The sequence below is a fragment of the Ruditapes philippinarum genome, unplaced genomic scaffold (assembly GCF_026571515.1).
Source record: "Ruditapes philippinarum isolate M1 unplaced genomic scaffold, ASM2657151v2 ctg1808_1_1_1_1, whole genome shotgun sequence".
NCBI lineage: Eukaryota > Metazoa > Mollusca > Bivalvia > Venerida > Veneridae > Ruditapes > Ruditapes philippinarum.
Window position 1 is genome coordinate 47,284 of NW_026866615.1, and position 69,442 is coordinate 116,725.

Below are 69,442 nucleotides of genomic sequence, written 5' to 3' on the forward strand. Positions count from 1 at the left end.
TTCAATTACACTCATATGCTGTTTTTGTTGCCTTTCATTATTGTCGATCATTTTTGGCTATATCAAAATCTTCCACAGTTGTCAGGCTTTGATTGTGATTTTATCAACGTTTTTAAATTTTTAAAAGGCGTCAATAAATTGTGTGTTGATTTGCGTCACGCATCTATAAATAGTCAATGTATTACTGCGGGTTGTACAATTGCCGTTGCGTAGCAAGCGAGGGCTTCGTAATCATTTCTTGATTATATAGGTTACTTTTTCATTTTCTTGAAATATGGATTATATTTTCACTAAACATGCTAAAATATCACATACTTTCACTTGCCGTTCCAACTCGTAAAAATATGTGGAATTGATTCATGTTTCGAGAATATATATTCAATATTTCACTCAAACGAAAAAAAAAATTCTCTTATTATTATAACCCTATAAATGAAATTTTGAGAAAAATTGAGATAATCTGATAGTTAACTGAGTTTATCTGATAGGTACTTGATTTCATCTTTTAGTTAACTGAGCTAATTTGACAGTAACTTGAACTTATCTGAATTAATATGATGGAAACTTGAGTTTATTCGATGGTTACTTGAGTTAATCTGATAGTTATTTGAGCTAATGTGATAGTTACTTAGGATAATCTGATAGGAACATGGGTTATTTGAAAGTTACTTGAGGCCATCTGATAGCTACTGTAAAATCTTATTATTCGTGGGGCACGAATTTTCGTGGTTTTCATGAGTCGGTCAATCCACGAATTAAAGATCCGACGAAATTGTATCCCAACAACCATGTTTCTATTCTATACATGCGTCGCTGCTTTTCAGGTCTATTAGTGTGTTATGATGGTATACAGATAATCAGGTAAGTGACAGATTAAATCTATAAATAGTTTAGGTTTGCAATATGTAAGAAACTTGAAAGCAAAGTCGATTATATGTCCTGAATTTCGGTCAAATATACAAATCACTGAGACTGCTTAATTGTTATAGGCTACTTGATTGTGTTTTCCAGAACACTTGACATAATCGAGTAAAAATCGAAAACCAGTGCAATAATGAGCGCTAATATAAATTGTCAGTTTGCTCTTATTAATTGTTAATAGAATTAAAGAAATCGTTGATATTAATCTCGTAAGTTAAGTACACAAAAAATAATAAACAATCACTAAAACGGATGAATTGTACATCCTTTTGTCGTCTTTAAATGATCCAGTTTAAATGAATTTTAATCTGTGTTTGTGCAACTGCTATTCCGTAATCATTTAAGACGCTACCGACTTCTAATATATCCGGACAATCTTGTATTATTTACTCATATTAATTTATATGCATGTAAATTTACACAGTCGATGTGATGTTGCGTGCAGTTACTGTCAAAAAAGTAACACCGAATAAGTGTGTTAACTTTTTAAACTCGCTGGTTAAAACGTGTCAGGGGTCTTATAAGTTATGCAATGTTTACATCGGCGAATCACATGTGCAGTGTGTACAATGGAGCTGCATATCTTGTCACATAAATGTGTTCATTGCAGTCAATTATCGGCAGTAACTACTATCTTTATGTTATGCCTAGAGGCAAGGATTAGATTATTGACAAGCGCTGTGTGGTACATAAAAATATGTTCATGGTATTTAAAAATGCGCGGCGATTAATAGTAAGTTTACTTTACATTAGGTTTTTTTTCAAGAAAATGAAAATCCACTGATTTAAGAACCCAAAAAAGGCCCGTTTTGATAAAACCACGAAATTACATGCCCCCGAATATAAGTGAATTCGCAGTACTTGAGGTTATCTGATGGTTGGTTACATGAGTTAATATGATAGTAACTTGAGTTTATTTGATTATTGTTTAGTGTATCTAATGGTTAATTGTGTTTATCTTAGAGCTGTATGAGTTTGTCTAATAGTTACATGAGTTTATCTGAAAGTAACTTGAATTTATATTGATAGTTACTTTAGCTTGTCCGATTGCTACATAAGTTTATCTAATAGTCATTTGAGTTTATCTGATAGTTAGTTAGTTACTATATTTTATGCGATACTTTAATACTCTTCGGAAGACTATTTTTTCTTCTTTGCTAACGTGAAAGCTCAAAATAAAGGAAAGGGAAACGTAATCTTGTTTGAATTCATTTTTTTTGTTATTTCATTTACTGTCCTAGAGGACCACTCAAGATATATCTCATCGGTAAATAAATCTAGGTTTTATGAAAAAGTTTAAACGAAAAAGCACTTATAACCTTGACCTTGATCCCAGTGCCCTTAAACTCTATTTAAAATATAGAGAACGAACCGAGGTATTTTCGAACACATATTAAAAACATCAGTCGATAAATAAGATATGAATGCGCACACGTGTTGAAACTATTTTTAGCATGAATGACCTTGACCTTGAGCCGACAAATTTTCGCTTTAAAATTAAAACCTTTCTTATACAATGTAAGTCTAGCTCGTTGTGAAGACATTAATACCTTAAAGGCATTCAATTTTCAATTCTGTTATTTCAGCCTTACACAATGCGCATTCGTTAACGACACAAATACTTTTATAATGTTTGAAAGTGTCAAAATGAAAATTTGAATTGAAAATTGATATAAAAAACGTTTCCCTTTTAAAAAAACACACACTAAAACAACAACAACAACCGCCCCCAACAACTTAATATATTCTGTCAAAGGTCCAAGTTCAAAAACAATTCCAGTAATGGTCATTGTTGTACGTTACACTTCCATAGCTGGCGCAACATATAGTACAAGATAGCCGATATTTCAGGCACATGACTTTCGAAAGAAAGTGATGGTCAACTCCAAATTCTTCAGGGACATGATTGGGGCAAACGGCCAGTTTCTTCAATGCTTTATACTCGAATAAAATTTGATCTTCATCTGGTAGATATGCATTTCTCAAGATGCATATTTGAAGATGTTTTCATTTCACATTTCTTTGAACAATTCTGTTGTTGTTCTTAACGTACATAACTTGGGAACAGCAAACATGTAAGATCCCAACCTTTGTCTACCAAACACGTTACAGATTATTACACAAAATAATAGTGTCTGCATTAACACTATACCAGAAGGACACAACCCTTGCATAATATAGAACCATATTGACCGTTTTTAATTCAACAGATATATCTACATTCTCAGCACTGTAACCTTTTCCCTCATAAAGACGTGTTTTGACGGCTTTTTGTCCCCCTTTGAGGTCTCAAACAGTGTAAAAATGCCCTATTTAGGCCCCAGACTCTGTATTTCGTTTGAAAAATGTTGTTAAAAGAGTGACCACGTTTTCGGCGCGGCCCCTTTTCAAAATGTTACATCAGGGAGTTGCCAAGAAATTATTGGACGTGTGACAGGCTAAAATGGCCTCAGGTCTTTCTTATGGTGATGTGTAACCAACGCTGAAAAGCCTTTTACTCTATCTCATTTCGTTGAGAAGTTGCATCACTTTAAAATAAGTTTTGATGGAAAAGAAACCAATGCAAAATAGTGATTTTTCGCAATTTTGAGACGTCCCCCCGTTGCCAGGAAATTTAATACTGAACATGTTGGTACAAAGGTCATGGTTCAGTCAACATATGTGCTGAGTTTTATCAGTATTGAAGCATTTTTCATTGTTTTATACCAGTTGGAACTTGTAACAGGAAGCTTTTTAATGAAAACGGCCATGTTTTCACAATATGCTCATGGGGTAAAAGGTTAAAAACGTTCCTTTTCCGATTCCAAAGTAGCCGGCAGTTGTGTCAACACCTTAAAATAAATAGGCAGATAAAATGTGAGGTAAATAGTCTTAATTCACCCTGCTTGTCTAAGTAATGTCGATAACATCTCTCTCCTGAACATTACGTTCCATTATATTTTTTCACAAATTGGCCAGTAAAATGGTAAAAGGACAACAGCAAAATTCAGTGTCATCCGATATTTCTGAAATTTCTTTTGTTGTCTCTGTCTTTGGAAAAGTGAAAATTCCGCATTAAAAGGATGTTATCTGCATTTTGGTGTCCTAAAACATGTCTATATTGTTTGATTTTAAGGGGAGTTTCATTTTCCCCAGCCACAATAAGTTTTCATGAGGGGTTGCATTGTTTAGAATGGCTACTTTGTTGTTAGGTGGTCATCATCTAATAAGCTGTCTTTTGCTGACAGCCACTAAGAGGAAATTCTCCTATGATTGTTAAAGTGTCATGACGAACAGTTGATGTATTCTCAAATGTGGTAAGCGGTCCCGTTTGTCTCGGGTGGCAGATTTTGTGCTGGAAATTTGTCAATTAGTTAAAAATAGAAAATATTACCTTTCATTTTAGTCCAATGTCATCTTCTCAAAATATTGCTATAGACTGACTCTCTATAGCGATAAGTTGTAAAGGTAGTGTTGTATTTATATTATGTTATAATGTCATTTTTTTATCTAGCCGGTGTCTGTTTAGATAAACCTCTTTACTCAACACATTAAAATGCACATAAAGCCCGAACAATGATTTGCATTTGTTTTTAGCTTGAAATTCTTTTAATTTTTGATGTCATATTCTAGATAGCTACTCACTGACTATATAGCTTCTCTTGTATTTTGGCGTTAAGTACTGTTATACGAGTACATTTATGTAGTGTAAAGGTATTTTGCATTGAAATCAAAACACTACTTTATTTACATTTTCTCTAATTTAATGTCAAATCAAACGTTTCATTCTTCATGACACATACACTTATATTACTCTTAATCCGTAACATAAACATTATTTGACACATTTTTGTTTTTCAAAAGATGAGAAAAAATGGATTCAATTTTGAAAATTTGATTTAAAATGTCAACACATTTCCAATATAAATATTTACTGATTTTGCAAGTTTAACGGGGAAATTTGTGACACTCACTGGGTGTGAAGTGTTATCTTTAGGAGAGATGAATGCTTTTATTTTTTCCTGACAAGCAAAAGTGTATGGTTTATTTTCAACAAAGTGAAGTAGAATGAATTGCTCTTACATCACACTGAAAGAAACTTTTAAAATCATGATCTTGTTTTTGATATTCAGTGAATGATATAGAAATAAACTGATTTTTAAATGTTGTTGTTTTGTCAGAATGTGTCAAAACCTTATAATTGTGAAGTATTTCTAATATTTCTCCGCTATCATTTGTGCCATTTTGAATATAACACTCGGCTAACCAATGACAAAGTGCCATCAAACGGATTCATGAATAATAATATATAGACTAAAAGAAAAACTACGTTTTAAGTAGGTGGTCACTCAGATTTATTTTCGGTTGAAATAATGAATAAATAAATAAATAAATAAATAAATAAAGACATAAAATTCGACAATTTTGCACTAAAATATTGTTGGGGTATCACATTTGGATATTAAAATGTTATAAGTATTCTATCCTTAATATTTTAATAAAATATGGGAATGTTTTACCGTTTAGATATTTCGTAAAAACATTTAAGTGTTGTGCAAATCTGAAGAACTATTTCTCTTACAGAATTTAAGCACTTTCACCACCAAAATGTTAGATGCTCGAAATTCTTACATCAAAATATGTTGAAATTATTTTTAAATCAATAAAGTATGTATATTACTGCTAAATATATGATTTATCTTTTTCCTGATATTCATGCGTACATACATAGTGTAAAACACTACTGAACAGCTATCATATTGAATCATGAACCTAACAAAATATAACAATATTTAAATTAAAAGCTTGAACTTCACATGAATAAACAAAATATCATTAAAACAGATTATCACTGAAATAATAAAGACGTTCATTTAAAAACACTTTAAAGTCTCCGAAATAACTTGAATTGTACTTAAGTTTTGACCAAGTGTTGGTTAAAAATTTGAATTTTCATCATAACCAACACCAAAATAAATATTTGTAACTTTTTACATTTTCATGCCAAGACTGTTCTTAAACTTTCAGAATGTTATAGTTCGAATAGAAAAATAGCATACACAAAATGAAAATGTGACTACAAACCCTCTATTTTGGACATCAACTTGACATAAATAAGCTGTCTTAATTTGTGGTAGGATTATTATTATAAATATTAAGGTATTAATATCAAGAAATAAATATTTTATTACCACATTGTTTTATGCTATTTTGGATAAACTTGTTAAAACAATGTGTACTATTATCTTCAAACACTACAATAAAATGTATGTTAAATATGTTTTATGATGAAAGCAGAAAACATTGCTTTGTAAAACTTTAATATATGATGCCCATAGGTTTTGTTTCATTATCAAATGATGGCAATACATGTAAAAGCACTACAATGCAAAGCCGTAAAATGTCATATTCAATCCCTTGTAAGCAGAAAACAAAGCTTTTGTAGAACTTTTTTTTGTAAAATTCTTATAGGTTTGTAGCTAAAGAGACTTCAGCGAACAGGTTTTATAGTACTGCTAGACATGTTCGCTGAAGCCAATCCCGGCAACCAGAAAAGTCAACCAGAACCGTGACATATTTATGTCATGCTGTAATTCAATACATTTGCGTGATCTGGACAAGAGCTATTTTAATACAGGTAGTTAGATATATTTGGGACACTTCAGTCTATATTTTTGAACACAGAACGTTAAATTGATGAAATAATGCCTCAAAAGTTATCAGTGGGTTCACATTTCATAAAATTCGCCGCCATTGCTGCCCTTATTGGCTAAAATGCTATTTTAATTGAAAACATGGCTTTGCAATTATGAATAACGGTATATTTATTCAATAACAGACATTGTACCTAAAACATGTTGGATTTATATTGTTTTGAGTGATGATTCATGAATTACTTGTTTGTCTTTATTTAAAATCAAACTTACTAAAAATAGTATATTTTTTGTTACTTAAATAAATGCTAGAATTCCCAAAACTTGAAGTCCCGCGAGATTTCATTTGAAAGCAGACTCAATATTGGTAAACATTCTCTACATATTTCCCTAACAAATAGTTAGGTACACAATGTCATTGAAGTTTCATTTAAAAACAAAACATGAATTGATTCAAAATCGATTTGTTTATCAAACCGTATTTTTATTTGACCCAAATTTGATTAATAAAGGTGATTTTAATAGGTTTTTATGTACTGCTCACGAACTGTTAAAATTCTGGTAGCCTTTGCAAATAGGGTTGATCCATAACTTTACTGTCGCACAACGTCAAAATAAAAGCGACATATAAAGTTATGGAAGCCAGAACTAATAGGTTTGGTTTTATTATTAAATGGTGTACATAATTGTTTTCCTTTCAATCACCATATTGGTAGATAAGTAACCAATTTTGTTATCACAATGCAACAACCCTGTAAAATCTATGTTTAGAACCTATTTATAAAGTTTTCTTCCTATTATTAGGGCCTTTGCAGAAATTATTTTCTCAGGGCCCTTTTGTCGTCTCATGGATAGCGCCTTATGAACACATCGTCGGATGTTTTTTTTCAATTCAAATCTACCTCAAAAAACATTTAAAGTCGAATTCTGCTTCAGCCGAACATAAAAGCTTGCACTTACAAATACCGTCTATAATAAAACTCATACGAACTAGGCATGGCACATTATCTATGTTGCTGGTTTGGAATGTTTATCTCTGTTAAAACTACATTGTGCTGTTTCTTTCTGAAGTTTGATATAATGCCAATCTATAAGATGCGAGAAAAAGACACATCCAAAAAAAGAATGCAAGAAACTGCATTTATAAAAATTTTGAATCCAGAATTGAATTGAAAATAACTTTGATATATGATATTATTAACACTTATGACAACACACCCATGCCGCTTTCGCTTTAGAATATTAAAATATGATAAAGAAGATCAACAAGGAAAGACGTGTAGGTTCATTACCGATTTCATTGAATTCGCTGAATAAAATAATATTTTTCTCTCCCACGAGTTCAATAAAATAATATTTTGCTCACTAAAGGCTCTTATAATATAATTCTATTCAACTCGTTCAATAAATTCATTATTGAAAGTACATTCTTCTTCTTCTTTCTTCTTCTTCCAGTAAACTGGCCACCTTCAACTAACTAAAATTAACTGCAAGATTAATGCGCAAGAGGGAAAGAAAGAGTAAAATAGTGAGGAAAATAAATTATACAGTGCAAGTTAAAACCTGACAAGAGTGTTGTTAAGATAAAGAGTTGGGACAGATGAGTAAGGAATGACTAAACTGTACCGGCTGACAAAGTATCTGGAGGGAGGCTGCTTCAGTCTTTGGTGGTGCGTATGAAGAACGATTGTTGACGATATTGGGTACAACAGAAGGGGATCTTGTAGGATAGGTCATGTGTAATTCTTGTAGATGTGGAGTTGAAAAAATGAGTTGGGAGTTGTCTAGAGCGACCTTGTTGTTGATGACTTTGTAGCGCATGATCAGTCTGTCCTCCTTGCGACGTTCTTGTAGTGACTTCTATTGCAGGTCTGCAAGCATATCTGTGATGCTGGACCTGTTGTGATACTTTTTCTTAACATACCGTGTAGCTAGTATACTCCACCTTTAAACGAACTAAAGCTTTGTAGGCGAACTAAAGCTTTGTAGGCCATCGCCTCTACTTATTTAGTGGACGTAGAGGCGAAGGCTGCATCCTGTGAATGTTGCCTTTGCCTTAATGATCTTTATTCTTGTCTTTTTTAAGGTTTCTTTGCAGGATGCTGATGTTACGGTTGGCTTTGTTGCAGTTGTTATGTACATGTTTGCCCAAGATAAGGTTGTTATTCAGGTGCACCTGAGGTAATTCGCTGATGTGACGTGCTTTAGAGTATGGTCATGAGTGTAGTGTTTGTTCTCTCGGTGAGGACTTGGCATTTGTTTGAAAGGAATGACATTTTCTATTTCTCTTCCCAGGCAGCTAGTTTGTCGAGGTCAACTTGTAGGGTGGAAAAGTCGGACTTGTTTGTGATTGCAAGGTAGGCCAGCGTATCATCTGCAAACAGTCGGATGACTGCGTTGAAACCCTCCGGAATGTCATTGATGTAGAACATGAACAGACTCAGACCAATGATTTAGCCCTGTGGGAGGTGGGATTCTACAGATACTGTATCTGAGGTTACTATTCCCAAGACTACAGATTGTAATTAGTTGCTTAGGAAAGCCTGAATCCACAGGTTGGTATTGCCTCTGATGCCGTAGTGCTCTAGTTTGTGGGATATGAGGCTGTGGCGTACATTATCGAAGGCAATGGCGAAGTCCATGATGAGAACATCAGTATGTTTGTCATTTTCCATGTTCCAAGTTATGTCGTCTATGAACTCAAGAAGTTGTGTTTCACATGATCTGCCCTTTATACAGCCGTGTTGGAGAGGATAAAGTATATTATGGTTTTCGGCATGGTTCATGATGTGAATGGTGACAATGTGCTCTATAACCTTGCAGTAGATGCAGGTTAGGGAGATAAGGCGATAGTTTTCTGGTTTTTATCTGCTGCCTCTCTTGTAGACAGGGGAGACATTGACTTTCTTCCGGTAATTAGGGGTGTTGCTATTTTCTAATGAATGAGTCAAGATAGAAGTGAGTATGGAAACGTTGTCACTTGCCAATTCTTTGAGGATGAGAGGGTTATGGTATCGGGTCTTGCAGCTTTATGCAGGTTCAGTGTTATAAGGAGATTGGTGATTCCGTGAGCGGTGATGGATATCTCAGGGGCTACAGGATGGGTTGACTGTGAATTGCTCCCTTCTTGAAGTCATCAGAGGTGACCGTGATGTTGTCGGTGATTACATATTGGAATTGCCGGTTTAGTATTTTCGCTTTGAATTAGGAACAGCGTGGCGTTGTCCATGTTTTTTAGTCCCCAGTACTTGTTTGATTGCCTTTCTTCTCGTGTTTAATGAAGGTTTCGTTTTCGTATAATGTCTTTGTCAATCCATAGTGATGTTAATCTTGATCTAGCAGTTTTGTGAGGAATATGTTGTAATATATTTGTTTTCAGTAATAACAAGAACCGGTTGAACCGGGTGATGCTCCCCGAGACGGTTTTGGACACAGGAAAGTATAAAAAAATGAACAAAGGGCAAAAACTCTAAAATTAGGCAAGTCAGAGTAATGTTGTTTTTTTTGCACTGCACTTTTATTCAATGAGATCTATCTATCTATAAAGTTTCATGATGATATCTCTAATAGTTTCATCCCAGTTATATCCCAGGTAAAATTCAAAGTGTAAAAATGAACAAAAAGCAATAACTCAAAAATTGGACAAGACTGTGTTTAGGTTCTTTAGCATTGCAGTTCTATCTAATTAGATCTATCTAGGTTTCATGTTGATATCTCTAATAGTTTAAGAGTTATGTCCCGGACAAAAGTCAAAAAGTAAAAAATAGACAAAGGGCAATAATTAAAGTATTAGGCAAGGCAAAGTAAAGGTTTTTATGCACTGCATACCTACTCAATGATATCTATCTACCTACAAAGTTTCATGGTAATACCTCTAATACTTTTAGAGTTATGTCCCGGACAATGTTCAAAGTGTAAAAATAAACAAAGGACAATAGTTCACAAATTATGAAAGGCAGCGTTACGGTTCTTGTGTACTGCACACCTACTCAATGAGATCTATTTACCTACAAAGTTTCATGTTGATACCTCTTATAGTTTTAGAGTTATGTCCCGGACGAAGTTCAAAGTGTAAAAATAAACAAAGGGCAATAACTCCAAAATAAGGCAAGACAGAGTTACGGTTCTTGTGCACTGCTCACCTACTCAATGAGATCTATCTACCTACAATGTTTCATGTTGATTCCTCTTGTTGTTTCAAAATTATGTCCCTGACAAGAAAAGCGGATGGACCGACGGACGGAAAAACGGACGGATGGACGGACAAGGTGGCGACTATATGCTCCCATAAAAAAAAGAAATACACGCTGGGCAAAAATGTGTTTTCTCTATATTATATTCAATTTATTGTTGATCTGAATTGTACAGTTTGTTTACTGACAACATACAATTGTATTTCTTAGTATATAAACTCCAATGTTGCATTCTTGGATTGAGTTTGCCGATTTAACATTGTTAACATGTATTTCAACAAAATACATTTTATTAAAAGACAAAACGTTAACTGTTTTTTATTGATAGTAGCAATACCAAGTGTTCATCATAAATTGCGGAGTACTCATTGTTCGTGTATACGCCGACAAAACAGAAGTCACTTTTCTAGCTTTACATTCTCAAATCATCATGATTCGGATCAGCTTAACCCAGCTATACACGTTTTTCAATAGGAGATAGGAGATAAAATAAATTCCGGCAATTCCCCCCCCCCCAAGTACCGGTCCGCGTATTTTCCTTTAACCACACCTTTTAGGTATTAAGTTATTCACCAAACATAACTCAATTGCATGGTTGCCATTTTATGCCTTTATTCAATCCACATCAGCTGACTTTTAATGATTACGTTTTGAAACGTTGTAGATACCACATTTCCTAGAAAAAGGAACTAAAAAAAAAAAAAAATAAAAACTCACCAGGTTACTTACTGTCTGAGGTTTAATATCTTTCAAGGAAGTAAAAATTATTGATAAGACTATATTCAACGCAAATAAATTTTACTGAGGGGATTCCAATTTGCATAGGAATGAGTAACATTGACAGTTAAGCTGCTACCTAACATCTTTCAAATTTTCAAGTCAACATCTGACAGAGATTATAATACGACCAAATACTAATACAGACCAAATTCTGGCTGTTGTCTTTCCTAGTAGAAGCTTTAAAAAAGTTGTATGTACACTTTCGTACATAACGTTTTATTTTTACCATACTGTAAAGATATATTTTCCCATTTTTCCAATTGTTTGTTTAATAATAATATTAAAATGAGTCCAAAGGACATTGTATGTTGATTATCAATTTATGTATACCTTGCTTTTTATCTCTTATCCATCACTAACAAAACTTTCTAAATATTATGTGTGGTATTTCATGTACATTAAAATAGTTTTTCTGCTTTTGATCAGATAGACAGCAAATTTAGGTAACAGCTATTGACAGCATGTATACACATATTTTAGAGCTGTCATTGATTCAGTACAATGCATGATCTTTAGGCCTTAACGTACTTGAGCATACACGTAAATAATAAAAGGCTAAATCACATCCTATGACTCAAAATATCTCCAATGGAGGTAAACAGAGATGCTAGGATACACTGAATATTTATTTCAACATTAAAATTGGACAAATTCACAGGTTTTGGTTATACAACGGAATTATCGATAGTCAACTTTGATATGTTCCGTGGTTTTACACTTGGTAAAAATTTGGGGCTGTCTACAACCCAATAAAGCCCTTTAAAGAAGGAAGGCATAGGCTTACTGTTCAGTGTTCTTTATTCACGTTGCTGAGTGTAAAAGACATGTTTACGAATACTTCAACAATTTTAACGGTTGCATCTTTTGAACGCACACAAACCCTTTTGATTTAAAGCTAGTTCAGCGAAATAAGTGGTTTGCGTCCTTATATATGAAAAACATTCCCTTATGTTAATTCACCAGCTTTATATTTTGCATATTAGTATGCGCATTATCAGTATAAACGTTGTTACATTGTAACATTATATCTTAACCAATTTTGCATTACTTGAATTATCTATGCTAGAATGCATTTTAACAAAATCAGAGAATTTTGAAAGTCAACTGTAATGCAGTTGATCTTTGTGACATTTATAACAGTTTTATATAATTTGAATATTTTTGTACCGGCAATAGTTACCTCTCTTCATACCTTGGTTTCGTGAAAATTGGCTCCAGCTATTAATTTTCGTCTATTTACGTGATAATGCCATATAATTATGGAAGTTGCAAAATGGTTTACAAATGTTAATCGCGTTAGAATGTAAAATGAAAGTATGGTGTTGTCAACCTGGGATTGTTAACTTACGCAGTTACACTCTCAACGCATTAAACGTGTTGTTTACGTTCTATCGTTTACATTTCTACATGTCGCAAATTCGAAGTTATACATTTCTAAATACAGTTTGCAATTTATCAAAGTTGCATGTTTACAGCTTCCATTTTATCAAATTGAGTTAATCAAAACGGTTTAATACCAGTGCAGTATGTAACTCTAGGATCGACAATTAGATTTGTGCTAATATGTTTAGTAGAACCGAAGAATGAATTGTAAGTTCCAAAGGATGGATTTTTGGCAACGAAAAGCCTCCATATGAAATGAATAACATATTATAATACTCGTATATATATAAATACATGTGTATCTCAGAAATATCGGGCAATACAAATAAAATTTGTTTTTCATAATTTTCAATAATTAAGTTAGGCTCTGCTCATAAATATATTTCTTATAAACATATATCACACATGTATACATTGAGAAAAATAAATGCATTCTTATATATACTTGTCCGTTTATCCATGGTAGTATCCAGAATTGCATTACTGATTGAAAAAAGTGAGCGGCCACTTAAAAATGAGGTTTAACTCTTACACATTATTTACAAAGGTACTTCTATAAGTTGTTCAATGTATTGTAGGAATGAAAATATTTTTAATGTCATTACAAAACAAATCCGACAATTCAATGAAATCGATGTTTTTCATAATATTCAATTATCTAAAAGTTGTAGGAAATGCTTAAACGAAATTAAATGTTTTTTTTTACAGAATGAATGGTAACGGTTTATATGGACGTATCTTAATTTAAAAAATAAAGTGCACTTTTATGCACTTTTAAAAAATGTTTGCCATGGCGAAATTGCCGAAAATATTGGACGGACGAAGGACAAAGGACATTCAACGATCATAAAAGATCAAAGTGAGCTACCTCAGGTGAGCTTAAAACTAAACAATTAAATTTCGTTTTTAAAATTGTAATAAAATGTCATTACATTTATCCAAAAATCCAAAATAATGACTGAAACCAAAATGTTCTTATCATATTTAGATATTATTATTGTAATTTTCAGACGAAAATATTTTGTTCTCTTTAAGTAAATGAAATACGACAATTGGTTTATTTCAATAGATTTTATGTTTCTTTTTTAAAAAAGCTTTTAAATTAAACCAGGGTAAGAATCACACAAACAATATCACAACATAAATCTGAGTATATTTACTTTTTGCTTATCGGACATCTTTGTTTGGGAATCCACCAGTTGATATATGTTAGAATATGAAATTTTACGTTTTTAAAATTTAGACATCAGTCATTGATAAGAAACGCTTCCACAATCTTTAATGTGACATCATGTCCAAGCGATCAGATTGGATAAAATGTGCCCTATTTATATTTGTGAACAGGAAAATGTAATTATTGGGAAAAAGAGTATTGATTCAATTAAAGGGTTCTAATGAAAAAGAAGTAAATCTGTTTAGAAAGAAAACAACAACAAGAGGCTAACCTAGAATTAATCCAATATCAAATTAAATCGAAAAAATAATTAGGGAATCAGTTATAAAGTTATTGTAATGGGTAAGTCGGAGAAACAATCTGAATTAAAACATTTGTGCTGCAATAAAATGATTTCCGATACAATAATTAAAAACTAAAACTAAAACGACAATTCAAACAACATTGACCAAAGTCTATCTGATGAGTTTATTGCCAATCAAAACATTACGAAGGCCAATGCAAAGATTTTCTCTATCTATCAAAAAATACCGTATAATGGATATTTCTCCAATTCTGTAGACAATCATTTACCTTGTTAAAACAAACATGTTAGTAATGCTTAAGATGTGACGCGAGGTCAAAGAGCGACATTATTGTTTACGCTGTATTAACTTTAATTGCAGTCTAGGAGAAAATAGTTCCATGTTAATTGATTTTACAGAAAAGGCACTGTATGGCTTTTACATTACAAAATGGGATATTCCCAATAGTTTCAAACAAGTGTCCTAGTTTTTACAAACATTTGCTTTTTTTCTGAGACACTTCTAGAACGTGACATTTATATTTAAGATGAACTTTTGTTTTTGTCCCTTGTTGATTTCTCGTCTTTGATATGTATCGTCCCTTTTGCCCCTCGTTTTGTTTCTTTGATTTTGACCCCTCCATTTCCCCAAATCTTCTATTCCCTTCCCATTTGTCCTTTTACTTTGTGGGTCTATTAATCAATCATTTATTTGTTTCATTGATTTTCTTGTCGGTTATTATTATTGCTTCTAATGTATGATTTTAGTGATAAGCCTGTCCGTGCTCTGCCTTGGACCCTTTCCTGTTTTTGTTTCGAGACTTCATTGGGTCCTTGCCAGAGGTTCTTGTTGCTTGGTCTTGTGGGGGTGGCGTTCATTGAACGCCACCTTTCCTTATTGATCATGTTCATCATATTTTTTTACAACAGGTGATCGTCGCTGTATAAAAGCTTCAATTGTAACCGGTTATCTTATTCTAATCTACGACAAGTTATGCATTCGACATGATATTGTTTTTATACGCACATAACTGGGACGAGGTGAAAATGCTGACCGCTATAACAAGCATTCATTCCTTCAATGGTACCTTCCCAACCTTCGAAACTTGAATAAATTAGTAATGTCTAGAATGCCACTGACTGAGCGTCTTCTGTCATGTTGACGGTTTGTAGTATGTAAGTTCAATAGATAACAAGATATGTTTGTAAAACATGTATGCCCCCTATCAGCAACCAATTAGTCATGTGATAAGGTTATTATGCATGACTTCTGACCCAGTGATCAAACAATTTATAAGGGTTATCAAGTATCTACTGGTCATGACCTTAACCTTTGACCCCTTGACCCAAAACGCAATAGGGGTCATCTGCTGGTCACGACCAATCATCATACAAAGTTTGAAATTCCTAGGCCTAAGCGTTTTTAGTTAATTGATCGGAAACCGTTTTTACCTACAAGGTCAATGTGACCTTGACCTTTGACCCCTTGACCCCAAAATCAATAGGTCATCTGCTGGTCATGACCAATCACCATACCAAGTTTGAAGTTCCTAGGCCTAAGGGTTCTTTAGTTATTGATCGGAAACCGTTTTAACATACAAGGTCAATGTGACCTTGACCTTTGACCCCAAAATCGATAGGGGTCATCTGCTGGTCATGACCGATCACCATGCCAAGTTTGAAGTTCCTAGGCCGAAGTGTTCTTTAGTTAGTGATCAGAAACCGTTTTTACCCAAGAGGTCAATGTGACCTTGACCTTTGACCCCTTGATCCCAAAATCAATAGGGGTAATCTGCTGGTCATGACAAATCACTATACCAAGTTTGAAGTTCCTAGGCCTTAAGGTTCTTAAGTTATTGATCAGAAACCGTTTTTACTTACAAGGTCAATGTGACCTTGACCTTTGACCCCTTGACCCAAAACTCCATAGGGGTCATCGGCTGGTCACGACCAATCATCATACAAAGTTTGAAGTTCCTAGGCCTAAGCGTTTTCAGTTAATTGATCAGAAACTGTTTTTACCTACAAGGTCAATGTGACCTTGACCTTTGACCCCTTGACCCCAAAATCAATAGGTCATCTGCTGGTCATGACCAATCACCATACCATAAGTTTGAAGTTCCTAGGCCTAAGGGTTTATTAAGTTATTGATTGGAAAGCATTTTTACCTACAAGGTCAATGTGACCTTGCCCTTGACCCCTCAACCCCAATATCAATAGGGGTCATCTGCTGGTCATGACCAATCAACATACCAAGTTTGAAGTTCCTAGGCCTAAAGATTCTTTAGTTATTGATCGGAAACCGTTTTTACCTAAGAGGTCAATGTGACCTTGACCTTTGACCCCTTGACCCCAAAATCAATAGGGGTCATCTACTGATAATGACCAATCACCATATCAAGTTTGAAGTTCCTAGGCCTAAGGGTTCTTTCGTTATTGATCGGAAACCGTTTTTACCTACAAGGTCAATGTGACCTTGACCTTTGACCCCTTAACGCCAAAATCAATAGGGATCATTTGCTGGTCATAACCAAACACCATACCAAATTTGAAGTTCCTAGGCCTAAGTGTTCTTTTGTTATTGATCAGAAACCGTTTTTACCCAAGAGGTCAATGTGACCTTGACCTTTGACCCCTTGACCCCAAAATCAATAGGGGTCATCTACTGATCATGACCAATCACCATATCAAGTTTGAAGTTCCTAGTCCTAAGGGTTCTTTCGTTATTGATCGGAAACCGTTTTTACCTACAAGGTCAATGTGACCTTGACCTTTGACCCCTTAACCCCAAAATCAATAGGGGTCATCTGCTGGGCATAACCAATGACCATACCAAGTTTGAAGTTCCTAGGCCTAAGGGTTCTTTTGTTATTGATCAGAAACCGTTTTTACCCAAGAGGTCAATGTGACCTTGACCTTTGACCCCTTGACCCCAAAATCAATAGGGGTCATCGACTGATCATGACCAATCACCATATCAAGTTTGAAGTTCCTAGGCCTTAAGGTTCTTTAGTTATTGATCGGAAACCGTTTTTGCCTACAAGGTCAATGTGACCTTGACCTTTGACCCCTTGACCCCAAAATGAATAGGGGTCATCTACTGGTTATGACCAATCACCATACCAAGTTTGACGTTCCTAGGCCTAAGGGTTCTTTAGTTATCACTCGGAAACCATTTGGTCTACGGACCGACGGACCGACAGACCGACGGACCGACAAGTGCAAACTTCAAAGCAATATACCCCCTTTTCTTCGAAATGGGGGCATAATAAAATAAGTCCAAGTTTCTGTATTGACTCATGCTTTCTTATTGAATAAAATTACCTGAATATATTGCACTCGAACATTAAAAAAGTTTATAATATATGTTATTTGAATAAAGGTCGAACGATACTAGTTGCTTTCAAAGTGTGTTACATTTATTGCGACGGTAACTTTCAATCAATTTCAAACAATAGAAAATGAGACAAGTTATAAGACCTCTATATGTAATAATCAATGTGTAGGATTATGAATTTTAAAATTTCGAGCTATTTGACATGATTTTCAAAGAAATATACCATTGTAAGTTACAGAATAATATCATTGCTAGCTCAGTGAGAAATGAAAAACAAATAACAAAGTACAACACCATTGACATGTTTTGAATCAGGTATGTACATATATCTTTATTTTTAAGTTCTAGTAGACATCTTTTTAAAAGTGTCCTATGATAGATGCAAAACTTGGCAAATTTGCATAAGTTCTCGTTCGAATCCTACGCGGAAATAAATATTGTCAGTGCATTGAAAAAAAGTCGAAATCATCTTTTTGGACTCTTACTAGTTTATTAAGATGTACTCCTGTAGTGCTGAATTATCATTTGCCCATGTTTTTAAAATACTATAGTTGAATAACTTTGAAATATGCTTACAGAAAACAAGAGCGACGTTTTTGATGATTTGCATTTAAATTGGTCTTTTATAGGGCTGGACTACTTTTCCCAATATATTTCTAAACCTAAAAAAATACTAGAACCCTTTTTATATTTCTGAACGGATAAAATCAGCATCAGGTGAAAAATTAAATATCTGTTACATATCTGCCTGGTTTATCAATATTCTTCTTTAATTTCATCTTCATTTATTTGTGCTTACTGTTTTGTGATAAATTGTGTCATGTAAAAGTATTATAAATATGGCTCGTTTCCATAATTTCAAAGTGTGTCAATCTTTACAATGGATCAGACATCACCTTTTATGCAGTTGGTGATTCAAACAAGTATTAGTAAAATAATAAGGAAATCAGCTTTTGAAAAGGAAAGTTTGGCATTATTGCGTGCAGCGGGTATATATGTGATCATCCAGAAACAACTTATCTACATCTGTAGGTAAATTCAAGACATTTGAAACGCAACTTGCCCAATCAATCAAAGCCTTCAACGTTTTGACTTTTGTTTGGCATATACAGTATTTCCACCTCTTTTGGATACCTCTACGTGGCGAGGAGGAGTAAGATATGTCCTTTATGGGGGTGCGCTGTTGTGCGCCTGTATGACGGACATATGGCCAACACCCTGACTGCCTAATTGTTGTGGGCAGCGTCCCGTAACCTAGAAAAGAGGGTCCTGGTAGTTGAAGGATACCCAGGGATCTCCAGTACTCCTAACACACTGCTTTGGCCTCTGATTTAGGGTAGACGGGTGACCAAATGAGCCCGGCTTTTTGGTCAATCGGCTGTTCATGCCTTGTCCTTGATATATTTTTCTAAAATACTTGAAGTTTTAATTGAACTTACACGGTCCCGAAATGAAATCAATTCAATGCACATTAATTATTATAAAAAAGTTTAAATTTTGATTCCCACTTGTGATTCTAGTATACCTTTAATTCCTACTAAAACTGTAATTATGGGTGTCGTTATGTTAAAACAATATTTCATATATGCATTATAAAAACAGTATAACATATCAAAGAAGGCGGTCGCTAATGGGCTAATTGTGTAAATTTTAAATATTTGCAATCTATATATAATCTGTATATCTCACTGGTATCCTTGTTGTGCGGGGACTGGATATCCGTCTCTATAGCACATCCCCATGTTGGAGTCCGAGGTAGCTGGGGAACCCGGGAGACGAATTTTCATATTTTTATCATGTATACACAATAAAAAAACGAAAATCGCAAAAAGATTCAATTTGTAACATTTCAGTTGATGGAAGTTTTCTCCCGTTTTCTGATAAACAAACCAAACAGCTCCAAATCACTCACTGAACTTAGCACCTTCATTATAGAAAAACAACTTTCCGCTTTAAATGGTACGCCTAAATCTGTGAAGAAATTCCGCAATGACAGACTCTTGGGAAACAACAAGCAGACATTATTCTGAAATTGTTAATAGTTCGTTCTAGACGCTATGAAGACCGAACTTATGCGGATCCCAATCAACACAGAAAATCGGTTCAACGACACCGAATTGATGGAGGATGAGGATGGAGACTATGTTATCTCCTAAAGATAATATCTCTATAAAAGATTAAACACTTTATAACCTTATATGCACAAGTAATGCAAGCACATCAGATGGTACGAGCATTGCTATCGCAAATTGCGTTCCTCAAAATGAACTAAAACTTAGCACAAGATAACAAGCTATAGATGTGCAGGTGACCTTATATCGACCTCTAACAATTTGTTTTCTATACCTTCCTCCAAATATAACGGTAACAAGTGATGAACTTGAAAGTATTGTTCGACAATTACCATCACCTTCCCTTTACTTAGGCGACTTAAATGCTCATAATCCTATGTGACGCAGTATATCTACAAACTGAAAAATTGATAGATAACTTTCAGCTTTCTATATTAAACTATGGATCACCTACATATTTACATCCAGTTACAGGTACGTTTTCTTGCATTGACCTCTCAATTGTCCACTCTGCTTTATGCTTGGACTTCGATTGGAAACTTTTAGATGACCAGTACGGCAGTCATCATTATCCATGGTTACTAACATCAAATGACTCTATACCAAATGAAAGACGTCAAATTTTTAAATTTAAGAAAGCAGATTGGGAAACATTTACTAGGCTCTGTTCTATTGATCTAACAAAAATGAGTTACATTTTACTTCTGCTGATATAGCTGAAACGTTCTCTTCAGCATTACATACGATTGCCTGCAAAGTTATTCCATTAACAAAGGTAATAAAAGTAACAAAATAAAAAAACAATGGCTTAGAGATGAATGTAAAAAGGCCGTTCGTATACGTGAAGCTTCACTTAAAAAGTTTGTACATCGCCCTACAACAGAAAACCTTGAAAATTATAGAATATTTAGTGCCAAAACTAGAAGATTTATTCGTCAATCTAAACGCCAATCATGGCAATCATATGTTTCAAATATTTATTCAAATATTCCTATAAGGAAAGTCTGGGATGCAGAACGAAAAATAAGTGGTAAGTGTAAAAAGTGTCCGACTGTTCACTTCAAAATTGATGATAAATATGCCAAAACAAAAACGGATATTGCAGAAACTTTACCTTTTCTCTATTGATGACTTAATTTATTCAATCAAAACTGCAAAAAACAGTGCTGCAGGCCCGGACGAAATTTACTTCCATTATCTTAAACATTTACTATCCCAATATCTTGACTTTTTTCTCGAAATTGATAACAAAATTTGGGTATCTTGTAAATTTCCCAACACTTGGAAAAATGAGTTGGTTATTCCTTTCCCTAAACCTGGAAAGGATTCAACTGACGCTACAAACTATCGTTCAATTTTACTAACAAGTTGTCTCTGCAAAACATTCGAGAGAAGGATAAATTATCGGTTAGTTTGGTATCTAGAAAATAATGGAATTATCACTAATTTTCAGTCAGGCTTTCGTTAACAGCGAAGTACAAACGATCATCTTGTACGACTTGAAACTCTTATTAGAGGAGCGTTTGTAAATAAGCAACACCTGATATCAATTGTCTTTCACCTTGAGAAGCCTAACGATACTACTTGGAAATATGGTATCCTAAAAGATCTAAAGGATGCTGGACTTAAAGGCAGACTCCTCTTTACATTTCTGGATTTCTAAATGATAGGCACTTTAAAGTAAGACTTGGTTCAATTTTTTCTGAGGACCACCAACAAGAACAAGGTGTTCCTCAAGAAAGCACACTTTCTGTTACACATTTGCCCTTAAAATAAACAAAATTGCTAGGGCTCTTGCACCAGGCATAGATTGTTCTCTATATGTAGACAATTTTCTTATCTGTTAGCGATCGAAAAGTATGAGAACAATTGAAAGGCAACTTAAACATAGTTAAGATAAAATTCAAAAGTGGGTAGTAGAAAATGGTTTTAAATTTTCAAAGTCAAAAGCTCAATGTGTTCATTTTTATCGATTGCGGAAACACCATAATGACCCTGAACTTTACATATCTGGTTCTAAAATTACAGTAGTTGATGAAGCTAAGTTTTAAGGTATTATATATGATAAAAAACTTTCTTTTAAACCACATATTAAACATTTGAAAAGTAAATGCCTGACAGCTTTAAATTTACTAAAGGTTTTATCAAGTATAAAATGGGGATCAAGTTCTTCCACATTACTGAAATAATACACAAGTCTTATCCGATCAAAATTAGATTATGGTTCTGTAGTGTATGGGTCTGCTAGAAAATTATATCTTCACATGCTAGATATCATACAACACCAGAGTTTACGTTTAGCTTTAGGTGTTTTTCGCACCTCACCTGTAGAAAGTCTATTTGCGGAAATGTGGAACCATCGCTTTATCTTCGTCGAAAAAAGCTGTCAGTTCAATATGCAACTAGAATTTCATCTAATAGCAAAAATCCAGCTAAAAATATTATTTTCAAACCAAGTTATACTACCAAACCAAAAGAAATCAAACCATTAGGCCTTTGTTTAAAAGATGATTTAGATAAACTTAAAATTAATCCAGACAATATCCTTCAAAATGACGATGAGGATATTCCACCTTGGACTTATAAATTCACAGAAAATAAATATTAACCTTTCAAATATAAAAAGTCATCAAATTCACTTGAACATTTCAAAGAGAAGTTTCTAGCAATTAGGGAAGAACATAAAGATTGTATACATATTTATACGGACGGTTCAAAAGAAGGTTGCAAAGAAGGAGCGGCTGTGTTTGAAAATAATGTTGCATCTAGTATTAGGTTACTAGATAATGCATCAATTTTTACTGCTGAAGCAAAAGCTATAGATTTGACATTGTCATACATAGTACTGCATACCCATGAGAAATTTGTGATATTTTCTGACTCACTTTCTGTTTTAATATCCATTAAAAATTAAAAAAGGACAATATCATGATAAGGAAACTTCTTTTACGATTTCATGATATACTTAAAACAAAATATGTTAAATTATATTGGATTCCAAGTCATGTAGATATACGAGGAAATGAAAAAGTAGATGCTTTAGATAAACAATCATTAAATTTTCAAAAAACTGACTTATTGTTACCTGCTTGTGATTTTAGACCGGCTATAAATAAACTCGTATCATCTGAATGGAAAGTGAATTGGGACAATGCCGTTTTTAATAAACTTCACGATATAAACCCATCTCTTGATGTGTCACAATCTCTATCTCTGTCAAACCGCCATGATCAAACAGTTCTTCTTCGATGCCGAATTGGACACACTAAAATTACCCACTCTTATCTCCCCACGAATGACAAATTTTACTGTCAAGTATCTTCTTCTTGAATGTCATGATTTTTCAAAGGATCGTAATAGATTTTATAGTGTAAATTCACTCAAAGAACATTTAATACAATTCCATCAAAAAACATCTTTGATTATTTGAAAGAGATAACCTGTATTCTAGGGTGAAATTGGCTCATTTTTAATGTCATTTACAAAGTTTAATATAACATTTTAAGCGTATTATAGCATTCGACACGACATGGCCAGTTATGTGTTGACGTGCCGTAAAATTCCAAACAAAACAAATAATATACAGTATTTCTTTATTTTGTTAAATGCAGCAGAGTAAAATAAACCTAAAACATTTCAAATAGTTTATAAATGTAAAAGCAACACAAGGCAACACTAAATGTGCAAAATATATTCAAGTATGAAATCAAAACAAACATGTTATAAAGTAATTATGTGCCATGAATTGTTCAAAAGAGTTATGTATATTGAAAGTTTACAATAAAATCAAAGTCAATTATTTTGGACAACAAACCGCAAAAAAAATATGTCACATTTATGCATGTTCCTGGTAAGTGTGAAATACATGACCTTATAATACATATGTTATATAGAAGTAAATAAATTGTTCTAGAACAACTATAATAATGTCAAAATTCATACTTAATTACTTAGAACTCTATCAACAATTATATTTCAAGGAATATTTTTAAGAATATTCAAATTATATATTCCTATTTCTTTTCACAAACACAACACACATTGACGGGAATTACAAAAGTATTTACTTATTTTAAGCAAGATCCATGAATGATTTCAACCGGTTATTTATACCGTAGTTAAAAAATAAATATGTAAAGTAATCTACTACCATATAAAGTTTAAAAATGAGTTTCAAATATATATAAGTTACTCCTGTCACAACTTATGTTTAGTCACTATCGCTATGTTGGTTGATAGCTTCAATCCTGTCATTTGTATACTGTGTAATTTGTCTCAAGGCGAGGAGAAGTGGTATGTTCCTTTTCCAACTGATTTCTATAGCATCTTCATAATTCGTAACTGGATGAATGGATGCTTCGGGAATGTTAAAAATTTCGCTTGCCGTTTTAACAGCCTCTCTAACCCTAAAGCTTCGGAACATGTTTGCAGTGTCTTTATAAACCTCCGGGCAAAGAACGTCAGCTTTTGTCAAGATCAAAACACGTGGTACACCTATGTCGTACATGAAAAATCTTAACAGAAAGCACTTAAATAAAAGCATATGCTAATATCTTAATATTTTAGATGTTTTTTCTTTATATCAGCGTTGTAAATAGACACACCGGTTTGGGTTATGATGAGAAGGGTTTTGAATGTTTGTTAAGACTGAAAAAGAATTTACTAAGCAATATGACTGTGTGATTATTAATGTTATGTTAGATTTAAAAATGCGTAAGCCATTAATATTTAATCAAATCAAACTTAAATAGAAAGTTTATAAATGAAATAAGGTTTTAAGATGAGTTTTTCTCGAAACTAAATCCATGGAAGAGCAACCCTATAGGAAATACCCAAAGACACTTTTTTACGAAAGAAACCCGCAAGTAATCTAGAGTTATCTAAAAAAACTTTAAAAACAATAACAAATATCATACCATTTTATCATTTGCGTTATATAAAAAAAAAAATATGTAAACATATATAAAAATAATAATTTTTGATTTAAATTAAAAATCACTTATCACTCATTTTACTTTAATAACTGAGAGTGACGGATAATTTTAATGTGTTTTTTAATAGTTTTTGTGCACATTAGTATTCGGGATCGTGAACGTTATTGCTGGTTTCGTTATTTTGGACAAATTTATATTACAATAATGATATTTTTAGAAGCAATGTAAAAAGTTTTGCTGGAGAAAACATGGTTGTACAGAACATTTATTATCTGGAAAAAAACGAGAAAGTAAAAGAACTGAAAATCTAAGAAATTTAAATAGAAAAGTTGTTTCCGGAACATCTTAAGATTAATTGAAAACAAGATACGTAAAACATTTCAAAAAGATGCTTTATATTAATTTACTTTTTTAGAATGGGCACTGAGATTCCAAATTTACAGTTTGTAGTTTTTAAAAAGCATGGAAAATTCTACTAATATTCATGTCTTCCTCGTAAATAAAAGGGAAGTTAAACTGATTTTAGATGGTCTTTGACCGAAAAAATAAGAAAGGAAGTATCAATAAATTGTTTTATTGTTGTTGTCTTTGTTGGTCCTTCTAATGGAAAGGAGAGCATGTATTAATTGAGCAGACGCATGTATATGTAGTCAGTAAATGGTGTTCATTGCTATTCTTTCTTCTTTGCGTATAGTGACAAAATCACGAGTTATGTTTGAATATTGTATGAAAAGACCATATTTACACTGATGTCCTTATTTAAATGACTTTATGCAAAAAAGTAATGATTAAGTTCAACTTCAATATCACCGTATTGTGATTGATCTTACTAATGGTAATGTCACTTATAAAAAAATATAAGTCAATATCAGTAAGCCCAGAGTACATCGATGGAAAGTACATCTTTTCGGAAGATACATTTCGTCATTACTTACGTAATTGCTTCACCGCCTCTTGTATTTGTCTAATTTTCCTGACAAAGGCCTGAGGAATGCCAGAGTGCATGGCATTTGCATCAACTACAAAAACAACACAATGAGCCTGATTCTCGAACTTCGGTCCAACACGCCAGTGGTCTTTGTTTTCCGGTGAAATTGGACTTCTTGGGTTAAACTGATATTTGGAAATAATATAGCAATTTTACAATATTGTTAATTACAATCAATAATAAAATCATGGTAAGAATAATAAAAAGAAAATGTTAACAGTCTATGCCGAACATGATTATTGTACTCATCCGTATAAAATTGTTTCTTTCTTTTGCCAAACGCATTAGTCCATTATTTGTCTCTAACTTTTAGCCGAAAAAATAAAAGAACATTTATGATAAGGGAAATTAATATCATACTTTAATTCATAAAATACCGTATAGCCATCCTTAATATGCCCTTTAAGAAGAGAAACCATGTCAGCAACATTAAATCCTTCCTCAGCACTTTGTTCTAACCCCATACAGTCCCTTAGGCGAAAGTTTTTGAGTAAGGAAGTATCTGAATGTTTTTCATACTGAAATGAGCAATACAAAACAAAAAGAAAAAGAAGTTTTATTTAAACTATGCACTTTTATGCACGGATTTAATATTTTAATTAGCATTGTCACCAGAAATTGTATTCATCAAGAAATAACAACTGCAATGATTTTATTCTCTTTAAAATATTTTACTGTAAACTAGTCTGTTGTAGCACCACACAATTAAAAACTAAGGTTCTTAACTGCTTAAAGGCGGGAGATTTAATGTTAATCAGATGTGATTCATATTAAGTGAATTAATCTTAGTTTGATAAAATTTGACGGTTTCATGAGATCCAATCTTAGTGTTCGAAGACTGTTTTACTCGGAATTAGAATAGCTTTTGTTATTTAAATTCAAGTCATAACTGTATGTTGGGTTTAAATTGGAAGTAGAAAACCATCAAAAACTGTAAATAAATCCATATTTATGCTTTGTCATCTGAGACATGTTAAAAAATCAATATCTACAGGATTTATATATCGGGCACGATGGAGACGGACGGATTCTGACATATAAAAGACATATTATTCTCAAATTTGAAATTTTAAAAACAAAACAACAGACAGTAACAACAACAACAACAACAATAACAAAATGATGATAATAACTACACAGTCACTTTTGAAATGTAAAATAATCATTTTTCGAAAACACACAGAGAAGATATGTTATGTTTTAAACTCTACACAGTGCAGGCAATCACAGTATGTTCACATTATGTCTTTTAAAAAATAGACCAAATTAATTTGACATGTAAAATGGAGTGTAGCTTCCTAATCAGGAAGAATTTACTAGAATTCAATAGATTTCAGCAATAAAAGTATTTTACCCAAATATGAGCATAGTATAGCTATAAAATTCAAATGCATTATTTTTGAGCCGGTAAAATCTTTCGAGGAGTATAGGATTCATTGAGCGGACATGTTGGAAAAGGGGGGCAAAGCGGCACACCCCTAGACGGCGACACATTTATCTCTTTAGGGTACAAATGTTGCTGCAATGCAGCAATTGAGAAGCTCGGCGCAAAGAAAATGCGCTCATTGCAGACATGCCTTACCAAATCATTCCTGAGCACAGGTCATTTTCTTTTTAGATTAAGTACTAGTGTACATTATCAAAAGGTATATAAGAAAGAAATGCAGCAAGTGACGATGACCCAGTAGACATCTGATGACCAGATATTCTTATAAACTTTTTAATGGTTAATTGTATTTTACCAGAAATGCACATGTATATCATAAATGAATTGGCGGACGAAGGATATTTTTCATCATAAACGTTTGTAGGCTTGCTAGAGATAACAATATTAAATGAGCCGTGTCATGACAAAACCAACATAATGGACCAGCATGGATCAAGACCAGCCTGCGTATCCACGCAGTCTGATCAGGATCCATGCTGTTCGACTTGTAATAGAGTAAGAAAGCGAACAGCATGGATCCTGATAAGACTGTGCGGATGCGCATGCTGGTCTGGATCTATGCTGGTCGCAAACCCATTATGTTGGTTTTGTCGTGACGCGGCTCAAATGTATTTTCTTTGGAACATACAAAACAGTAGTCAAAATGAACAAAGTCTATTTTTTCCATTATTTTAACAACATATTACAAACAGAATATAAACATAGCAACAAAAGTGACTAATATAGTAATATTACATGCTTTTTTTCATGTCAAATTAAGAAAAATGTTTCTTTTAATACCTGGGAGTTAAGATACAGTAGCTATATTCTAAGTCACAGATAAATATTGGAAGTAGAGCGAACACAGGAATGAAAAATTTGTGACGAATTTCAAAAAGATCAAATTCAGGATTTTTTGTTATATGCGTTGAATATGTTTGCATTTCATTTCCTGCAAACTCTCCAGTTCGTTATTTATTACCATAGCGCGAAACAAATGACCGTAAATAGATTTTCGGACTTTCACAATGTGAAGGTCATATCTTCTGACTGTATAGCTTTCGAAATCTTGACAACAATAGATTTATAAATAATTCAGAGTGTACTACAAAATAATGAGTCATTTCCTGTAGAAGATACAAATGTAAGAAATAAATTACCAAATGTAAGTGTCTTTTATTATACTGCTTTTATACGTGGAAATTGTCCCCGTTCTCATACATAAATATGACATACGGCGAATTACCGACTTGGAAACCAATATATGACTTTACATAACAGGAATCGGAAGGAATTCTTGCCTCCAAATTTATTTTTAGCTGTAAATCGAAGGGATAAATTGATAAAAATCGGGTCCATGGACAAAGAAAAATATTCCACAGAAATGGCACTAATAGGCATGACGATTTTGATAGCATCAATCATATATATGTTAAAAGAGACGAGTGAACAATTCAGAGACCATTTATAAGAACGAATTACGCCGCACAACTATTTATTAACTATAATGCTCTGCTGTAACGAAGTCAAGTAAGTCAAAGTCCGGATATGTCGAAATTTACGAGACTTGCCTTGAATCTTCGAGACATCCGAATTTATACTCATGTGTCGGACTCAATTTTCTGAGAACAAAAATCGAACCATCGACGTTAACAAGTACACGGTTGACTGACTTTATGTGGTTTAAATCATTTGCGTTTTTTTGTAAAATATAAAAAATTTGTCGCTGTAAACTTGAGTTGAAATAGTAATACACTTGACCATTGTAATGATCATCGACCAATCAATGATGATGCAAAATTGAAACTACCTTAATTATAAAAAAGACTGCCCTACTTTTTTTGAGAATTGAGCGTTACCGATACATTATCATGAACTGGCTCAATCAGACCGATCCTGAAACATTTCAATTTTTGTTCTTTTGGGCGTTCTTAAGATATTCTGTTTTTCTCTATTTCACCGTTCAATATGATTGTCCTCATATGGCAGTTTAACAATCAGAAAGCAGAAAATGTTCTTACCGATGCATATTTCGATGAATCATACGCCGTCAGTCATGAAATGACACTTTCATATCACAATGATAACCGCCGTGTGAACACATCTGTAGATTTCAAAATTCAAATTGATTCCATTTCGTGTTCAATGTTGAATTCTGTTTAAGCCAGTGACGGTAGTTTATATTTTCCAGTACAGTTCATGAACAGGCACAATCAAACCGATCGGATTCTATTTCGCTATTTTTATCAAATAATGATAATACTTAGAGTGTTCTTTAAGGATTCTATTTCGCTATTTTTATCAAATAATGATAATACTTCGAGCGTTCTTTAAGTATTCTATTTCGCTATTTTTATCAAATAATGATAATACTTAGAGCGTTCTTTAAGGATTCTATTTCGCTATTTTTATCAAATAATGATAATACTTAGAGCGTTCTTTAAGGATTCTATTTCGCTATTTTTTATCAAATAATGATAATACTTTAATACAGCAACACCTACGCAATACAGGATTTAAAACAATTTGCTTATAATTGTTTGTATACGATACTGTATCAACATAGGAAGTAATTCATTTGATTCATACTGTTGAAAACATATACTTTACTTTTTTTTGTGAATGCTCGCTATTACGACATTTTTGTATGTATAAGTTATCTGCCCCATAAATGACCTGAACTAAATAAAATTTCATGTTCAAGGACAATGTACTCAAAAATGAGGCGATAATGAGAAGTCCGTTTCATTATATTGATTTAAATGAAAAGCTTACTTACAGTGGTTGTACAGCTTTTGTTCCCACTCTCAGTTACAGCAATATCAACCTTGTGTCCTTTAGAAACAGATAGTACTGCATTAACAAATGAAGACTTTCCTGCTCCCACTGGTCCAACTAAGAGGAAAGTAGGTTTCCAGGTTACTTCCGGTTTTATTTGTTTAATTTCTTTACGAAGTGACAATTCACTCTGATAAAGAAATAAAATAAATCGACATCCTTTTGGTTATAAAATTTCAATTGACAATACAGTAAAATATGTAAAATTCTCTAAATCATTAAAGTAAAGCTTCTAACATTTTCAATGCATGAACACAAAGCTAATTACAACAGTAGAAATATCGTTGCTTTTAGGTAACTGAAGCATCAAGAGTTAATAATATGCAATACTTTTAGTGGAACATAGCAGACTCTGTATATACGAGGGTCATTAAAAAAAACCCGAGTGTTGGTTAATATCTCTTAAACGGATAGACATATCTAGATGAAATTTGATACACACGTACATAACGTTTACCGTGTTGACACATGTATACACTAATGTGATGACAAACGTTATTTATTTTTTGTTTTGGGAACAAGCATAGCTGTCGGCACATTCGTGTTGACGCTAGACAATTTTTAATGTTTTAAGAAAAAATGCGTTTTAGATTTTGAATGCTACACAAGAATTTGACCTGCAGTAAAAAATTCTGGAAACAATTGATCCCTCAGAAGCATTAATCACAACAAAATTACATAATAATTGCAGACTTGGTTTGATTGAGTCTGAACATGAGAGATAATGAATAAGTGCAACATCCCTCACGCTCCCTAGCACGGGCTTGAGCGGTACTCAATTCTCAACATTTTATAGTGTTGGCATCAATGATTCAGAACGATCAGAAAAATACAACAACACTGAAGTGAAATACGGGACAACTTTTTACAGCTGCCACTATGCCAAGAAGGGACAAAAAGTGGATGGAGGTTGTGTGGAACATCATCACCTCGCGTTGCCTTGTAACAGTCATTTGTTTTGTTTCCACAGAAATGGAAATATTGCATAAGATCTGTATGAGATTGAATTGGTGTAATGAAATTTCAAAATCTAAGTGAATGTATTTGTGTTACAAACAGAAATCTCAATTATTTTTGACCATCCCTTGTACTATATACCTTTTTATATACCAAAAGCTAAAGCAATGAAAAACAACATATGTTTAATGATAAAAACAATAAAAAGGCGCTTAAAATAGTGTTTAAGAATAATGTTTATGATATTGATTGGACAAATAGATCAAAACCAACACAGATTTCGATATCAATACATGTTTTGCTTTATTAGCTTCGTCGGCTGATACATTTATAAAGGATATCACGTAAACGTACACTACAAACGTATACGTTAATAGACGCCACATTTGGCGCGTAAAAGAAACGTTACAAATTACAATAAGTTAAATAAAACATGTGCAAATGTATGAGTAAACGTAACATAAAACAACTGGATTAACAAGATACATATATTTTCATAGAGAAACTAGGCTAGTAAATAATTACAACAAGTATGAAATTAACAGTTACCTACGTGCAAGTTTAGAATTTCGAAACAAACTTGCTTTAATCTCATGTTTAAATTGTAAAAAGGGAGATAATAATTTAGAAACATCGATAAACATATAAAATAAAATGGAAATTATCTGAAAACGACTCTGACGATGCTTTATAAGATATACTGAATAATAGCGATGATTTTGAATGAATCTTTTCAGAGAAAACAAAAATCTTACATCTTCAGTCCATGGTGGTGTAGTTCTCCATGGGGAACTTGTAAAAGGAGAAGGGGGCGGTGGACCTATGAAATAAATTCAAATATTAGTTCCCATTATTATAGATAAGCTTTTGACCAAAGGGTATTACGACCTTAGTTTTGTTTTAAGGGTATTTGAAACTTAATCATATTCATTTTGGATCGATTGCAAAACAAATTATTGCATCGTAATCTATTTTGAGTCCGCTTCCTGGAACCAACAAGTACTGTAGTCATATGACGAAACATAGTCGAGCAGGGCTCAAACTAATGATCCCTATGTTGATAGTCAGACAGCTTAACCACAGCTTAACCACAAGGCCGCAGCTCCATTCAGAAAATTAACCTTTGTTTATCGTCAGCAGAGAGTCGTTTTCATCAGTTCATCACTTGACAGAAGTCATCTCTGCTTAATCTGCTACCAACAATAATATATTTTTTAAAATGGTTATTTAGTCATCTGTTCATTTTGGGCCATCATCAACGAAATCAACAGACCAAAGCCGATTTTATCCCTTGCAACAAACATGCTACTAATTGGACCAAATTGTAAAAGAAAATGACTGACATGAAGTGTGAATTTTTATATAAATAGATTATACAAAATACGTCAAAACGATCCACATATATATATCTGGCTAAAATGCATAAAGGTTTGGTGTGTTCCGATACCAACCACTTATCGGACAATTATTTTCTTGTTTTAAGGAATGTTTGTTTACCGTCTTGAAATTATTTGACCAGTTACGCACTTTAATCGAGTTGAACACGTACGCACAAAGTTAAATTATGATGCGTATTTCATACTTTTAATGCATACATACGACAATACGCGTCTTAACTGGTGATCTGTCAGACTAATAGCCACTGCAACTAAAATGTTATGATAAGAAGGTATAATTTTATCTACAAACAACTTTGCAATGCCTTTACCCACAGACTCAAATGTTTCTTAGTTTAAGATCAAAATATATTCTTTAATGCTCTGTAGCAATTTTATATTGCAATCAAATACACTCAATTGGGTAAAGGTAAAGTAATGTTTTTATGGAAACAGGTAATGATATATCGAACCCTCGACCAATTATGGACATTGAGAGTTCGACATTCGCAACGAATTCCGTCATCGTTATCTATAAATAATCGAAGTACTGGACTGGCAATCTAATTGCCATATTTTCTTAGGATGAAGTATTTTATAAGGGAACATGGCGTCCAGTCTCCTGATAGAAGTTTTGCTGTTTCGTCGACTTCTAATTACATAATTATGCAGTAACACACACTAGTGACTCAGATGAAAAATGACGAGCAGCAACCAATCATTAATTTAAATAAATTGGAAGTAAAAGAAAATGTTGAAAAATGAATAAAAGTAAAATTATTGAAATCAAGATGTCTTGGAGTTATAGTGTTTGTTCGTTTTATTTTTATTTTAACTGTTGCAAAAATCTGCCAAAGTATAATGAAAAGCTATAAAATTTTCATATAAACATTTATCTATATAATCAGAATCACCTAGAACCGAGAAGGTTTAATAAAGCTAAGCATTCTTTACATCGTATTTAGTGCATTCAGTGCTTTGATCTTATTTGAAGTGCTAAAAATATCCTTGATTAAATTCTTCAATTGAAAGAATTGAAATAAATATTTAAATGTAATAAGTATTCCTTTATGCGTTGTTTTAAGTCTTATTTTAAAATAGCATTACAGTCGGCTTTTAAGTAGCTGAGACTTTAAAGTGCTGTTCTAACTTTTGGCACAACCCTCTTGTAAAACAGTTTTTATGTGTGTACGCTTTGTTTTGTAATAAGATGTACATATGATTTTATTTCGTACATAAAAAAGTAATCTAAAGTTAGTAATCATTTATCATTTAAACGTAACCAGGTGCAGACAAGTTTATTTTTTGTGAAATAAAAATCTTACCAGGTTTCGAATTCGAGTCTCCCATTTTGATTTCCTAAAACACGGGCAAAGAATAGTCTGATGCAGCTGTATTTGCATAAATATAGTTATCTACATGTGACACAGTCTTTGTTGCTATATTCAATGATCACGTGTATATTTGCAAATGCCCATATTTGGCATTGTTTTTGAAAACACACCTGACAATTCATGTCACTATTTGGTAAACAACACGGTTGTTAAGGCACTGATTAGTTCCAGGCTATGTACAAGTTGTTTATTGTTTACTGTCTTAACAAGCTTATTATTGAAATGCATTGATGTGAAAAGGTGTAGTAGGTAGTAGATACATACGATAATAAGAATTAAGGCATTTAATGTGTGAATCGAATTAAGCTTTCACTTGCAAAAGGCGTGAAATTTATCTAGTGCAATATTTGGCCGCAGTGTTGCTTCAGTATTTTTTGCTACAGTATTTAATCCGCAATCTCTTTTTTGCAAAAATCTTCGATGAAGTAACATATTACTTTGCTGATTTTAAATGGTTGTCTGTGGTTTATACTTAATTAAAAAATAAGAATGAGACAGCAATGTTTTTCAAAGAATCTACTCGTCATATGATTTAGTTGATGCTTATATTTCTTCTATTTTATCATGGGCAAAATGAAAGAGTTTATTTCTGTTTTCTAAACTGTTTAAAAATCATTTTATCTGTGCCTTTATCATGTATTTGTTCCTGAAACAAAACATTTTTCTTACAGCCTTTAGACTTGCAAAGTCGATTAGATATTTTTTCTCCATATAAGGTAATGTAAGATTGAAGACATGCGCAATGTAAACGGAATACGAAACAGGGTTATTTGTTATGCTTTGAGGGATTGATTACACATCATATGAAAAAGACATTACTTTGTTTATAGGAGGACCGGAGTGATTGCTGTCGAAATACAGAACTGTGGTAATAATAATTTCCAAAGTACGTATAAAGTTTTGTTTTGTTTATTCTGTGATGAAGATTCAGTAATATGATATATAAATTTATATATCAATTGACAGTATTAAACAGAAAACTCAAACAGGTTTGTAATATGTGAGAAAAAGGTTTAATGTTTAACATTGTATTAGCATAGTATTGAAGTGCAAGTGTCTACCACACGTGCCGTAATCCTTCCTTAAAATAAGTTTATTTTGTTTTTCTTACTCTTTAAATTTTGCAAATTCAAAAGGAAACGATAAACACCACATTTCTTCTTCACATTTTTTTTGATGTGTCTATATTTGCTCCAGCGTATGTCGTGAAAGTTTGCTCGATCAGTTAAACCGATTTCATTTCGATTTCCGTGTTCTTCAAACTTTCTGTATTTCAGTAATACATTACACGTATATTGTATTTCTGTACACTACGAAATGAATATATATGAAAAAAGATCTGACTTTTTATATCAAAGGCTCTGTCAAAATTATCATACAATTTTATCTGTTGATTTATATTTTTACAACGAGCTAAAGTGACATTATGCACTTTCAAGGGTATGTATTAATTGAAAAAATGAAAGTCAATGTAGCTTCACAATTCCATTTTTTTTATTTTACTTTACAAAAACTACAAATAAATCATATAGCCCAATGCAATATATTGCCCAATACACATATACATTGCAATTTGTCTGTTATGATTAATTAATAAATGGAATGGGGCAGTTTTTTTATAGTTAAGGTAGATTTATATTTTATTTTAAACATATTTCAATATCAACAGTCGGTCAATTACCGTTAAATTTAAACTTTGATTTTTTTTAATTTAGCTCAACTAGATGAGCATAGTGTCAATATATTAAGCCTGTGTAAATATAAACTCTGATAACAAACGTTTTATGATCATGCGAGAAAGGCACTCTTCTGTATAGTGAATGAACTGGTGTGTTTTGTTTCGTTGTAAATAATGATCAAAGTCATTCACCCGGCCGAGTCATTTACCAAATTCGGTAAGGCTGAACAGTGCGTGTACAAGGCTGTCAAAACATGTTATTATAATTCAACATTTGTTCATATTTATTTTTATAGCGTTTACACTTTTTATTGCGGTTTCTTAAAGATATTTCAGTAAATACAATTTAGTTTGTTTTTCTCAGTGGCTAATCCGACATTTGTTTTATTTTTGTGATATCTAAAAATTAGTGATTCATACAAAGTAGTAAGCTTTTTTTAGAAATCTTAAATTTTGCGGTCTAATTACTGGACTTAAAACTTATTAAATACATCTATAGTGGTATAGTTATATAAGTTGTCGATAGCTAAAATCATAAGCAATTACTATTTACAGAGTACGGAAGCCCTGGAGGGACATTTATTATTTAAAAATTATTACTTATTTTCTATTCTTTATAACTTATCACTTATTATTTACAGATTATTACTTATATATAGTATTGAACCGCGCCATGTTTGGCAGGAAAAAACTCTGTTTACATCAAGACAATTACCGGAAAAGATGAAGGAGAACCGAAAGAACATCATTTATTTAAGGTCATACATTACGAAAGCCCTAGATAGAAAATTATTATTTATAACTTATTATTTATTATTTATTACTTAATATGTTTAATATAATTATCAATTATAATAAATTACCGTTACTTATTATTTATAATTTATTATTTATAACTTATTATTTATAACTTATTATTTATCACTTATTACTTATTTCAATCGAATATATCATTTAAAATCTGTGTATGTTGTAGTCTGATTATATAATGTATGCAATAAATATGTTAAATGGAAGTCACGTGATCAATGGAGTAACACGTATTTTTCTTGCTCGTGCAATCATTGAAATTATATGGAAATTATATTGATCTAATAGTTCAAAAGTGGATTTACATATCATAAATGCTTGAATTTCGATATACTGGATTTATGTGATTATCATATATGGGAGGAAAAAAGAAAAATAAACGTAAAAAGAGTGACGATAGTATTTAAAAACTTTATCCCGATATTTAGACAACGAATAATTGATTGTTTTATACAGGGGTGGCATGTATCTAAAGAAACGAGTTCTGTATTGGAATTATATAATGTGTGTAAAATTAGTTTTTGTTACGAAAATTATTTAGATATATTGCCTGATCATTTGAGACGACTTATTACTAGATTAAGAACTTCTGCACACAGCTTAAGAATACAAACTGGTAGATATGCCAGAAATAGAATACAAAGAAATGAACGGTATTGTCAATGTTGTTCTTTAAGAGACTTAGAAGATGAATTTCATTTTGTTCTTAAATGTCCATGTTATACAAGTATTCGTACCCTTTATATTAAAAGATATTATTTTGTTAACCCAAGTATGTACAAATTTATTGCATTGCTGCAAAGTATTAATAGAAATGAGCTATGTAAATTAGCACTATATTACAAAAATGCTATGACTATTAGAACTACAGTGTTAAATAATGTTCAATGATAGATAAAAATTTAGTTTATTAAAAATAAAGTTTAATGATAGATTAAAAATTAGTTTTGGTATTGATTTTTCTTCTTAAATATGTTCATCCTCACTTAACTGAGGCTTAATAACAAATATCTGAACAATGACAATTGTTACAATTACAATTATTAATCTCTTTATATTATTTATTTTATTAATTTCTTTATATTGATTGCACTGAAAATTACATGTTACTCAAATATTATTATGTTATGTATATGATGATGTACTATGTACAAATCAGAAATAAAAGATCTGTTCTGTTCTGTTCTGTTAAAACAAAATGCCTCTTAAATTATTATGTAACTAAGATATTTTCGACTGAAATGAGAAGTAAATTGATAAATAGAAAGTTATTAAAAATAAGTAATAGATAATAATTGATAATTAGGTTAAACATATTAAGTAATAAATAATAAGTAATAAATAATAATCTTCCTTCCAAGGCTTCCATATTATATGACCTTCTATAAATGATGTTCTCCTTCATCTTTTCCAGTCTTGATGTAAATAGTTTTTTGCCCTGGAGGGACATTTATTATTTAAAACTTATGACTTATTGCCTATTATTTATAATCTATCACTTATTATTTACAGATTATTACTATATTTAGTATTGAAACGCGCCTTGTTTTGCAGGAAAAATCTCTGTTTACATTAAGCGAAAAAGATGAAGTAGAACATTATTTATAGAAGATCATATAATACGGAAGCCCTGGCAGGAAAATTATTAGCTATTACTTATTATTTATTACTTAATATGTTTAACATAATTATAAATTATAATATATTACTTATTATTTATTACTTATTATATATCACTTATAACTTATTAAAGTCAAATATTTCTTAGTTATATATTAATTTAAGAAGTATTTAGTTTAAACATATTTATTGCACACATTATATATCAGACTACAGCATACACATATTTTAAATGATATATTCGACTGATAGTTCCTCATCTAAACCCCCATTTCTTTCTTTAAAACATTAAAAACGTGTATTATTATTTTTTATTTCTGTTTAATAATACTGCATTTTCTCTCAAGACTTTACAACCGGAACATATATATTGTAAAATATTATTTTGTAAACCCCTTATGTATTTTATTAATACCTGGGTGAATAAAGATATTTGAACTGAATTGAATTGACAAATAATAAGTTATAAATAATAAGTAATATATTATCATTGATAATTATGTTAAACATATTAAGTAATAAATAATAAGTAATAAATAATTATTTTCCTTCCATGGCTTCCGTATTATATGACCTTTTTAAATAATGTTCTACTTCATCTTTTTCGCTAATTGTCTTAATGTTAACAGAGTTTTTCCTGCCAAACAACGCGCGTTTCAATACTAAATATAAGTAAACATCTGTAAATAATAAGTAATAAGTTATAAATAATAGGTAATAAGTAATAATTTTTAAATAATAAATGTCCCTTCAGGGCTTCCGTAACCTATATGTCTTTATTTCAAAATCAAATATTTCTTTTAACAAAAGAAGTCTAAGAGTATAATATATTAAGCGAAATTATTGTGATAGATCATCCATCTCTTAAATCAACAAACATGAAATTACGGAAGCCCTGGAGGGACATTTATTATTTAAAAATTATTACTTATTACCTATTACTTATAACTTATCACTTATTATTTACAGATAATTACTTATATTTATTATTGAAACGCGCCATGTTTGGCAGGAAAACTCTGTTAACATCAAGACAATTAGCGAAAACATCATTTATAGAAGGTCATATAATACTACGGAAGCCATGGAGGGACATTTATTATTTAAAAATTATTACTTATTACCAATTTTTATAACTTATCACTTATTATTTACAAATTATTACTTATTTTAGTATTGAGCCTTCCAATGTTTGACAGGAAAAATCAAGACTATTAGCGAAAAAGATGAAGGAGAACATCATATAAAGAAGGTCATATAAATCGGAAGCCATGGAAGGAATATTATTGTTTATTACTTATTATTTATTACTTAATTTGTTTAGCATAAATATATTAATAATTATTTATATCTTATTATTTATCACTTATTACTTATTTCAGTCGAATATATCATTTAAAATATGTGTATGTTGTAGTCTGATTATATAATGTCTGTAAAAAATATGTTTAAACTATAAAAACTTCTTAAGTTATTATGTAACTAAGATATAGTCGACTGAAAAAGTAGTAAATTAATGAATAATTGTAAGTTATAAATAATAAGTAATAGATTATAATTGATAATAATGTTAAACATATTAAGCAATAAATAATAAGTAATAAGTAAAAAATAATAAGTAATAAATAATAATGTTCCTTCCAGGGCTTCCGTATTATATGATTTTCTATAAATGATAGTCTCAATCATCTTTTTCGCTTGTCTTGTTGTAAACGGAGTTTATTCGTGTCAAACATGGCGCGGTTCAATACTAAATATGAAAAATAATCTGTAAATAATAAGTGATAAGTTATAAAAAATAAGTAATAAGTAATAATATTTAAATAATAAATGTCCCTCCAGGGCTTCCGTATAATACGGAAGCCCCGGAAGGAAAATTACTATTTATAACTTTGAAGGAAAATTATTATTTATTACTTATTATCTATTACTTAATATGTTTAAAATATAATTATCAATTTTAATATATTACTTATTAGTTATATTTTATTATTTATCACTTAGTACTTATTTCAGTCGAATATATCATTTAAAATCTGTGTATGTTGTAGTCTGATTATATAATGTATGCAATAAATATGTATAAACTAAATAATTCTTAAATTATTATGTACATGTATCTAAGAAATATTCGACAGAAATAAATAATAAGTGATAAATAAATAGTTATAAATAGCAAGTAATATATTATAATTGATAATTATGTTAGACATATTTATTAATATAAAATAAGTTATAAATAATAATGTTCCTTCCAGGGCTTCCGTATTATATGACCTTCTTTAAATGATGTTTTACTTCATTTTTTTCACTAATTGTCTTGATGTAAACAGAATTTTTTTCCTGCCAAACATGGCGCGTTTCAATACTAAATATAGTAATAATCTGTAAATAATAAATGATAAGTTATAAATAATAGGTAATAAGTTATAAGTTTTAAATAATAAATGTCTCTCCAGGGCTCCCGTACAAACACGGCAAAAAGGTCATATGTTGCAGAGCCGGTTTGATTGAGCCCGTTCATGTCTTAAATAATAAGTTAAAGTTATAAATCTAAAGTAATAACTCTTAAGTTATAGGTTTCAAGTAATAGTAGTTTTCAAGTTTGTAACACCTATACTTTATCTTTTTTAACAATAATTTTAGCCTATCCTTATGGTGGCATATTTCTGTCACCAGAAAACCATATAACTAACTAGTTAATTAGGAGGATAACTAGTTACGTAACTAGTGAATATTTTCAATAAATAAAGATCATAATCGGAAATAAATGCATGTAAGTGCCTATAACTTCCATCCTTTTATTAACAGCTTAATATTCAGTGGTTAACTAGTAACGTTACTAGTTTACTTTATAATTAACTAGTTAGTTAAGTTATTAACTAGTTACATAACTTATTAACCAGTTAGCGATATTTTGCATAAGTGGTAAGTGGTTAACTAGTAACATAACTAGTTAACTACATAATAGACTAGTAATTTAAGTGATTAAATAGTAAGGTAACTAGTTAACCAGTTATCACTTATCTTTAATAGCATTGTTTTGCTCCATTTCATTGATACTCAGTCACTTTTTAGTCATTTCAGACATTAGACAAAGCCTTTGAGTCTATTAATAGATAGACTGGTTAACTAGTTACGTAACTAGTTTATCACTTAAATAACTAGTAAGTTATGTAGTTAACTAGTTACGTTACTAGTCGTAAATAGTCGTTTTAAGACAATGACTTTGATTGTTTTATATTAACAGTAAAAGAAAAAATCAAAAAGTCAAGTGTCAAGATTTCATTTAAGATCAAAGTCATAATGATTATGTTTTTTTTTATTTTGAACTAAATGAGTATGTTGTAAGCAATAAATGGTTAACACAGTTAACATATATATTTGCAGGGAGCCTAAAGGTGCAGATCAAGGGCAATATGGCAGAAAATGTAAGACAATTTACTAACATTTTGTATGGTGATTACGGCTAAAAAACTAAAGCTAATTTAAAAGCTATTCAGAGATATTACATATTTAATTGTCCCATATGAATGCAAGTAATCCATTTAATTTTATCTTCTGTTTTACCGATTTTTTTTAATCTTTGGAAAATAAAAGACTTATAAGTGAAAAATAGATACTTATAAGAGATAAAACATAGTGATTAAATACACAAAACACTCAAAGAAAATAGCACCCATACATAAATATAATATCTCGTTAAACAAAGCACATGAAATCTACACACGAGGTGACCTCTGACGAGTTACTTGCCGGCTGTTCAAAGAATCTGTCAATTTTTGATGTTTACACACATGTAGTTGCTGCTGCTTAATCCGAATAAACAAGATGCAGAAACTCAATTGACTTTCGCTTATTTTTATAGATGAAGAGGTAGTTTTTTTTTCAAAAACAGATTAAACATGTTAAATTTCTGCAAAAAACAAACAGTTTTGTCGGATAATTATCGTGTCAATTATTGACATTTCATTAATCGTCAGTGAATTTTAATTTGTTTTTGAGAAAACCCTTATTGATTTTTATGGTCCCCAAAGGGAGAGCATATAGTCGCCACCTTGCCCGTCTGTCCATCTGTCCGTCCGTTGTTTGTCCGAGGTATAACCTTAATACCCTTGAACAGAATTTTTCTTAAACTGCACACAGTGGTAGAGCCCATTGCGGAGTCAAAATAAATAAAAAAAAAAAAAACAACAAAAAACATAACTCTATTTTGACCCGTCTGAATTATCTCCACTTTTAGTACAATCTTGTCCGAAGAATAACTTGAAAGTCCTTGGAGATTATTTATTTAAACTGCACACAGGGGTAGAGGATTTAATCGGTAAACATTGTAAATAAGATGTTGCAATCTGTATATGTCTTAATGTGTTACCTTCGGTAATTAAAGTTATTATTATTATTATTATTATAATTATTATTATTATTATTATTATTTCACTTTACATTTTAATATGTTTATTAACAGTAAAATGTGCCCACTTTATGACTTTGCCTGTATGTTTCTGCTTTGCACATGTGCCTTTGGCTCCTGCTTCAAGGAGCATATATCGGTTTTACCGATCGTCTTGTTTTTAAATCTTAAAAAGTCGGTAGTGATTATATCACTTTATCACAATCTAGAGTAAATTATTGATAAGAAACAAAAGATGTAAGCACCTTGCAGATGTTAATAATAATATACATAAGCACGCATGTGTAGTGATGTTAAAACATAGGAATAGTTATGTTAAAAGTGGTCAAATCTTATTATTAAAACAGTATGGAACAAGTGGAATAAGCCACAACAACTTGCATGTCTTAAATTTGTAAGTTGGAGTTTCATTCAGAAAAGTATGTCTCGATTAACCTATGTCTACTTTTGCAAAGAATTTAGTTCAGATGAGGTGAGATCCCCTTTCAGTCTGTAACAGAGCGGTATGAACATTTTAATATATCCCAGCAAGTGTATCTGTTCTGCTCTTACTTCATTGAAGGCGAGTATAATGGTTCATATATCTGCCCAATTCTCATACTAAAGAAGAAAAATATGTTGTTTAGAAAATAAAGCATGTATAAATTTCTTAGTTGCACATGTATAAGAGTCTATAATTCTGTATTTTTCCTAATATCTTTAAAGGAGTATCAATTTAAGGTATGAGCCCCCCCCCCCCCCTAATGGGCACTATAAGGAACTATAAAATTGACAACATAGGTCAGTTATATACCTTTTAAGACACAAGAATGCAAGATTTAAACAAAGTTTACCGTATGGTTTACGAGCTATGAAAATTTTTCTAAAGTAAAACTTGGCTATAAGAAGGGCTCTTTTTCAGAAATGAGAAACTCTAATTAGTCTATGATATAATCATTATGAAATAATCTTTTCCTCTAGAAAATATTTAAGAAACAAAGAATAGCATTCAGCTAACAAATGACCCAGCAAAATTATTGTTTCTATTCAAAATGTTTGAAATATGTATAAATGTTACCCTACCCCACCCATTTTAAGTAGTTGTTTGATCATTTTTCTACTTTGAGGGCCTTATTCAAAATATCCCTTAAGGTTTACTCAAATCAGGGGCTGTTTTCAAAGTTTGCATAAATTTTCTTACAAGTATATTGGATGTAAAATACTTTTACAGTCTAGTTTTTATTTTATTAGACTTTGAAAATATCAGGTGCCATATTTGTTAATAAATTTGGCACAATTAAGCTAATAAATACCAATAATAATTTTATAATTAAAATGAAACACTTTTTTCTTATCAAGAGTGATCTGAGAGACACAAATAATGTTAAAAAAAAAAAAGTCGCCTCTTTTGGGGCTTGAACCCACGCCCCTCAGTTTCAATGCAGTTGACAGTAGATCTAGCCTACTTGAATACTCTTCAAAGTGGAGGTAATGCATTAGGTGTGTCATACCATAAGACATCAATGATTGTGTTTGATACAACATTTCAAATATACATATTAATAATTTGATGATTTAATGCTTTAATCATGTACATATGTATGCAAATTCTTATTCATAAACTTTCAAGCAACTTTGATTCGATCACTTTTGTATAAGTTGTAAGTGATTAATATCAAATTAACTAAAGAATTTTCTAAACTTAAATCTACTGACATAGTTTCTGCTGGTATTATGTCTTTTAGTAGACAATTAAATTTTATTACTTTTATAATGTTATTTTTAGGCAATAATATGTTTTCATGATACAAATATTAAAATAATATTCGTTTATATGTGCTACGAAGTTACCAGCAAAGAGAAAAACAATCTCTCAATTTATTTTAAGACCAGCTATATATTGTTTATATGGTCTTTATATCTTTGTTTTTATGTATGTATGTATGTATGTATGTATGTATATATGTATGTATGTATGTATGTATGTATGTATGTATGTATGTATGTATGTATGTATGTGGGTGCGTGCGTGCGTGCGTGTATGTATGTATGAGACGATAATGAAAAATATAAGCAATATTGATTAAGTCCATTGATTTCAAATTTTTAGATTTTGTATAAACAAGGCAGATGTACTAACTTTATGTTATACATTTACCTCTATATTTTCAGGATGATTTAATTACGGAAATGAATCAATTATGTCACTGTCTTGAACAAGCTATCGAAGAAGCTGTAAGTCTATGTTTACAATTATTGTTTATACCGGTATTTGATATATAATTATTTGCATTTCAATATCAATAGTTTTATTTAAGTGTTTTCTTCCTTTATTGATGAAGTAAATATACCTTCATCATGACTTATTCAATGTTAAACTGACGTGTTGGCAAAGGTATGAACAGAAAATTAAATCAATTTTTATGTCTATAGATGCACACTGACCGTTATGTTGGGAACATTTACTTTAAATTTGTAATGATGTCTCTCAGTTAAATCAAGTCTATTTTCTGCTTTTATGTTGAAAAACATGCATATAATTTTCTATTTCGTAGATCTCTTGTTAAAGCTGATTACAAGAACCATAGTTGTTTCTTAATGAAAATTATAATGACAACATTTTTCAGAGGTAGTAAACTCCATAAAGAGGACAAAACGTTATTCAAATAATCCTTATTTACAGCCGAATTTTAATTACAGATGTGTCAAACCTAAATTTTGATTTGATTTTGAGCATGACAAAGTGTAAACAACTTAAACGTATGTTGCGCAAGTCACCATAAAAGGAACAATTGTAAGAGAAAAACTTTAACATTAAAAGGTGTTGTCAGATATTTGAAAAACGTTCCTTCCTTATCTAGCATACAAAGACAAACTTCGTGCAAAACAATATATCATATATACTACTATGTGGATTTTGGATTTCAATCTTTCAAATATTGTTAATTTTAGAACGAAAATGCCTTGACTTTGAAAACGGAAGACGGAATCAAAATCCTCCAATGTATCAAGGTAAAGGGTTTTCTTTTGATTGTTTTTTGATATGACAACAATGTGAAATTAATCTTTCTTGTTGTTTGTGTCAATATGCTTTTTTATGGATGTATGTTGACCTGGTTTGGCAAAAAAAGCCAAAACACTTTACATCATAGTTTTATTTTTATTTTGGTTACTTAAATTAACAAGAAAATTACTTTGTGTTTAGGCAACCACCATGTGTGTATTATGTTTTGGTCACTTGTCATATGAACATGATAACGCATGACTATCATCTTTTTTCTTATTTTATTCTGCTTGCAAGTCTTGTTTGGGAAATTCATATTGATTAAACACGTTCCATATTAATAAATGCATGCCTATACTATTTGATAAAAATTATAATAATATTCTTTAATACCTCAGTATGTGCTTATTATTTAAATATGTGTTATTCAAGTCAATAATATATCATTTAGAAATCAATAGAGAAACTCGATCAGGGCCAACCAAGCGAAACAAATAACGTATGAGTATCATCTTTTTTCTTATTTAATTCTACTTGCAAATCTTGTTTTGGAAATTCATGTTGATTAAACACATTTCAAATTAAATAAATGCATGCCTATACTATTTGATAAAAATTATAATGATATTCGTAAATACCTCAGTATATGCTTATTGTTTAAATATTTTTTATTCATGTCAATCAAATATCATTTAGAAATCAAGAGAGAAACTCGATCAGGGACAACCAAGCGAAAAAAATAACGTATGAGTATCATCTTTTTATTATTTAATTCTGCTTGCAAGTCTTGTTTGGGAAATTCATATTGATTAAACACATTCCATATTAATAAATGCATGCCTATACTATTTGATAAAAAATATAATTATATTCGTAAATACCTCAGTATATGCTTATTGTTTAAATATTTGTTATTCACGTCAATCATATATCATTTAGAAATCAAGAGAGAAACTCGATCAGGGACAACCAAGCGAAACAAATAACGTATGAGTATCATCTTTTTGTCTTATTTTATTCTGCTTGCAAAATTTTGTTTGGGAAATTCATCTTGATTAAACACATTCCATATTAATAAATGCATGCCTATACTATTTGATAAAATTATAATGATTTTCGTAAATACCTCAGTATATGCTTGTTATTTAATTATGTGTTATTCATGTCAATCAAATATCATTTAGAAATCAAGAGAGGAACTCGCTCAGGGACAACCAAGCGAAACAAATAACGTATGAGTATCATCTTTTTTCTTATTTAATTCTTCTTGCAAGTCTTGTTTGTGAAATTCATATTGATTAAACACATTCCATATTAATAAATGCATGCCTATACTATTTGATAAACATTATAATAATATTCTTTAATACCTCAGTATGTGCTTATTATTTAATTATGTGTTATTCACGTCAATCGTATATCATTTAGAAATCAAGAGAGAAACTCGATCAGGGACAACCAAGAGAAACAAATAACGTATGAATATCATCTTTTTTCTTATTTAATTCTACTTGCAAGTCTTGTTTTGGAAATTCATGTTGATTAAACACATTTCAAATTAAATAAATGCATGCCTATACTATTGTATAAAAATTACAATGATATTCGTCGATACCTCAGTATATGCTTTATTTAAATATTTGTTATTCACGTCAATCCTATATCATTTAGAAATCAAGAGAGAAACTAGATCAGGGACAACCAAGGGACACAAATAACGTATGAGTATCATCTTTTTTCTTATTTAATTCTTCTTGCAAGTCTTTTTTTGGAAATTCATGTTGATTAAACACATTCATATTAAACAAATGCATGCCTATACTATTTGATAAAAATTATAATGATATTCGTAAATACCTCAGTATATGCTTATTATTTAATTATGTGTTATTCATGTCAATCAAATATCATTTAGAAATCAATAGAGAAACTCGATCAGGGACAACCAAGCGAAACAAATGACGTATGTGTATCATCTTTTTTCTTATTTAATTCTGCTTGCAAGTCTTGTTTGGGAAATTCATATTGATTAAACACATTCTATATTAATAAATGTATGCCTTAAGTATTTGATAAAAATTATAATGATTTTTGTAAATACCTCAGTATATGCTTATTATTTAAATATTTGTTATTCATGTCAATCAAATATCATTTAGAAATCAAGAGAGAAACCCGATCAGGGACAACCAAGCGAAACAAAGAAAAGTAAGCTACATGGTAAAAAATCTTTTTTTGTTTACAAGATATTATAAACTAAAACTTGAAATATATTGAATTAAATAACACAGAACTTATGCCTAATATCATTTCTCAAAGGCTTGTTTTTAAATAGTATACTCTTAATTTATGCTAGTCTTTTAAAAGAAATTAAATTTCTACAGCTATATATGTAAATTTCTACTTAGTTTATCCAACATATTGATTTGAATTTTGGAAATGATTAAATGGATACTCAGGCATAGTAATGTCAAAAATATTAAAATTGTTTTATATACTCAATTCACCATGTAATGAAATTTTTAAAGTTCCAAATTTTATATATTTTCGATTTGAAGCGAAAAAAATCTATATATATGTTAAACGAATTTTAGGCGCCGACAAAGTCATCGAGCAGTTTAAAAAATGTCATATGACTTGAACAAACCCTTGAAGTTACAACAACTGACTGTCAGATATTTTTTTCAGGACATTTACATAATAATAAATTCAAAACTCAAAATGATGAAATAAACATTTTGCCAGTGTCTACCTTTTAAATGAAATGTGTATTCGCGGAACCAATTTTAAAAGGTCATATCTTTTTTCAAGTGATAAATTATTCTCAGTAAAAGTGTTTATTTGACTTTGCTTGTATAATTACTTATTCATACATTGTATAACGTTGTCAACGAATTAAGAAACACGCACCGCACATGTTTTGTTGAATATCTAAGATTTTTTTCTGTTTTCATTTTGACCGCATTTATTACAAGCTTGGTGATTTTGTGTTATAGCATGCCCCGCAAGAAGAACAAAATAAAGTTCAATCAATTGTAAAATCAAAGAAGTTTCAGTCAACATTGGCAAACGTGTTGTAAAAATTCGTCACCGTCATACGAGTTAAAAAACAAATTTCTTATTGCGAAAGAAATAAGTAAAGTATGCTCAAGGTATTGATAGGGACTAGTAGTTGAGAAATTACTTAGTAACTTTAAAAAAAACACTTTAAAAGAAAAATGAAATATCTTTGCAAAACAAAAATAAGAATCGAGCTCAAAAGTCTTTCGATTACTATGTGTCCTATTATAAGAGTACAGTAGTTTTACTGATATACACTTGAGGACCATCATCGATTGGTGACAATCTCATTTTTTGATCTAAACCTAATGATTTTGTAAATTGAGTGAACTTGTGGACAGTAAAATCAGTATATTTAGTTTTTCGTTAACAAATGGTTAAATGTCAGAAATAACAACATAAATAATAATATTCCTAACAACTAAACACATTTCAAATACTTTTAGTTTAATCTGAAAAAGAGAACAGAATAAGCCATACGGTTCAGCCAGAACAACATTCCATTAACACAAGAAACAATAAAACAAATACTCATAACTAAGTGTAAAAGACAAGCTAATGATAATTTTCTAATTAATTTCAGAACCGCGCGGGAAGACGAAAGATATTTATGTCTTTATATCTCGTACTCAAGGCAAATTTGTCCAAGAAATTGCAAAAGAATTCTCCAATCTGTTGTTGAAAATGTCCATACACAGTACATCTTTTACCGGGAAAAAGCAGCTTAAAGACGATTCCAAACTCATTGCTCTTTGTCCTATTGTCTCTAGACTAGAGTCGGACATTGAACATGTGCTTAAAGAATTACCAAAATTTTCATGTGAGTGAAATCCTCTTTGTTTTTTTTAATTGTTTTTTAAGATAATTCTTAAAATGATACCAACAAGGTTTCAAGAATGCAATTTCATTATCCATTTGATAATAATTAAAGCTAGAAATTATTTTAAATGTTTTAACAGCGTACGCTGCAATTTGAATCACATTATGATGTTAAAACTAAAAACGAACTCTATCACAAAATGTAATGCAAAACATATTTAAATAAAGTCCAAACATATTGTATTTATATCCGTAAAATATATTAACTCAAAATTGATAAGAAATAACATGAAAATGCACAACAGTCTCAAGAAAAGTATATTCATACAAAATCGGGCAAATATAATGAGCATCTTGAGCAAAAAGTTCGTGTTAAAAATAAGATTAAAAAACATCGCTATCTTAACGATTGTAATAGCGCACTAAAAGGTTAATCAGTTTAGAACAAAGACATTTCATAAGTACGGAAGCCCTGGAGGGACATTTATTATTTTAAAGTTATTACTTATTACCTACTTTTTATAACTTTTTTATCACTTATTATTTACAGATTATTTTTCATATTTAGTATTGAACCGCGCCATGTTAGACAGGAAAGAAATCCGTTTACATCAAGACAAGCGAAAAAGATGAAGGAGAATATCATTTTAATACGGAAGCCCCGAATATATCTTAGTTACAAAATAACTTGAAGTATTTATAGTATAAACATATTTATTACAGATATTATATAATCAGACTACACTATACACAGATTTTAAATGATATATTCGACTTTAAAAAGTAATAAGTGATAAAAAATAAGTTATAAATAATAAGTAATATATCATAATTGATAATTATGTTAAACATGTTAAGTAAATAATAATAAGTAATAAATCATAATTTTCCTTCCAGGGTTTCTGTATTATATGACCTTTCATAAATGATATTCTACTTCATCTTTTTCGCTCATTGTCTTAATGTAAACAGAGTTTATCCTGCCAAACATGGCGCGTTTCAATACTAAATACATGTATAAGTAGTAATCTGTAAATAATAAGTAATAAGTTATAAATCATTTAAGCCTAATAGTGTTTATATGGATGTTTCTGGTCAGCCGTACAGTTCTAATTTAATAGATGATTAGTTATATTTAGTTATGAAAATATATTATAATTAAGCCAAACATTGTTGAAAAGATAGCAAACTTTATATGGATGTTCCTGGTCAACCGTACAGTTCTAATTAAATAGATTATTAGTTATATTTAGTTATGAAAATATCTTATAATTAGCCAAAACATTGTTGAATATAGTGCAATGAGCGTTTTATAACTCGAAATATACAATATGGACAAAACCACATTAATTAACTCCCTTGCGAAATATAACATACATGTATTATATAAAGTTAGCTATCGGTGTCTATTAACGTATGTATAGACAACTTTATTGCTAGTTACACAATCGGTACGATAGTGCTACAATTATTATATATGTTTGTAAAAATGGAAATATAACTCCTGTGCACAGTTAAGAATTGTATTAAGTATATTATTTTGTCTTATGACCCAAGTTAGTCGTAAGGCTTTTCTTAAATTACAACTTTGCTATCGAAATATGTTTTGGAATAGCCAATTGTTAACCTTCCCTTTCGTTTCGTTTAAGGTTAACTGTAGTTTTGGAGTACTATTCCCTTTCAATATAGTATAGTGTGATACTATAGTTGGTAATTTCACTTGTATCTGGATAAAAATGTTTTAAAACGAAATATTACGCTATACTACTGATACAGATGTGTAACCTTATCATAGATGTAATACGTTATATAACTCGTAATATACAATATGGACAAGACTACATTAATTAGCTACCTTGCGAAATCTAATATAGTATATATAGTTAGATATCATGTATAGATAACTTTATTGCAAGTGACACACTAATGTATGTGAAATTCAACATGTTCGTAACTCAATATTAAACTATGTAATATATGTTAAACTGATTATGTCAAATCATATACTGAAGGAAACAAATATATTAAACTGTTCACCTTCAAGAAATTTGCAGACTATCCATTGATTTTGTGATTGTATATATGTATGTATGAATGAATGTACTTTGTATACGTCAAAATAAACTTTCTGTTCTGTTCTGTTTTTTAACATAAGAGATAGTCATCTTTTGTTGTTTCGGGAATTACATAAAAACATTTGATTGAATATTTCGGATAGTTACATTATTATGTAATTGAGTAAAAAATACTTTTCAAACTAATTTTATTTGTCACAACCTTTTTCAGTATCTGGTAGATTTGCACTGGTAGTTGTCAATATGAAAAGTGAAGATAATCTGCCTCGATTGCCAACTGAAACCAATCTTGATACAGATAAAGCAGTCTATAAGAACATAGAATTTATTGATATGGCTTTTACGCCAGAAAATCAAATGTATGATTGCAACATGAACCGGAAAGCAACAGAGCGTATCCAATCTTTCGTAAACAATACAAGTCAAAAATGACACATTCAAGCGGCATTACATGTCTAATTTATTGACGTTATCAATTATTAGACTGAATTATTAGACTGTCATCTATTAATGAAGTACACAATAAGAACTTGCCTAAAAAACTACCAAAAACAAGACACTGTTAATAACACTGATTTAATATCAAAATCAATTTTTACCATGATATCATCTTTCTCGAAATAAACATTTATGTAATTTATCATTACTTCTATTATATGAATTATTTGTCGTTTGAATTTAGATACCCAATTAGCGTTGCGCTGAATAAATCTTTCAGAAAAGACCTCTCTGTAATAATATAGAAATATTGCTTTTGTTAATGTTATGATCTCGCTGAAGTTCGATTAGTGCTTGTACTTTTATAGTCCATGAATAGGATAAATAAAATCGAAAGTTATATTGTCAATTTTGCTGTTTTACTGATCAGGTATAGTAACATATGAGAAAACGGTATAAACATATTAATGCACGTTATTGATGTGTAAGCTATGTTAATACCCCATCACCTAAACCAATAGAAGAATTGTACTTGTGGTAATAGTGCAAGTGCCTTAGCAAAGGGATTTTGGATGCAAGCCCTATTTCGGTAACACCGTTCTTTTTTCATACATCACCGGCTACTGATAAATCCTCGATGTTGATACGAATTAATGCATCTCAGTTCCAAATGGTGAGCACAAAGATCAAGAAGAACAAAGATTACGATCACAATCATCAACGCAATCCACATTGTTTAAAGATACAATTAGAAAAGAAAATCCTATTCCAAAATAGCATGCCCGGCTTTACAATTATGATGAATATGTGTAAGAAAAAACTTCACAGTTAGAAGTATATGAGAAGACGCGCTTAAGATGTGAGAGAACTTTTAATCGTATAAAAAGGATGTTATGTCTGTCGGGTTACTAATAACTATATCATGGAACAAAAAGAGGAAAAAGGACTTCGGTGTACATGTATATATATTAGCTCCTTAAAAAGGCTGATATTGTGTTGTTGAAAGGAAGAGATTAAAAAACTAATAACTATCACACCTATCTTAACAGATCAATCATTGCCAGAGAATATTTATGCATAAATCCCTACAAGGCACTTACCTTTAAAAGAATTTCAATTTGAATTATCAGATAATTGGATTGAAGTGAGAATTTCACCACAGAATATTCGTAATAATAGAGTTCGTGTGAATCTAGTTATTCAATAGAAAAGAAGGGATCTATCAATTTGGTACATCAATTCTTCCTATATAAATGTTTCATTGTATACACTTCGTTATCGGTATGCAACACAATTATTCTGTAATGTTAATTCCTTGTGTTTAATGTTATCTCTCGGTTTTGTGTGAGGAATATGTAATAAATTTGCTAGAGACAATTTGAAAATAATTAAACAGATGGATTGTTTTATTGATTTTTTGAAATATAATGTCAAAAGCTTTTGCATGTTGCTAGTATTTTATTCAAATCCTCTAAAAACTTGCTAAACCTAACTAATGTATTTAAACCAAATTGAAGGCCATATTGATTTTATCTTATGATAATACCTTGAGATAAATATCATAGATACCTTTTTCATATCTGTTTAATATAGAGGCTATTCGTTGCCAAAAATCCAGCCTTTGAAACTTGACAATGCATACTTCGGTTCTACTAAACAGATTAGTAAAAATCTAATTGTCGATCCGAGAGATACATACTGCACTGGTATTACCTCGATTTGATAAAATGAAAGCTGTTAACATGCAACTTAGATAAATTGCAAAATGTATTTATAAATGTATAACTTCAAATTTGCGACATGTAGAAATGTAAACGATAGAACGTACACAATACGTTTAATGCTGTGCATCATGACGTTGAGAATGTAACTGCATCAACTTGACACACTCAGGTTTACAACACCACATTTTCCATTTACATTCTAACGCGATTAACATTTGTAAACGATTTTGCAACTTCCATATATGGAATTATCACGGAAATAGACGAAAACTAATAGGCGGAGCCAATTTCACGAAAGCAGAATATAAAGAGAGGTAACTCTTGCTGGTACAAAAATATTTCAAATTATAAAGAAACTGTTACATCAATCTTGACTTTGAACATCCTCTGATTTTGTTAAAACGTATTCTAGTACAGGATATTCAAGTAATGCGAAATTGGTTAAGATATAATATAAAAATGTAACAACGTATATACTGATAATGAGCATAATAATATGCAAAAACTAAAGTTGGTGAAATAACATAAGGAAATGTTTCCCATATATAATGACACACACCACTATTCATTGATAACAATGATAGGGTTTTGTGAGCCACGGCAATACTCTTAAGCATATCATTTTTTTACCTTCAGCAAATAATACTATAATGCGATACATGGAAGGCACTTTTGGCAACACGAATAAAGAGAACTGAACAATAAGCCTGTGCCTTCTTTCTTTAAAGGACTATGTTGGATTATAGAAAAACTCATATTTTTTACCAAGTGTATAACCACGAAACAATGCAAAGTTTACTATCGATAATTCCGTTGTATAACCAAAACTTGTGAATTTGTCCCATTTTAATGTTGAAATAACTAGAACTGCCACTATCATGGCGTGAATACCCCCGCATACCACTTTGTCAGAATCAACAGTGGCCATTTAGAACTCAAGGACAACCTCCCTGCCAAATCTGAGGTTACTAAGCCAGTGCATTGCTAAATTATGTATTCTACATGCTTCAAATGTGAAAATGTCAAAATCAATACACTCTGGACGGCCAGACGGCCGGACGGCCGGACGGACAATCTGATTCCAGTATACCCCCCTTACAACTTTGTTGTGCGGGGGTATAAATATTCAGTGTATCCTGGCAACTCTGTTTACCTGCATTGGGAGGTATTTGGAGTCAAAGGATGTGATTTAGCCTTTTATTGTTAAATATATGTAAGCTGGCGTAGGTTAAGGTCTTTTTATGCATTGTGCTGAATCAAAAGCACCTCTAAAATATGTGTATACATGCTGTCATTAGCTGTTACCTAGATTTGCTGTCTAAATTTGCTGTTTATATGATCAAAAACAGAGAACTTCTTTTATTTACATGAAATACTACACAGAATATTTATTAAGTTTTGTAAGTGATGGCTTTCTAAGAGATAAAATAAACAAGGTATACATAAATTGATAATCAACATACATACATTTGGACTCATTTAAATTTTACTTACTGAAAAACAATGGGAAAATATATATGGTAAAAATAAAAAGTTATGTACGAAAGGGTACATACAAGTTTGGTTATAATTTTACTGTTGTTAAAGGTTTTTTTTTTCTTGTCAAGTCATACGCTAGAATTAAGGTTACTTATATAATAGTACTACTAGGAAAGACAACAGTCAGAATTTGGTCTGTATTAGTAATTACTCGTATCAAAATCTTTATCAGATGTTGACTTGAAAATTTGGAAGAGGTAAGGTAGCAACTTAACTGTAAATGTTACTCATTCCTACGCAAATTGGAATACAATCAGTAAAATTTATTTGTCGTTGAATATAGTCTTTTCAATCGTTTTCACTTCCTTGAAAAATATTTAACCTCAGACAGTATGTAACCTGGTGTTTTTTTGGGTTTTTTTTAAGTCTCTTTTTCCAGGAAATGTGGTATCTACAACGTTTTAAAACTTATATGCCTATATTCCTTAAAAGTCCGCTGATGTTGATTGTAGGCAATCATGCAAATGAATTATGTTTAGTAACTAAACACCTGAAAGGTATGATAATCGGAAACCACGCCGCTTTTGTCGCCGATGATAAATACCGAAAATGAGCGGAAAATACGTTTATTTACGATGACTTAGTGGGCGGGAAAATGGGCGGAGCTTATTTTATCTACTATTGAAAAACGTGTAAAGCTGGATTATGCTGATCTGAATCATGATGGTTCGACAATGTAAAGCTAAGAATGCAACTTCTGTTTTGAGTATTCGAACACTTGGTATTGCTACTATCAGTTAATGTTTTGTCGTTTAACAAAATGTATTTTGTTGAAATACATGTTAACAATGTTAAATCGGCAAACTCAATCCAAGTATGCAACATTGGAGTTTACATACAAAGAAATACAATTGTATTTTTCCATTAACAAACTGTTCAACTCAGATCAACAAGGCTGGATTTTTGGCAACGAATAGCCTCCATAGTTTAAAACCTAAAAAATGTTTGAAGTCATTTCATTGTGATGTGGTTAACTTTATGCTTAATGCTTCAAACATAGACTCTTTAATTATATTCACACATCTTCTTTTGAATTTCAAGCATATTTAATGCGTCAAATACTTTTAAAAGGCCGGACATAGAACAGTAAAAATCAAAATGTTGCAAGCACGAAGAATATCTTTATTTATGAACTGATTACGATTTTAGCAGCTTTGAAATAAAAATTTTGAGAATTCTGTAATAACAAAAGTGAGCTGTAATCGTCGTTAGAAAATAAAAGCAATGGCTTTTAAATTGTTAAATTACAAATTATTTTTTCATAAATAAATGCAAAATCTTTTTCTAAATCTTCAGCCGGATTCTTCCGTTAATTTTGTTTTTAAATTAAAAGTTCTGAAGGAGTGTATAATATTTTTCAATTACACGACAGCTTTCAATAGTATTTTGTTAAAGTAAGATCAGTAAAGTGCATTTAATAAAAATTAAAACTATAACTTAAGGTGATTCATATCCCCACCCGCCACCTTAACTATGTGAAAGCCAAATTGAACTTAAACTTTATTTTATGATGTTTCATCTCTGTACAAATAATAACTTCAATTTATTTATCATCATGAGCTAACCATATTTTCGTTAAAAAAGGGAGATAAATAATTACAGAAAATTATTCTCTGAGGACAATTTGAATAAAAAAGGGACAAAATAATGTAAAACGTCCTTTCAGACTTATCAAGCTTAAACACACACAGTTGAACTTTGAAATTGCATTTATATTTCATGTTCATGTAAATATTCACGCTTTAAATTATTGCTTTAACCATTGCTTGATAATGTTAATGACATACGTTTCGAACAATTAAAATATGGAAGAAGGATCAACATGGAAGGGTGACATTCAACAAACGCATCTCACAGCACGGCCCGGCGACACAGGAACACCGGCAAACGCCTTGAAGGAAACCAAACAGGGACAGGACAGGGCACAAGAGCATAATATGGGCGGGGTGTTTATTTACATAAATTAGAATAAAAACATTAGCATTATCTGTAACATGACACTATATGTGTGTTATATGTATGTCTTACTTTGTACATGATCATAGGTGGGGAAATTCTGCAATCTGTCCATTAAAACATGCTCGCAGGGTAACATAGCAAAACCAGTGGATCTGCTTGTTTCAAACCTTTACCTTCTTTCATTTTTTTTCTCTGTTATTACCATTCGTCTGCATTAGATATAGATCTGTAAATAAAAATATTTCCACTAGATAACAGATGTAGTAGAATAGATTTAATTGTTCTTAAAATTAATTACTTTTTATTATTATCTTATGGATACTTAAGAACATATATCTTACTTTACTATAAACGTTACTTGTTCTCGAACTGCTTACACGTCAACACTTTCTTCAGAAGCTTGAATCACCTGTCCGTAGTGTTTTGACTGACCCGAAACTTGTCCAGGTTGCACAGGATTCTCTGTTACATGTATGGGTGTACAGTGTTTATACTTAGAAGGGACACGCGACCTGTAAAAATTCAAGATAAATGCTTAGATTGCAATATCTTACTCATCTTTCAAGTTGCATATTATTCAGACATTTGCGATATCATCTATGGAATTAGTTGTTATATGCTAATAATGAAAGATAAATGGTTCCTTTCAGATTTCAATAGTTTATGTTTATTCTTCTGAAAAATGAACATTTATTTTAAATTCTTAATATGTAACACTTAGCACAGTCGTACTTACAACGTGAATGTCTTTACATCATCTTAATACGCTTTATAATGATCTGCTTGTCTTAGGGGTTTCTAAAGGTTTTGGGCCGAGGAGCACGTAGAAAGATTTGTAGCCCCCGTCTGGATATCCGTCAGTTAAAAATCTTAACTTTCTTGTGCAAGTTTTTAAGATTCCAGAGAAAGCATATACAAAATTAATTTGCTTAAAAGGTAGTAACAGTCGAATTAAAACTCAGTATTTTTTATATGAATATAAAACAAATTCAACCCCAGATATTATGTCCTTAGTTAATGTTTTTACCATTCATTCAAGCAACAAACAGACTGTTTAATCTAAACCGTCTTACAATTATTCATTCTTACCTAAGATTTAACCAGTAGAAATAATTCAAAAGAGAAACAATTCTGCAATTACCATTTTATACGTTTGTACGAGTTATCTCCCAAAGATTGGATACAATGCATTGTCCAATTTTGCAATAGTGGTATTTTTGAGGATATTTGCGTATATTCATATCATATTTTTTATTATAATTATAAGATTTCTATATGCCCAGTTTTTGACAAAAAGTTTAATTTTATCGTCTGCTTATAATGAATTATCTATGATATCGTAATTGGGCCTCAAATAGCATTGAATTTAAATTCCGCACATTAATATTGGACGTATTAATCTAAATCCACGATTGTAAATACGGAAGTGAAACTGTGGACAAGACGATTCAAACGGTAATATTTAACAAATACTTACAATCAGAGACTATTACTTCCTGTTGTTGGTAAAGGCATCGATAACAAATGATCAAAGAAAACAACGTAATCAAGAGTTTACTCGGCCATCCAAATTTGAATGGTGCAAAACAATGCAATGGTTATTGACGTTAGCTATAAATAAACAAGAGGGCCATGATGGCCCTGAAGTCGCTCACCTGTATATAGCCTCCCCCCACCCCTCGGAGCGGGGCCAGTTTAAACCCAAGGGCTTTTATTTGAACAAACTTGGTAGACACCCAATAAAAGATGTTTCATGCTAAACATCTAAGTTCTAGCTCGTTGGGTTTTTTAAAATAAGATTTTTTTTAAATTTTTTCTTTACACATATATTTAAAAACAATGACACCCCTGGGACAGGGCCAGTTTTTACCCCAGGGCTTTTATTTGAACAAACTTTGTAGACATTTACTAGAAGATGTTTCATGCTTAATATCTAAACTCTAGCTATTCAGGTTTTTTCGAAGAAGATTTTTAAGTTTTTACTATACACATTTAAGGAAAATCATTGTCCCCGGGGCGGGGCCAATTTTGACCCCAGGGCTCTTATTTGAACAAACTTGGTAGACATCTATTAGAACATGTTTCATGCTAAATATCTTAGCTCTAGCTCTTTGGGTTCTTTAAAAGAAGATTTTTAAGTTTTTACTATATTCAAATTGGGAAAATCAATGACCCCCTGGGGCGGGGCCAATTTTGACCCCAGGGCTCTTATTTGAACAAACTTGGTAGACACCCATTAGAACATGTTTCATGAAAAATATCTTAATTCTAGCTCTTTGGGTTCTTTAAAAGAAGATTTTTTAAAAGTTTTTACTATATACATATCGGGAAAATCAATGACCCCCTGGGGCGGAGCCAATTTTGACCCCAGGGCTTTTATTTGAACAAACTTGGTAGACACTCACTAGAAGTTGTTTCATGCCAAATATCTAAGCTCTAGCTCTTTGGGTTTTTTAGAAGAAGTTATTTAAAGTTTTTTCTTTTGGTTGCCATGGCAACCAGAGTTCTGCATGGAATCAAATTCTTTGAACAACTTTGTTAAGGCTTCACACAAGGAACATCCCTGTGAAGTTTCATTATGATCTGCCTTATGGTTTCAGAGGAGATGTCGTTTTAAAAGTGTGAACGGACAACGGACGACGGACGACGTATGACGGACGACGGACGACATACGACGGACGAAGAGTGATCCTTATGGCTCACCCTGAGCATATGCTCAGATGAGCTAAAAACGAGAATACTCCGAATTTAAAAATTAAAAATGACTGAAACTGTACTGTAGATTCATTAAGGTGATACTTAAGTATTGTTTTGAGGAATTACATACAATGAATGTTGTCAAAATAACACTTGCCGTGAAAGTAAAGCACGAAATAATTTTTATTATTTAGAATAATAGAAGAGAATAGTATGTTATACGATTCCCTAAATAAATGAACATCAAATTGTACAACAATAAAGGCAGTCTGAAAACAAAGTCAGTTCAAAATGTTCTTACGATTTATTTTGCGAAATGGTGGAAATATAAATTCTATGATTGCCTTAATTTACGAAACTGTTTATGCTTGACCACGGGAGGAATATGAACGTGATTAATAATTTTCCTTTTAAGTCCACTAGATAATATGGAATAGGCTTTAAGGAAGTTTAACAGAGACCGAAAACCATTAAACAAAAAAGTGGATAAAGTGAGGGGGAGGGAGTGGGGCGCTGAAAAAATCCAAAACGTTTGAACCGCACAAGTTGCTAATACATATACTGGTAATTAGATAGTTGAATATCATAATGATATAAAAAAAATCAGGAACTATCCATATTCAGAACATTTACCATTTCAATGATTTAAGCGTAGAATCTACTTTTTTTATATATTTAAGCCATGAAAACTACATTCTATTCAATTGGTTACAGTGTTTAATTGACTTTTTAAAGTTTATTTTAAGAAAAAGGACACCACTTTCACAGTCACAAATTACTTCATTTTCAATCGCAATGGGGGTTATCTCTCCTTGACTAGCACATAACAGAGTGTCTGTCAAAATATCCTACGTGTGTTAAATTATACGACTATATATGAAATTGCCAAAATAAATATATATATTTTACTTTCGAAAATGATTTGTTTCAGGAAACGCAAGCAAATAGCATTTCCTTATAGCAAAAAAGTTTAATGAATATGTTGTAGCAGAAAAGTTAGTTTCCAATGAATTACACGTCTTTTTCACCTTCCTGCATGTTACCTGTCCTTTGTACTACATGTATTTGGTAATTATATAAGACCGAAAATATCATTCACAATCAAAAACAACAACAACCTAACATTTAGATATTGGTTTGATTGTCAATTGATTGTCATACAAACAATGGAACTGTAATAAATTTTGGAAAAAATATCTGTTTAAACTGTCTATCAAAATATTTTTTATTTAACACATTTTGTTTTGCTTTTGGTAATTCATTAAAATCTTAACAATTAAATTTCATTTTAAAAATAATAGTAAAATGTTATTTCAATGATCAAAATAATAACTAAAACCTAATTATAATATCTAAATATTGTACTTCCAACCGAAATTTTTTTGTTCACCTTAAGTAAGTGAAAACTGACAATTGGTTTATTTAATTAGATTTTAAGTTTCGTTTTTGAACGATTTTAAATTAAACCAATCACACAATTACGAACAATCTAATAAATCTGAGTATTTGATTTTTCCCTTATTTTGCCTTTTTTTTTGTTTGGAACACACAATTTGATTTATGTTAAAAATTCAAAATTAACGTTTTTGGGATTAAGAACTCAGTGGAGCACCTTAATGTCATCGACAAGAAACATAATTTAGACGTTCCACAGAAGTTACTAAAAAAAGGTGTTGGTTCAATTGAAAGTTTCTAATTAACAAAAAAAAATATATCTAAAAAGAAAAAAGGAATAGAAGAAGAAAAAAACATGATGCTGATCTTGAATAAACACAATCTTTAATCAAATAGAAAAAGTATTTTAGTGAGTCAGTTATATGTGATTTAAATGGGTTAGTGGTAGTGGAAACAATCTAGCTAAAACATGTGTTGCAATAAAATATTTTGCAATATAACAATTTAAAAAACAAACAAGAAAAAAGAGGGGAAAAAACAGTAAGTTGATCTAACATACTCCTATTTTAATCCGATGTTTTAGCACATTGAAAATAAAAGAGAATTAGTTCAATTAATGTTAACTAAATTGGTTTTTGTTTGCAAAAAATGTTTTGTTAAATAACATCTTAAAACAGAAAAAATGATCAAATAGAAACTTAAGAAACTTATAAACATGACGTAAATGTATCAAGAATGATAAATTTGTATATTTTGTTTGATATTTATTAACATTTTCCTAATACTCAAGGGTATGAAGCTATATCAATTGAACTTTTTTTTAATTTATGTATAAACAGTAAAACTATATTGTTTTCATGTTATTATGTTCGATTCTAAAAAATGTGACATAGAATGCCTTTGTTATTTGAGACACATAAATATTGTACGGCAAAAAAATAAGGACTTCTGGAACATTATTTTATTCTGTTATTTTAGTAGTTTATTTATACTAAATGATAATTATATATTCGATCCTTGAAGATCGTTGTGTATGGCGTTATTTGTGTTCTATTCGAGATTAATTGGACAGTTCCAGTATTTCAGTTTAAAAACAATATCCCTTAGGATAAGTTGCCTGTTTTTTTTCAATTTCGTTTTACCTAGTATTTGGATTTAGTACAAACGCCCATTTCATGGTCGACAATTGCATCCCAAACAATTTCTTAAATAAGGTATTTTAAAAATGATAAAATCAAACTGTTTTATATATGTTATAGCATTGACTGGACAACACCAGGTATAAAATAATTGTAAATGTATTTTCTCTCAGATATCAAAGTACGATACTTACCACGTTTGGAAATATGTTATCAAAGGAAAATCAAAGTATATAAGAGTACTTCTAGGCAATGCATCAAAACAAATCTTTATCGGACCATTTTCTCATTTTATATTTACAAGACCGATAGACTTTATGAATTAGCTCTTGCAACTTGTTCTGAAAGAAATATGAACGTAAAGACACCATTTTATAAATTGGCATAATGTCTATCAAAGGAATACCGGAAAGGGATATTTCTCAAATTCTGCAGACCATGTTGTCCATGTCAAAGCAAACATGTTTATGATAATGAAGATGTGACGCAAAGTCAAAGAGCGAAATAATTTACGCTGTATTAACTTTTATTGCAGTCTCGGATGGAAATAATTCCACGTAAATTGATTTTACAATGGAGGCAATCTAAGGCTTTTACATTACAAAATAGGATATTCCCAGTAGTTTTAAACAATTGTCACTGTTTTACTAACATTTTCCTTTTCTTCTGACACACTTCTAGAAAAGAAAGAACATATTAAAGATAAAATTTTGAAAGTTAGTTTAGAGCATATTCTAAATAATAGTGCTTGCTTATTTCTTTATTTCTATTCCAAAGCTTGTATTCATTAAATCGTGTTGTAGCTATCTCACAAAATGGACGACAAAACTATACTTTACAACCTGAGAACGTCTCAATGTAATAACTTCCATTATTATCGGTTATAATTAACAAATCTATGACCCCGTGCACATACTTTGAGACTAATTCACTAATTGAGACTAATACTGACTTAAAGAAAAGACCATTCTTGGCCAAACGGCACACCAAACAAATGCCAAATTTGCGACGTCATGGATGGGACAATAGCATCATGAATTTTAAAAATCATTATTGCTGTATTCCTATTACTAATGTGTCATTTATTAATACTATCCAAGACGTAAAACCATTGTTTCTGTTTAATTCCATTTGAATAATTCAATATATATCTCTTTATAACATATTTACAAAATTAATATCCAGGTCTACAAAAATCATTTAAGTTAATTACAGTAAAAGCCAATATTTGCGTACTTTTATCTGACTAGATCATTTAATGATGTTCTGAACAATGCTTTTTCTTCAGATTGCATTTCGTTTAACGCTTCCACTGCACTTGGATTAGCATCATTCATGAAATGTAAATTTTGATTATTATGTTTCAGTTGTTCAATTGACATTTACATGCTAGTATAGATGTGTTGAATACAATGATTAACACTCAACGTTCTCATTACTGAATGTTCTGACGCTCGGTAGAAATACAATTTTGATGTAGTGCGACAAAAAATTTACATTTTATTTTCTTATCAGGTTGAACGAAGTGTCACAGTTAAAGCACATGAAAAAGCAATAAAAACGAAACATATAATTGCAAAGAAAAATCGAAGTGAATATGTGTTCAACTTGTTGATTTCTTTTTCATTTTTTGGCTGAACTGTTTTTGTCAGACTTCCATTTAATTTATTTTGTTGATTTGTATGTGATAGTTAGTTCATCAATTGAATATTTGTATTCTTGGATAGGTCCTGCATTCCTAAGATAGATAATTATAAATAGCTTGTCACGATATCTGTATTTTAAACAATATTTAGTTTGTGATTGTTACCTATACTGTACTGTGAAGATGATGTCAAAACCATTTTTGTCTTTCATTCATTTCACCATTTCTTTGTTTGAACGTTACATTCTGCTTAAGACGGTGATAAGGGCGTTAACGGTGGTTTGAAATTGCCAGTAGTTCAATCAAACCGAGACTGCAATATTTTCATTCTGGCTGTTTTCGATGTTCCTGAGTGTTCTCGTCTTTCTCTCTTTTTTACATAATCTTCCCAAAAGGTGCTACAATAAAAACTTGTTATAGCTAAGAGTAAGCAAAATGCATTTAATCTAAGACAAGTATTAAAACATTAAATTTGTTAACTCACAACTGAGAAGGGTCTTTATATGCTATGATAAATAATTGACAGACAAATCCTGTCAAATTGACCTGATTTTATAGTGATATCTCTCCGAACAAAATGTTCTGTAGCTGAACGACAAATCAGCTAGACAATATATGAACTTCATAAAGCCTGTTTCCATCTTTTGTTTAATGTTGTGAGACATAAAGCATGTTGTTTAGGTTAGACTGAAATAATTTTATTTATCATTCCAGGATAAATAATAGAAATGTTTTTCGAAATAGTTTGGCTAATCTGGAGGCAAGCAGCTTAAAGGCCCATTAAACAAGAGAAAAAATAATGATGAACGCCCCTTAACAACGACAAAATTGAAACTGTTGCAGGCTCAGTGTGAGTGTGCCTGTTTATGAAAGAAAAGTCGCAGAAATTTTTTTTTTCTGTAGCAAGGGCAAAAATATATATGTAGTACTGTAATGATAGATTAAAAAATTAAAATACTTATCACATGAAAAGATAGTACTGACTGATTTGTGATTTGTGATGAAGTTAGTTAAGGTAATAAGGTATTTTGACAGGCATACAAAATACTAAATCACTGTAAATATTAAAACTTGCCTTTTCGTTTAAATATTTCATTTGAGGAAAGTCAATTCAAAAAAATATTATCAAATATTATATTGATTTTGTTATTGAAGTTCCATAAGAATGTCTTATTTTATACAATAACTGAAATTCAATTTAACTGTTACTTTTCAGTTTAGGTTCCCGACCCTCTTTTTACACTGGGTCTTTTTCATGAGGGGTTAATTTATCACGTTTGCAATTTACTTGCTTACAAATGTCCATGTAAATGATTGAAAGTTTATATTAATGTTGCGTGATTCACGCAATCCCCTGCTTTGTATTTATTACGATGTTTCAACACTTTAAAGTTCATTAAACTGTAGGTTATGTGTTAACTTGAAGACACCTTTATCAAATAGTTATAGCTTATTGCTTGTATAAAGGATGTTCACTGTAAATGTTTCTTAATGATGTATAATCAGGTTGGATTCCGTTTCTTATTATTCTTTTAAATTAGATATATTCAATTATATGTTTGCCTTTCCCTCCGCAAAAACTGTCTTAACGCGATACACTTACAGTTCTATGTCTCAGTACAATACCAATGAAGACTGAATAAGTTACCATATATTTTTTCTTTTTCAAATAGTTAACATTGAAATGCATCATCTTTTCGGATTCCATGCTTATACTCACAGTTACAGTTTATTTCCACCGTTTCACGTTTGTGAAGAAACGGAAGTGTATCCACTTCTCAAAGCAGGGCAACAAACAAAAGCAGGAGAAGGCACAAAGGCGAAGCAAAATCTTTATCTACACAAGTTTTTATGTTGATCATTCCATCATTACCCTTCTGTTTTATTCTTAGCCTCACTTGCTATCCATCGTTGATTCGTTTTTTAAATTTATATTTTACACAATCGAGCAGACCAAATTACCCTTGTTTGACTTCGCAAATGGTTATAAAAGAAAGTAGATTGTTCAGACATCATTTAATCTAATTGGCATTTTAACTATCAAGAGAATATTGTTTATTGATGTTTCCTCAATTTTGCAGACGATATTTTTCCTTATTTAAGCAAGCACGTTAGAAATACTTAAGATGTGACGCAAAATCAAAAAAGCGACATTATTATTTACACTGCATTACATTTTATTGTAGGCTCGGGTAAAATAATCCCTCTTTAATTTTTCATAGTAAAATATCATTTTCACCATTAATTACTAGGTTTAATGATTTGGTATAGATGATGTTAATGCATCGAATTATTACCAAATTGTGACAAATATCAAACTATTAAAGTATATCAGTTTAATGTTGATGTTAAAGGAAACCCACAAAGAGCATAAAGCGTAAAAGACATAAAATTCAAATTTTCTAAATAGATCAGATTTAGCACTTAAATGAGAAGATATACAATATATAATTAAGAAATATGTTCAGATTAAATTGAAAATCGTATTATTATGCTTTTCTTCACCCGAATTTAGTGAAAAGCGTTATAACGTTTTTAAATACTGGGTCACTGGGCACATGAAGGAAAATTATTCTGGGAAAGAGATGTGAGCGAACGATCTGAAATTTTGTAGACAAGTATTTGGGGTAGATCTGCATCAAATGAAGCATTAATGTCGAAAAAATGTTCCGCCATGTCAAAAAACCTCAGTGGAGTCCATTTAAAACATGAAAACAAAGATGATAAAGGTATGGCAGCACTAAATGACCTTACACAATCCAACAAGATAGAACCAAACTGATTTATTCCATCTAAATTATTTAACATTTATCTCTCAATTACTTACTTATAAAAATACAATACACGTATACTTCCAGGCTTAATAATACTAGTAATTATTTTAGTAAAATAGATCTAAAGCCTATATTTGCATAATTGTATCGAACTAGAGCTGTTGTTGATATGTTAAGCGAAACAAGCGAACAATGCTGCTTTTCACCGATTACAATTTTGTTGAACGCTTCATGCACAATGATGAAGAAAATCATTAATGAAATGTAAATTCTGATTATTATGTTTCAGTTGTTCAATTGACAGTTCCACGTCAGTCTAGATTTGTTGAATACAATGATTACCATATAAAGCTCTTGCTACTGAAAGTAATGAGCTTCTGTAGAAATAAAATATATATGGTTTTAATGCAATTATGTTTTGTACTTTAATCATGACTATCCACAAGGATCTTGTTTAAACGATGTTACTCGTCTTAAGAACCGTATTTACTAGTATTAGATATTATTGTGTGTACTACAAAATCTATATTAGGCAGTCAGATTTTAAAGATCAAAGCAACCATCCGATGTAAGTTATTTAATGATCCTGTACGTTTTGTGATTGATATTGTTACTGTGTGTGTACCACACTTACAAGAAATTATATATGTACATAATTATGCAAATAAAACAATTTTCAAACATTGAAGAATATGTAAAATATGTACCACAAATATTTGTGCACATTATATGTTATCAATGAATTATATGCAATAATTTCTTATTAAATTTGACTTAAATTGTTAAATTCTATCTTTATTAAATATTGCTTATTGGAACTTACAATACTGACAAATCTTATTTTGAGCATCATATTTATGAAATAAAACCATTAAACAATGTGTTACAGGATCTTTAAATATTGAACATTGATTTACTTTTTTATACATATATGTATCTACTGATCCCCTTTCAAAATTCCATTTTATTTAGTTTCGCCCATTGTTTGCTTGTTTGGGGCACACGCATTTTTTTAATTGGGGACCATACGCCGCTTTTCATGCAATGACACTATTGTGTCACATTGAAGGTTCCATGATAACCGCCGTATGAACACATCTGCGGATGTTTCTAAATTAAAAATTTCACTTTTTTTGTTTAAATGTTGAATTCTACTTTAGCCGGTGCTAGGGGCGTGGACGGTAAATTGCATTTTTCCAGTACCGTCCATGAACAGGCTCAATCAAACCGAGCCTGCCACATTTTAATTTTGCCGTGTTGGGTTTTTATTTAGGGATTCTGTTTTTCTCTATTTGATTAAAAGCTGATCTGAATTTGCCGTAGCGTTTAGGCTTTCGGCGTCTTCAGTGGCATTTATTATACATACATATATCATATGATAGCAAATGTATGTGTGCATGGATAATAAATGCCCGAGAAGAAGGCCAAATATTTGTATGTATAATAAATACCGCTGAAGAAGCCTGGGAGGACGAAAGTAACGGCAAATTAACTTCGTGTTTTTATTTATTACGGCAATTAATAGATTTTATCAATGTATCAACTGATTCACAAATGGAAATAAAATGAAGGACATATTTTCTATCAAGTGGGATATTTATATCACTACGTGAAACACTTCTTGATTTGACAACTTTATCTATATATTGAAATGTCTATTTGCATACGTCACTTGCATAACAATCCAATATTCATATTTATAGAGAAAAAAAAACACAAACGTACTTCGGCGAGTATGAAAAGGTTAAACAAATAACTGAGACTTAAATAATAAGCAATCTTGTCAAATTGATTTGGAAACTTGCAGTGTTATCTATTTTGTACAGAAATGTCCCGTAACTGATAAACGCACTAGCCAGACAATAATTGACATTCTTTTGTCCAATTCAATTTCGTTGCAAATAATTCTAGAAATAATTCTGATAACCTCCCGACAGCTGGAGAATGTCTAAATTGTTGTTTGCGGGGATATTATAAGCATAATTTTGGCAGTGTTTGTATTCTGAGTTTGGTTTTACACTATAAAAAGAATATTTTGGATGAATGATCATGATTTACAGAGCGAGGTTTGGTGCACCAATAAGCAGTTTAAACTCCCAAACAGTGGTAATGCTGCTGACCGTCCGAACGCGATGGCCCTTTTGTGTTTCTCAAGCGTATGTCTTGTTTTTATATTGCAAAGATTTATGGTGACACTTTTGTGTCCCTTTTCTCGTCTACGGTAAGTAGCTCCCCATCCCCTACATTTATTTTCAATTCTACCTCTTCCCCTGTTCTTTTGATGCCTAGTAGGTTTCTATGATTTCCAATTTTTAAATGGTTTGTGGCGTTCCCTTGTGAATCCTGTCCTTTCTTGGTGTCCTGCCGAGCTCCTTTTCGGTGGGATACGTTTACTGAATGCCGCCCTTCCTTTTAAATCTTATTTTTCATATTTTACATTATTCTAAACCTTTCTTTATGTGTTATGGTAATTTTTCATTGATACCAAATGATCAGTTGTGCTTAGGCATGCCAGATGTATGCTTTTCATTGTTTATAACTGAATATATTCAATGTCAAACAATCTTTTACTAGCGTTTTTGTATTCATTGACATTATGGTAACACTGACATATCGAGATAAAACATTCACTAAGCCTTGTCTTAATTACATGTTGGAAGCTTTTTATGCAAATACAACATTACGTATGTAAATTAAACACTTTTCCCTAATTGATAAGTGTCATCTTTTCACAAATTTGTAAAATAGTTAATTAAGCATTGACTGACATTCTGGTAAGGTACAAACTGATTTTCACAGGAAAAATAGGTTGATATGACGACAACAGGAAAAGATAATAATAGATAATGACACTCTATCAGTTGAAATCTTTTGTCCGACTTTTTAAGCAAGCATTTCCTTAAAAAAGGTCCATACTTAAAATATACCATTTAAGACATTTTCTCAAAACATGTACCCATTCTTAAAAGTTCATAAAAATATAT

At 31.1% G+C, this 69,442-nt stretch overlaps 3 protein-coding genes across 7 annotated transcripts; 1 reads left to right on the forward strand and 2 right to left on the reverse strand.

Annotated features, from left to right (window-relative positions):
• Window positions 1–23,548: 23,548 nt before the first annotated feature.
• Window positions 23,549–26,222, reverse strand: LOC132733080 (interferon-induced protein 44-like). Its single transcript, XM_060719675.1, has 3 exons — window positions 26,076–26,222; window positions 25,646–25,823; window positions 23,549–24,270 (listed from the first exon to the last, which is right to left on the reverse strand). The coding sequence occupies exons 1-3, from the start codon at window positions 26,160–26,162 to the stop codon at window positions 23,987–23,989; spliced, it is 549 nt and encodes a 182-aa protein (XP_060575658.1). The 5' UTR covers window positions 26,163–26,222; the 3' UTR covers window positions 23,549–23,986.
• A 3,415-nt stretch (window positions 26,223–29,637) lies between these two features.
• Window positions 29,638–33,743, reverse strand: LOC132733078 (interferon-induced protein 44-like). Its single transcript, XM_060719668.1, has 3 exons — window positions 33,621–33,743; window positions 31,675–31,739; window positions 29,638–30,092 (listed from the first exon to the last, which is right to left on the reverse strand). The coding sequence occupies exons 1-3, from the start codon at window positions 33,643–33,645 to the stop codon at window positions 29,883–29,885; spliced, it is 300 nt and encodes a 99-aa protein (XP_060575651.1). The 5' UTR covers window positions 33,646–33,743; the 3' UTR covers window positions 29,638–29,882.
• Window positions 33,744–34,462: 719 nt separating this feature from the next.
• On the forward strand, window positions 34,463–53,021 carry LOC132733079 (uncharacterized). 5 transcript variants are annotated; one of them, XM_060719669.1, is made up of 10 exons: window positions 34,463–34,575; window positions 41,188–41,228; window positions 44,363–44,425; window positions 45,143–45,202; window positions 45,646–45,693; window positions 45,891–45,938; window positions 46,134–46,181; window positions 47,354–47,414; window positions 48,838–49,074; window positions 51,360–53,021. In XM_060719669.1, the coding sequence occupies exons 2-10, from the start codon at window positions 41,217–41,219 to the stop codon at window positions 51,578–51,580; spliced, it is 798 nt and encodes a 265-aa protein (XP_060575652.1). In that variant the 5' UTR covers window positions 34,463–34,575; window positions 41,188–41,216; the 3' UTR covers window positions 51,581–53,021. The 5 variants fall into 5 exon arrangements, with proteins under 5 accessions (XP_060575652.1, XP_060575653.1, XP_060575654.1 ...); XM_060719670.1 differs by having other exon boundaries at window positions 47,354–47,402; XM_060719671.1 differs by lacking the exon at window positions 46,134–46,181.
• Window positions 53,022–69,442: the final 16,421 nt, after the last annotated feature.

Bases quoted from the DNA above. Each gene is read 5' to 3' on its own strand.
- LOC132733080 (XM_060719675.1), bottom strand. From the start codon at position 26,162: ATGGGGTTAGAACAAAGTGCTGAGGAAGGATTTAATGTTGCTGACATG. The intron at 25,824-26,075 runs GTATTTTATGAA...TCCAAATATCAG, and splicing joins ATATTAAGGATGGCTATACG to TTTAACCCAAGAAGTCCAAT. The intron at 24,271-25,645 runs GTAAGTAATGAC...TGTACGACATAG, and splicing joins AGAGGCGGTGAAGCAATTAC to GTGTACCACGTGTTTTGATC.
- LOC132733078 (XM_060719668.1), bottom strand. From the start codon at position 33,645: ATGGGAGACTCGAATTCGAAACCTG. The intron at 31,740-33,620 runs GTAAGATTTTTA...TTTATTTCATAG, and splicing joins AGACTCGAATTCGAAACCTG to GTCCACCGCCCCCTTCTCCT. The intron at 30,093-31,674 runs GTAAGATTTTTG...TTTCTTTATCAG, and splicing joins CACCACCATGGACTGAAGAT to AGTGAATTGTCACTTCGTAA.
- LOC132733079 (XM_060719669.1), top strand. The intron at 44,426-45,142 runs GTAAGTCTATGT...TGTTAATTTTAG, and splicing joins AACAAGCTATCGAAGAAGCT to AACGAAAATGCCTTGACTTT. The intron at 47,415-48,837 runs GTAAAAAATCTT...AATTAATTTCAG, and splicing joins AAAGAAAAGTAAGCTACATG to AACCGCGCGGGAAGACGAAA.